Raw genomic sequence first — 72089 nt, 5'->3', positions numbered from 1 at the left:
TGAAGATGGAGCCCATACTGTGGGCACCTCCATGGGCTCTCCTCCCACTGGTCCTCAGGCACTGTCTTCCTGAACAACTGGTCTACCCATGACCCTCCAACAACAGTGTGTCATTACTATCAATCACGGAAATGGTTTCCGTCAACCACATGGGGGGTGCTTTTCGTTATTTCAAGATATCTAAAAGGCTGGCTTCTTCCTTTCTCCTACCAACACATCCCTGATCAGTCAGCACTATATTCATTTTTCCCACCAGCCATCATTTCCCTTTAGTCACCAAGCTGCTCTGTCAGCAGTTCCTCACAGCTCAATAGAGCCCCCAATACTGCCTCTTTCCTTTTATTCTCAGGCATTTATTATTTATATTTGCTCTAAGTTATATGATTATTATAAAGCAGGTCCTTGTCTGATGTTTCTGTAAAATAATATATCTTTAGCAAGGAAGTGGGGAGAGAAAGCCTCATCACCACAAGAGGTAATCTCTGCCTGTGCTGATGTAAAGTCAAAGGGGTGAGCCTTTTATTGCTTACACATTCAAATCTGACCTCAGTTATTGGGCAAATGGAAGAGAAAGTAATTAATTTCTTTAATGGCTCAGAAATATACCAAAAAAGGGGATGGGGGTGGGCAGTGGTGATTGTTCAAATCAGCAGGTTTGGAAGTTTAATTTCTTTGTATTCATTAAGCTTTAAGATCTCTTTGACATGCTTCATTATAATATTGTGGCCCAGCTGAAAGAGTCCTATTATCGAGTTATGAAAATGATAAATTAATGGGACAAAGGTTATTTGTTTCTTGAGCTGCTTTTTGAAAATTCTGGGCATAGATTTCTCTATGAAAGAGAGGAATGGTGAAGATATTTGTTTCCCTCTGTTAGACAGTATTAAGAAGAGAATGTAGAATGTTTTCCCTGACAATGTCACTCAACAGGTGAGCTTCACTCTCTCAGCCTGAGCCCCTCTCTAAGATTAATGACACTGGTAAAAGAGTTGGTCTAAGCTCCCTGGGGTTTGGCTTCCCCCAAGTCACCTAGCATTAGGATTTCTGGAAATTATTGATGAAATGAGAAAATAGCAAGTCCCTTTGCCCATATTTCCTTTCATCTTTAAAGCAGAAAGTGTGGTGCAATGGGTGGCATGTGGTCTGGGGTCCAATCCCAGCCCTCTGTTTTGTATTAACACATGGCTTAACATATCTGAATTTTCTCTCCTGCTAACTAGGAATAATAATATCCTGCAGGATTATTGCGATGATTTAAACTTTTTCATGTAGTATGAATACATTTACATATGTATCTACCCCAGCACACTGCCAGATCCATAGTGGGTCCCAAGAATTGCCCTGGATTTCTCGCTTCATCATGCTGGGCTTTGGCTCTTTTGTCACACCCAGCTTGAGTCTGTGTAAGGTACTTATTTGACCATATCCTCCAAAACATTGCATTAGAAAGTCATGCAGATTTCACTTAGATTTCACGCAGAGAGAGGAGGAGGTTTTACATGGTACACAAAATAGCAGAACTATAATGAAATTTTCCATCAGACATTTCTGGGAAGGCTGCATAGCACAATCTATGTGAATGACACACCGTGGAGATGTGTAGTGCATGGCCTCCCAGCTTTGCCTCTTGAGGCAAAGAATCCCCTAAAATTCCTTTCCTACTGACAATCGTTTCATGTCTTCTCCCCTTTATGGTAACTTCTAAAATCACTTTTATTATATGATCCCAACTGCTTTGGACTTTACCTACAAACTCTACTAATAAAAAGCTCACTCATTTGCTCAGGGAGAGCTCTCTGTGGTTCTCACATGTCCTTAGGGTGTCCTCCCACCCAAGGGGCTTATCACACTTTCCTTGAAGGAGGGTGTGGAGCTGCTGCTGGTGGTAGTACACAGCAACTAATAAAAAGTTTCCATGTGGCTCACTCATACCCACCAGACAGTCAAGGTGCATCTGCTTCAAGAGTGTTTGCTGAAGCTCTGGGATGTGAAGAGGATGCCCCCAAAATGAGGATGAGACCTTCCAGAAGGCACAGCAGCAACTTCCCAGGGACCAAGAGCCTCTGGGCAGAAACAGCACAAGGCTTGGGGCCCTAGGCAGTGTGTAGGCACATATAAAGTGGGGACAGTAATCTATTCAGCCTCAGAACCACAGAGTGTTGTTGGGGACACACTTGGTTTACAAAGACGCTTGTTTGCTTGTGTTTTGAATAAGCTCCAATAGAGAGAATATGCTTGGAAAAGAAAAAATCAGGAATCCCTACATTGTTAAAAGGATGTTTTATATGGTAAAAGCTGTTTTGTATATCTCATTTCACTTAATTCCCACCACAATTCTGTGAAGTATGTATTATTTATTTTTACTGTTGGTGAAAGAAAGGAAAGTTCATAACTTGTCAGAGGATAGGCATCTAGTAAGATATTCCAAGTCCAGTGCCCTTCCCACTCTGTCTGTGGTTGTACTAGTTACAATCTAATGCTGCAATACAAATCGACCCAAACTCAGCTGCTTAAAGCAGCACCCATTTATTATCTCACAGTTCAATAGGTCAGAAGTCCTGGCAGGCTCAACTGGGTCCTTTGCTCAGGATCTCACAAGGCCAGCATCAAGATGTCAGCAGGGATATACTCTTTTCTGGAATCTCTGAGTGAAGAAACTGCTTCCAAACTCATTCAGTTGATTGGCAGAACTCAGTTCCTTGAGGTTGTAAGACTGAGGTCCCTGAGAGAAGCCAAGGCTGCCTTCATTCCTTCTCACATGCCCCCCTCTATTGTAAACCAGCAATGGCTAGGATAACCCCTTCTGTTAAATCTTTTTGAAGCCCTCTGCTTTTTAAAGGGCTCCTGTGATAGATCAGGTCCACCCAGATAATCTACATATTCTAAGTTCAACTGACTAGGTATTTTAATTCTATCTGCAAAATCCATTCACAGCAGCACCTAGATTAGTGTTTGAATAACCACGGCTCAGCAGTTGTGTGTGTGTTTGGGGCAGGGCATCAGGAGAATCCTGCCTACCACAGGGGTTCTTTATCTTTAATTAAGAATCCCCAGGAGTGCTTGTTGACAGAGGCAATGCTTGGCCCTATCCCTACAGATTCTGGTTCCCCTGGTCAAGCATATTCTCACTTAACAGACTCCCATCCCACCTCCCGGACCTACTGTGACTCTCATGTGCGTGGTCCTGGGACCATCCTTTGAGGAGCACTGTTCTATGTTTAGCTACACCAATGATAATTTCTCAAAACTATCTATGTACTAAGTCTCTTCTATTTCTACAAATATCCACTCAATCATCACAACAAATGCTATCAGTTTAGTATTCTCATTAGACCAATTTTACAGGCCCAGAGAACTTAAGTAACTTGCTCAATATCACACAGTTACTAAGTAGCAGAGCTGAGACTTGAAGTCAAGCAGGTTGGTTCCCAAATCCCTTTTTTTCCCTAATTATTATGCTATACTATGAATTAAAGCAAACATTTATTACATGCCCTGAACACAGCACAGACTAGACTGAGGACCACCTCAAAGGACATTACAAGTGTTACTGACATCTGGTGTGGGAAGCTATGAAGGCAGAGGGCCAGGTGAAAGGATGCAAGGGGTTAGTCAAAACAATTCCAAACCATGTCAGATCTACCTCCTGCCTGTATTTGAAAAATGCTGTAGTTGTCACTTATATTACTTCTGATATTTACTTCAATTAGCTTCTGGTTAAGATCTCCATCAAAACCTGGGATTGGAGGATGACTGTAGGAAAACAGTATGATAGCGAGGGTACTCACCCTAAAGAAGCCAGCTTTCCCCACGGTAGAAGACACCCAAATACTGCCTGCAAGGTTCAGAGATGGCCACCCCACCCATGGTACATAGACCAGAGCATCAGCTCAAGAACCGGCCTCCTGTTCTGACAACTGATAAAGATCCAATATCATCAGACTACATTGGCATGTCATCATCATTCACTTACCAGTTTCCCCTTCACTGATATTCCTGGACATCATCTGTGCCCCTCTCACCACAGCACAACAGTAGAATAAGAATTAGGACTTTGGGTCATCACCCCACAAAGCTACTACCTCCCAAATCACTTGTTTGCTGAGCCTCTCTGAGTCTCATGGTTACAACATCCAGGTACCATTTAGTTTGCAAGGCCTCAGCCTTGCTGTTCAATGTGTGGCCTTGGAAATACTAATGATTATCAGCAGACCCTCAGCTGAACCCCACAAACTGGCCCAGACCTGGAGCATAAGTGGCTGGTTCTTGGGTACAGCATGGAGCCAGCACAGGGACCCAAGCAAGCAGGACCCATGGACCTGCCCTCCTCACTACTCATCCCCAAATACCACACATTTTCCCTTTGCAGGTGGTCCACAAAAAAACTAAACAACTTTCAATCCATCATGATGTGGTAAATGACCTGCTACATTACACAGTCTCTGGAGCGACTCATTTTCAAAGAGACAAATCCAGCCACCAAATAGTAATTAAAAAGGAATCACAAGCATTAATTATGCCTCTTAAAGAATGTGAAAGAAGATCTAATTCATAAGCTGACATAACTCTTTTTAAAGCGCTTTGTCTACTTCCAATTCTCTCACATCCCACAGCCACTCCAAGGCCTTTACATGCAATCTCCAGCACTCTCTCCAGATCCTCCAGCCGAGCTGCTTCTCCAACCCTCTCAGGCAGCTTATCATATCGGTCAGTTTAGCCTCTCTGTTACTCCCGACCCTTTTTTTCTCTCCTTTCAGACTAAGTATCCCTCTACGTTTCTTTTGATTCAGTATCACAGTATCATAATAGATTGAGGAATCTGCTAGCAAAACCTCTTCTGTAGTAGGCAGAAAAGGAGGTGTGAGTAGGTGCAACTGAAGAAGTTACACAGATATGGGCCCAGAGAGAGAAACACTGATGTAAGAGAAAAGCCAATTCTCACCCCATTAATAAAAGTAAAAATGAAGAAATTAAGATGAAATAAAAACTCAGGGGCTTCCCTGGTGGTGCAGTGGTTGAGAATCTGCCTGCAAATGCAGCAGACATGGGTTCCAGCCCTGGTCTGGGAAGATCCCACATGCCGTGGAGCAACTAAGCCTGTGAGCCACAACTACTGAGCCTGCGTGTCTGGAGCTTGTGCTCTGCAACAAGAGATGTCGCGACAGTGAGAGGCCCACACACTGTGATGAAGAGTGGCCCCCGCTCGCCACAACTACAGAAAGCTTATGCACAGAAACAAAGACCCAACACAGTGGAAAATAACTAACCAAATAAATAAATAAAATTTAAAAAAAACAAACAAACTGAAAAGAATACAAACCATGATGTACATCCATCTATAGCTATGTTGTACATAGCAGTTTTACTACTGCTATTCTACTTGGTTCTTACAGCTTATTTGTGAAATTTCCCTGGAAAAGTTTCTTCATCTACATTTAAAAAGAAGATACTAAGGCTAGGAGTTAACAACTTATGCAAACTTATTTAATAATGGGCTAAAGGAGATCTCTAACCTGGTTTTCAGACTTCAGGTCATAAAACCATAGAAGTTCATATTGGAAAGAGATATTACAGATTATGTCTAATTTCTTTATTTTACTTGCAAAGGTTGCTCAACTGTTTGAGGAAAAACAAGAATTATATTCATAACTTAAGATTTCTGGTCTTGAGCTTCTGCCACTCAACCAAGTTGCTGCACCTCTCAGGAAGGAGTCTCAAATAACACTTTGTCTTTTTGAGATCCCCGAACATTAGAGCAAACATAGTCACCAAGAAAATATGTTTTGGGGCCTGAACCAAGATGGCGGAGTAGAAGGACGTGCTCACACTCCCTCTTGTGAGAACACCAGAATCACAACTAGCTGCTGGACACTCATTGATGGGAAGACACTGGAACTCACCAAAAAGGATACCCCAAAGACAAAGGAGATGCCACAATGAGACTGTAGGAGGGGCACAATCACAGTAAAATCAAATCCCATAACTGCTAGGTGGGTGACTCAGAGACTGAAGGACACTTGTACTATAGAAGTCCACACACTGGAGTGAAGGTTCTGAGCCCCACTCAGGCTTCCCAACCTGGGGTCTGGCAACGGGAGGAGGAATTCCTAGAGAATCAGACTTTGAAGTCTAGTGAGATTTGATTGCAAGGCTTCAACAGGACTGGGGAAAACAGAGACTCCACTCTTGGAGGGCACACACAAAGTAGTGTGTGCATTGGGACCCAGGGGAAGGAACAGTGACCCCAAGGGAGACTGAACCAGACCTACCTGCTAGTGTTGGAGGGTCTCCTGCAGAGGCATGGGGGTGAGTGTGGCTCACCGTGGGGACAAGGACACTGGCAGCAGAATTTCTGGGAAGTACTCCTTGGCGAGAGCCCTCCCAGAGTCTGCCATTAGCCCCACCAAAGAGCCCAGGTATGCTCCAGTGTTGTGTTGCCTCAGGCCAAACAACTAACAGGGAGGGAACCCAGCCCCACCCATCAGAAGTAGAGTAGATTAAAGTTTTACTGAGCTCTGCCCACCAGAGAAACAGTGATGAGCTCTACCCACCACCAGCCCCTCCCATCAGGAAACTTGCACAAGCCTCTTAGATAACCTCATCCACCAGACGGCAGAGAGCAGAAGGAAGAAGAACTACAATCCTGCAGTCTGTGTAGCAAAAACCACATTCACAGAGAGATAGATAAGATGAAAAGGCAAAAGGCTATGTACCAGATGAAGGAACAAGATAAAACCACAGAAAAACAACTAAATGAAGTGGAGATAGGCAACCCTACAGAAAAAGAAGTCAGAATAATGACAGTGAAGATGATCCAGGACCTCGGCAAAAGAATGGAGGCAAAGATTGACTAGATGCAAGAAATGTTTAACAAAGACCTAGAAGAATTAAAGAACAAACAAACAGAGATGAACAATACAATAACTGAAATGAAAACTACACTACAAGGAATCAATAGCAGAATAACTGATGCAGAAGAACGGAAAGGTAACCTGGAAGACAGAATGGTGGAATTCACTGCTACAGAACAGAAAAAAAGAATGAAAAGAAATGAAGACAGTAAAACAGACATCTGGGACAACATTAAACACAACAACATTTGCATTATAGGGGTCCCAGAAGGAGAAAGAACCGACAAAATATTTGAAGAGATTATAGTCGAAAACTTCCCTAACATGGGAAAGGAAATAGCCACCCAAGTCCAGGAAGGGCAGAGAGTCCCATACAGGATAAACCCAAGGAGAAACACACCAAGACACATAGTAATGAAATTGACAAAAATTAAAGACAAAGAAAAATTATTGAAAGCAGCAAGGGAAAAATGACAAATAACATACAGGAGAACTCCCATAAGGTTAACAGCTGATTTCTCAGCAGAACCTCTACAAGCCAGAAGGGAGTGGCATGATATATTTAACGTGATGAAAGGGAAGAACCTACAACCAAGATTACTCTACCTGGCAAGGATCTCATTCAAATTCGCTGGAGAAATCAAAAGCTTTACAGACAAGCAAAAGATAAGAGAATTCAGCACCACTAAATCAGCTCTACAACAAATGCTAAAGGAACTCCTCTAAGTGGGAAACATAAGAGAAGAAAAGGACCTACAAAAACAAACCCAAAACAATTAAGAAAACGGTCATAGGAACATACATATCAATAATTACCTTAAATGTGAATGGATTAAATGCTCCAACCAAAGCACACAGGCTTGCTGAATGGATACAAAAACAAAACCCATATATATGCTGTCTACAAGAGACCCACTTCAGATCTAGGGACACATACAGACTGAAAGTGAGGGGATGGAAAAAGATATTCCATGCAAATGGAAATCAAAAGAAAGCTGGAGTAGCAATACTCATATCAGTTAAAATAGACTTTGAAACAAAGAATGTTACAAGAGACAAGGAACGACACTACATAATGATCAAGGGATCAAACCAAGAAGAAGATATAACAATTATAAATATATATGCACCCAACATAGGAGCACCTCAAAACATAAGGCAACTGCTAACTGTTATAAAAGAAGAAATCGACAATAACACAAAAATAGGGGGGGTTTTAACACCTCACTTACACCAATGGACAGATCATACAAAATGAAAATAAATACGGAAAGAGAAGCTTTAAAAGACACAATAGACCTGATAGATTTCATTGATAATTATAGGATATTCCATCCAAAAACTGCACATTACACTTTCTTCTCAAGTGAGCATGGAACATTCTACAGGATAGATCACATCTTGGGTCACAAATCAAGCCTTAGTAAATTTAAGAAAATTGAAATCACATCAAGCATCTTTTCTCACCACAATGCTATGAGATTAGAAATGAATTACGAGGAGAAAATGGAAAAAACACAAACACATGGAGGCTAAATGATACGTTACTAAATAACCAAGAGATCACTAAAGAAATCAAGGTGGAAATTAAAAAATACCTAGAGACAAATGACAATGAAAACATGACTCTCTAAAACCTATGGCATGTAGCAAAAGCAGTTCTAAGAGGGAAGTTTATAGCTATAGAGGCCTACCTCAAGAAACAAGAAAAATCTCAAATAAACAATCTAAGCTTACACCTAAAAAAACTAGAGAAAGAAGAAAAACAAACCCAAAGTTAGCAGAAGGAAAGAAATCATAAAGATCAGAGCAGAAATAAATGAAATAGAAACAAAGAAAACAATAGGAAAGATCAATAAAATTAAAAGCTGGTTTTCTGAGAAGATAAACAAAGTTGATAAAACATTAGATAGACACATCAAGAAAAAGAGGGAGAGAACTCAAATCTATAAGATTAGAAATGAGAAAGGAGAAGTTACAATGGATTGTACTGCACTGTACTGCAGAAATACAAAGCATCCTAAGAGACTGCTACAAGCAAATCTATGCCAATAAAACGGACAACCTGGAAAAAATGGACAAATTCTTAGAAAGGTATTACCTTCCAAGACTAAACCAGGAAGAAATAGAAAATATGAACAGACCAATCACAAGTAATGAAATTTAAACTGTGATTAAAAATCTAACAAACAAAAGTCCAGGACCTATGGCTTCACAGGTGAATTCTATCAAACATTTAGAGGAGAGCTAACACCCATCCTTCTCAAACTCTTCCTAAAATTTGCAGAGGAAGGAACACTCCCAAACTCATTCTATGAGGCCACCATCACCTTGATACCAAAACGAGACAAAGATGCTACAAAAAAAGAAAATTATAGACCAATATCACTAATGAATATACATGCAAACATCCTCAACAAAATACTAGCATACAGAATCCAACAACACATTGAAAGGATCATATACCATGATCAAGTGGGATTTATCCCAGGATGCAAGGATTCTTCAATATATGCAAATCAATCAATGTGATACACCATATTACAAATTAAAGTATAAAAACCATATGACCATCTCAATAGATGCAGAAAAAGCTTTGGACAAAATTCAACACCCATTTATGATAAAAACTCTCCAGAAAGTTGGCATAGAGGGAACCCAGCTCAACATAATAAAGGCCATATACAACAAACCCAAAGCAAACATCATTCTCAATGGTGAAAAATGGAACACATTTCTGCTAAGATCAGGAACAAGACAAGGTTTTCTACTCTCACCACTATTATTCCACATTGGTTGGAAGTCCTAGCTATGGTAATCAGTGAAGAAAAAGAAATAAAAGGAATACAAATTGGAAAAGAAGAAATGAAACTGTCACTGTTTGCAGATGACATGATACTATATAGAGAGAATCCTAAAGATGCCACCAGAAAACCACTAGAGCTAATCAATGAATTTGGTAAAGTTGCCGGATACAAAATTAATGCACAGGGCTTCCCTGGTGGTGCAGTGGTTGAGAGTCTGCCTGCCGATGCAGGGGACACAGGTTCGTGCCCCAGTCCAGGAGGATCCCACATGCCATGGAGCAGCTGGGCTTGTGAGCCATGGCTGCTGGGCCTGCATGTCCGGAGCCTGTGCTCTGCAATGGGAGAGGCCACAGCAGTGAGAGGCCCACGTACTGCAAAAAAAAATTAATGCACAGAAATCTCTTGCATTTCTATACACTAATGATGAAAAATCTGGAAGAGAATTTAAGGAAACACTCCCATTTACCATTGCAACAAAAAGAATAAAATACCTAGGAATAAACCTACCTAAGGAGACAAAAGACCTGTATGCAGAAAACTATAAGACACTGATGAAAGAAATTAAAGATAATACCAACTGATGGAGATATATACCATGTTCTTGGATTGAAAGAATCAATATTTGAAAATGATTATACTACCCAAAGCAATCTACCGATTCAATGCAATCCTTATCAAATTATCAATGGCATTTTTTACGAAACTAGAACAAAAAATCTTAAAATTTGTATGGAGACACAAAAGACCCTGAATAGGCAAAGCAGTCTTGAGGGAAAAAAATGGAGCTGGAGGAATAAGACTCCCTGACTTCAGACTATACTACAAAGCTACAGTAATCAAGACAATATTGTACGGGAACAAAAACAGAAACAGAGATCAATGGAACAAGATAGAAAGCCCAGAGATAAACGCACACACGTATGGTCAACTAATCTATGACAAAGGAGGCAAGGATATACAATGGAGAAAAGACAGTCTTTTCAATAAATGGTGCTGGGGAAACTAGACAGTTACATGTAAAAAATGAAATTGGAACACTCCCTAACACCACACACAAAAATAAGCTCAAAATGGATTAGAGACCTAAATGTAAGACCGGACACTATACAACTCTTAGAGGAAAACTTAGGAAGTGCACTCTGACATAAATCACAGCAAGATCTTTTTTGATCCACCTCCTAGAGTAATGGAAATAAAAACAAAAATAAACACATGGGACCTAATGAAACTTAAAAGCTTTTGCACAGCAAAGGAAACCATAAACAAGACAAAAAGACAGCCCCCAGAATGGGAGAAAATATTTGCAAATGAATCAACAGACAATGGATTAATCTCCAAAATATACAAACAGCTCATGGAGCTCAGTATCAAAAAAACAAACAATCCAGTTAAAAATGGGTGGAAGACCTAAACAGACATTTCACTAAGGAAGACATACAGATGGCCAAGAGACACAAGAAAAGATGCTCAACATCACTAATTATTAGAGAAATGCAAATCAAAACTACAATGAGGTATCACCTCACACCAGTCAGAAGGGCCATTATCAAAAAACTAGAAACAATAAATGCTGGAAAGGGTGTGGTGAAAAGGGAGCCCTCCTGCACTGTTGGTGGGAATGTAAATTGATACAGCCACTATGGAGAACAGTATGGAGGTTCCTTAAAAACTAAAAATAGAACTACCATATGACCCAGCAATCCCACTACTGGGCATATACCCTGAGAAAACCATAATTCACAAAGAGACATGTGCCACAATATTCATTGCAGCACTATATACAGTAGCCAGGACATGGAACCACCCTAGAAGTCCATCGACAGATGAATGGATAAAGAAGATGTGGTACATATATACAATGGAATATTACTGAGTCATAAAAAGAAACGAAATTGAGTTATTTGTAGTGAGGTGGATGGACCTAGAGTCTGTCATACAGAGTGATGTAAGTCAGAAAGAGAAAAACTAATACCATATGCTGACGCATATATATGGAATCTAAAAAAAAAAATGGTACTGATGAACCTAGTTGCAGGGCAGGAATAAAGAGGTAGACATAGAGAATGGACTTGAGGACATGGGGTGGGAGGGCGAAGCTAGGGCAAAGTGAGAGTAGCATCAACATATATACACTACCGAATGTAAAATAGTTGGCTGGTGGGAAGCAGCAGCATAGCAAAGGGAGATCGGCTCGGTGCTCTGTGCCGACATAGATGGAGGGGATAGGGAGAATGGGAGGGAGGCTCAAGAGGGAGGGCATATGGGGACATATGTATGCATATGGTTGATTCGCTTTGTTGTGCAACAGAAACTAACACAGTATTGTGAAGCAATTATACTCCAATAAAGATCTATTTTAAAAAATAGATAACTAATAAGGACCTACTGTATAGCACTGGGAACTCTACTCAACACTCTGTAATGGCCTATATGGGAAAAGAACCTGAAAAAGTGTGGATATAGGTAAATGTATGACTGATTCACTTTGCTGTACAGAAGAAACTAACACGTTGTAAAGCAACTATACTCCAATAAAAAAAATTTTTTAAGTAAAAAAAAAAAGAGAGGTGAGAGGCAGAGACCTTTGTAAGGACCCAGACAAGAGATGATGAGGAGTTAAACAAGTGAGATGATGGTAGGAAGGAAAACAATGGAGAATGGCCAATAAAGTTTGGTGCAAATCCCTAGGGGCCAAGGAGGCTGTGTTTATTGAGTCATTGTATTGTGTGCAGTTGCCAGAGTTGAAGGTGACCTATAGTGTCTATCTCCAGGGCTGAGGATGAGCAAAATGTGTGGATACATACCTTCCCAGCACACAGTAGTTAACATCGAGTGAGTTTGATGCTCACAGAGCAAATGTGGTTATATCTAAAAGCCTAAAAGTAAGGGAAAAAATTTAAAAAACAAAGTGAGGTCTATAACAAAATACCATTACATAAACCACAAACATGTACACAATATTAAAAGGATATATATCCAGTACAACAGAGTTAGACATCTAGGCAGGTGAGGGGGATGGAAGTGAGGATCAGGGGCTGAATAAGGGGAAATCAATGCAAGAGGGGTCTTGTGCTGAATGATGTAGACAGTGCTGAGAGCTGAAATGTAGGACTAACTTAACTCTGCATGAGCCCAAAAGAGACATAAATAATTACACACATACATGTACATGCAAACAATAAAAGAGGCACGCAGTGGTTCGTTGGGCATTCTGAAGGATTACATGCAAGTGAAGGTGCCACTCACACCTGAATGGCACATCCCTCTCGCCTCCAAGCTTGGAACAGCATCTCCTCACCTCCTCTTCGCTTCAATACTCCACACACTTGTCTTGTCCAGTGACCACATTCTAAGAAAATAACCTTTCCAGGGTATGAGTCTCAGAACATTTTTGAACCTCAGTTTTCTCCTTCATAAAAATATGAATAATAATATCTACTTCATATGGTGATCATAGGGCTTCCATGAGCTAACAAAAGTGAAAAGAGCTTAATTCAGGATTTGGCTCAGTAAATAAATTGTTCCTATCTGATTGCTCTGGACCTGGGACTCCAAGTTTTGGCCAGTGGCCTCAGGTTGGCCAGTAATAGAAGTGAGACTAGAACTTTGTAAATGACAGCTACAGCTTCAGCTCAGTGCTGGAAGGCTCTGTCTTTCTGGAGAAGGATGAACAGGAACAGCACTCTGGGCTCAGAGCACACCCTACTCCCCTTTATGGCCCGTGGGAAAGCCACATCCTGGCCTGGTTGTGTGCCCACAGTCTAATAGAAAGCCAGTCAGAGAGTCTGGGCTCCCTTACACCCAACTTAGCTGCACATTTTCATCTTTTTTATGTGTTTGGGATGTTATAGTGGGATGTTATAGTTTGGGATGTTAATAGTGATGGATGTTCTATTGGTGCTCACACTGAGGGGTGGATGATGAAGCCATAATGTAAGGTAATATGTCTATTAAAGATTTAAAATAACCTGCTTGCTAGATGATTCCTCATTCCACTGGCAGATTTGAGCTCCTTGAGGAGAAGTTGGTGCTAAATTAGAGAGGGCAATATGGAGGGAGGGAGGGAAAGGACACAAAGGATATTCTCTAACTTCTGGAGTGCTGTGAAACTGATATACCTTTTCTTCATTTAATTAAGGAGCATCTATTGTGTGAGGCTTCAGCACTGGCTCTGTATGCACATGGATCAGCAATGACTTTGGAAGCTCTCAATTCAGGAGCAAAGTTAACTCGACTTAGTGAACAAAGTCATGGTACTAATGGAGTCATGAATTAATTGTCTTTCTCTCTGATGCCCAAACCAATGTTAGAGCCCCAGGTTATGAGTATATCCTTAGAAATGGCTCCTGGAGCTGTTTGGTCCCCAAATTTCAGAGGTAGATAAAACTTAAGACTAATAGGACCAGGTGAACTCTCAGCCATGTCTATCCCTAGCAGACAGAACTTTGGTATCTTCTGCATCTGCCTTCCTGACTGGTGGTCTCTGTTTTACTAAAGAGCAAGAGGTGCATGTCCACCCCAGTCAGAACCTTTGGGTCGTGTGGCTATGGCAGCCTATAGGTTCACTTGGGAAAGACATCACGTCAACAGGTGACCTGGCAGGAGAACCAGGGCTTATAGAAGATCAGTAGCTTAGATCCACCACTAATTTCAGTTCTTCCTCCTGGGCTCCAAAATCCCCAACGAGCCTTAAGTCTCCTACCTACCATGGTTCATCACCCACTATTCCTTTCATTGCTAACCAGCCTCTGCCCTTCACCACCTCCTCTTACCCATTTCTACCTCTGCTCCTTCCCTCACTCAGACACCTGCTCGAGGGCCTGCCTCTTTCCCCTATGTCTCTGATCCTGCTTGAACTTCTAAATAGACATGATGAATGGAGGAAGATAAACAATATCCCACCCTATAACCTATTGACACTAACATCAGGAACAAAATTATCACCATCAGCAACCTGAAATAAATAGGATATGACCTCATGTCATACACTTTTAAAAGTAGTTTCCAAGAAAATCAATAAAGGAAATAATTCGTTGTGCTCATCCTATATACCTCATCCTCCTCCATACATACCCTCAATAAGTGATATGAGGCAAATACAGTAAGTGTGTAAAATCCCAAGAATGCAACCCCATTTGGGAAGAAGTGGAATTAAAGAGTGAGTAGGTGAGTATGCAGCCCAGGGCAAAAGTAAAGAGAGGCCCTCAGAAGAGAATCTTCACTGCAATAAAATAATCACACCTAACATATGTTGGGTATCTGTAGCATGATGATAAACCATTATATGCAACATTCTATTTAAGACTCATAAAAACCCCATGATGTTATTAGCTACATGGTTTACATAAGGAAATCAGGGAAAGTTGATCCTAACCATTATACCATCTCAACAGCGGCAGAAAAAGTACTTGGATGGGACTGCCCTGGTGGTCCAATGATTAAGAATCCACCTTCTAATGCAGAGGACGCGGGTTTGATCCCTGGTCAGGGAACTAAGATCCCACATGCCATGGAGCAACTTAGCCTACGTGTGGCAATTACTGAGCCTGTATGCCACAACTACTGAGCCCACGTGCTCTGGAGCCCACATACCACAACTAGAGAGAAGCCCACACACGACAATGAAAAGCCCGCATGCTGCAGTGAAAGATCCCACATGCCTCAACCAAGACCCAAAACAGCCATAAATAAATAAATAAATAAATAAATAAATAATGTTTAAAAGAAAAGTACTTGGATTCACCATTTTTCAGAATTCCAGTCTAAATCAGGAGAATAATTGAAAACACAGGGTATTTCCCCACAAGAGTAGGATATACCCTTGATCATATGTGGTGTTCTCTAACATAGGGTATTTTTTTAAATCTCAGAAGAAGGACTTGACCTCTAGTTTTCCAGCAAAACTTCATGCACTCTGGCTGAACTTTTTGACAGACTGAGCCACCAGGGTACTGAAAAGCAGTAAGAACATGATACCTCTCAAATTTGGCTCAGAGTGGAAGCCAAAAATGTCTCAATAAGATGGGAAAAATGTTAAGAGGAATTTACCTAGACCTCCCCATGGCAGTCAAAGTTGCTCACACTTAGCGTGAGCAAGGGGACAAAGTGGGCATGTCATGGTGACGGTGGAAACCTATCACGCAAAAACCAATAAAGGAAGTGTGGTTACTGAAAAATAATTCAGGTGACAGAAAACATAACCCAAGAACAGAAGAAGATACCCTGCAAGGGCTTCAGGCTATGGAATGACTTGATAATAACATGAATTCTGTTTTTTACAAAGGTGTTAAAGACAAAATGTCAAAAGAACAGAATGAGATTAAAAGAGGGATTGCAGAACTATGGCAACAGAGCACACAAACAGTATCATTACAGAACTAATAATTAGAACAGCCCAAGCCAAATAGACATGGCTGAAAAGTTAAAGTCTTGAAATGAAAGCCCTTCCAGAGATAATGCAAAGGGAAGGAAAGGGAAAGATAAAATGAGTACAGATAAAGTAATAGATATCAAGGGCAGGCAGAAATGATACAACATATGGATGAAAAGTATTCCTGAAATAAAGAACCCAAAAATTGCAGACAAAAATTATTCCAAGATATTTTTAAAGCTAAATTTCCTTAAATGGAGGAAGAAAATCCAGGCTGCCTTCTGACAGCTGCCTCCAGAGCAATATGCAGTGCCAGAAAATAAAGGGATAATTCCATTTTCAACAGTGAAACCACCAACCACACCAAAAAAAGGAAAAAACGTGGCCCAAAATAGACCACAAAAAGGACACTTATTTACAGTATGAGAGGTGACAAGAAGAAAACGAGTTGCCTTGCTCAACATCAGCTGGGAATGTGCACAGCAGGTGACTCAATTTTTTCATGGCTCAGTGCTTGCTTCAGCAACAAATATACTAAAATTGGAATGATACAGAGAAGATTAGCATGGCCCCTGTGCAATGATGTCATGCAAATTCTTGAACCATTCCACATTTTTGATTGGAAGAATCAACATTGTGAAAATGACTATACTACCCAAAACAAGCTACAGATTCAATGCAATCCCTATCAAACTACCATTGGCATTTTTCACAGAACTAGAACAAAAATTTTACAATTTTTATGGAAACACAAAAGACCCCAAATAGCCAAAATAATCTTGAGAAAGAAAAACGGAGCTGGAGGAATCAGGCTCCCAGACTTCAGATTATACTACAAAGCTACAGTAATCAAGACAGTATGGTACTGGCACAAAAACAGAAAGATAGATCAATGGAACAGGATAGAAAGCCCAGAGATAAATGCAAACACATATGGTCACCCTATTTTTGATAAAGGGGTCAAGAATATTCAATGGAGTAAAGACAGCCTCTTCAATAAGTGGTGCTGGGAAAACTGGACAACTACATGGAAAAGAATGAAATTAGAACACTCCCTGACACCATACACAAAAATAAACTCAAAATGGATTTAAGACCTAAATGTAAGGCCGGACACTATAAAACCCTTAGAGGAAAATATAGGCAGAACAATCTATGAGATAAATCACAGCAAGATCCTTTTTGATCCACCTCCTAGAGAAATGGAAATAAAAACAAAAATAAACAAATGGGACCTAATGAAACTTCAAAGCTTTTGCACAGCAAAGGAAACCATAAAAAAGATGAAAAGACACCCCTCAGAATGGGAGAAAATATTTGCAAATGAAGCAACTGACAAAGGATTAATCTCCAAAATTTACAAGCAGCTCATGCAGCTCAATATCAAAAAAACAAACAACCCAATCCAAAAATGGGTAAAAGGTAGTAAAGATGATGCAAAATCTTGGAAATACAGTAGAGAAAATGCAAGAAACATTTAACAAGGGTCTAGAAGAACCAAAGAGGAAACAAGCAACGATGAACAACACAATAAATGAAATAAAAAATATTCTAGAAGGGATCAATAACAGAATAACTGAGGCAGAAGAACAGATAAGTAACCTGGAAGATAAAACAGTGGAAATAACTACTGCAGAGCAGAATAAAGCAAAAATAATGAAAAGAATTGAGGACAGTCTCAGAGATCTCTGGGACAACATTAAATGCACCAACATTCGAATTATAGGGGTCCCAGAAGAAGAAGAGGAAAAGAAAGGGACTGAGAAAATATTTGAAGAGATTATAGTTGAAAACTTCCCTAATATGGGAAAGGAAATAGTTAATCAAGTCCAGAAGCACAGAGAGTCCCATACAGGATAAATCCAAGGAGAAACACGCCAAGACACATATTAATCAAACTATCAAAAATTAAATACAAAGAAAATATATTAAAAGCAGCAAGGGAAAAACAACAAATAACACACAAGGGAATCCCCATAAGGTTAACAGGTGATCTTTCTGCAGAAACTCTGAAAGCCAGAAGGGAGTGGCAGGACATATTTAAAGTGATGAAGGAGAAAAACCAAAAATGGGTAAAAGAACTAAATAGACATTTCTCCAAAGAAGATATACAGATTGCCAACAAACACATGAAAGGATGCTCAAAATCACTAATCATTAGAGAAATGCAAATCAAAACTACAATGAGGTATTGGTCATCATTAAAAATCTACAAACAGTAAATGCTGGAAAGGGTGTAGAGAAAAGAGAATCCTCTTACACTGTTGGTGGGAATGTAAATTGATACAGCCACTATGGAGAACAGTATGGAGGTTCCTTAAAAAACTAAAAATATAACTACCATATGACCCAGCAACCACACCACTGGGCGTATACCCTGAGAAAACCATAATTCAAAAAGAGTCATGTACCATAATGTTCATTGCAGCTCTATTTACAATAGCCAGGGCATGGAAGCAACCTACGTGTCCATCAGCAGATGAATGGATAAGGAAGATGTGGCACATATATACAATGGAATATTACTCAGCCATAAAAAGAAACGAAATTGAGTTATTTGTAGTGAGGTGGATGGACCTAGAGTCTCTCATACAGAGTGAAGTAATTCAGAAAGAGAAAAAATATACCGTATGCTAACACATATATATGGAATCTAAAAAAAACAAAAATCGGTTCTGTAGAACCTAGGGTGCAAGACATGAATAACGATGCAGAGCAGAGGACACAGGGAGGGGGAAGGTTAAGCTGGGATGACGTGAGAGAGTGGCATGGACTTATATATACTACCAAATGTAAAATAGATAGCTAGTAGGAAGCAGCCGCATAGCACAGGGAGATCAGCTCAGCACTTTGTGACCACCTAGATGGGAGGGATAGGGAGAGCGGGAGGGAGATGCAAGAGAGAGGAGATATGAGGATATATGTATATGTATAGCTGATTCACTTTGTTATAAAGCAGAAACTAAAACATCATTGTAAAGCAATTATACTCCAATAAAGATGTTAAAAGAAATTTTTTTTTCACTGCTCAGTGCATTGTCTGTGGATGACTGCAAGTGTGCCATGAACATGGATTTGGGGGTTATAAATACATTTTATCAAGTAGATAAATTTGCAAATTCAGAACTCATGAGTTATGTGGGTCAACTATATTCACTGAGTACTTCTTACTTCCAGGCAATCTTGTAGACCCTGAGTGATAGCAATGAACAAAAACAGACCATAAAAACCCTTATCTCATTGAGCTTACATTCTAGGGAGGGAGAGAGACAATGACTAGAATAAACACAGTAATTGCTATAGAGAAAATAAGCAGGGTAAGGGGTGTGCAATTTTAAATTGGTAGTCAGAGTAGATCTTAATGAGAGATTGATACTTGAACAAACATTTGAAAGCAAAGAGGGAATGGGCCTTGCAGATACCTGGAGGAGGAATACTCTAGGTATAGCAAACAGCCACTACAAATGCCCAGATGCCTGGACTATTTGAGGCACAACTATGAAGAGGCCGGCAGAGCTAGAGAAGAATGAGAGGAGAGTCATAGGAGATACATTTGGAGAGGTAATTAGATCAGAGTTTTAGCCTCTGTGGGCTATTGTAAGCACACTGGCTCTCACCTGGAGTGAGCTGGGAAACCACTGGAGGGTTTTGAGCCTTTGATCATAAGAATGACTCACTCTGGCTGCTGTATTGAGAATAAACTATAGGTGGGTAGGCAAGACTGTGAACAAAGGGCCATTAGGAGTCTATCACAAAAATCCAGGCAAGATCAGGATGGTGGCAGAAGAGTTGGTGAGAAGGGTTTACATGCTGGATGTATTGTAAAGGAAGAGCAACATGATTTTATGACATGTGGGATGTGACGTGTGAGAGAAAGGAGTCAAGCATGACACCCAGGTTCTTACTCTGTCCAAATGGAAGGATGATATTGTTATGAGCTTTGATGGAGAAACATGTGAAGAAGGTTTTGGGAAGTTAAGATTATTTGGACATGATAAGCCTGCTATTTCTATTAGGCATCACTAGTGAATAGGCATTTGGAGTCAGGAGTTAAGGGGCACAGTCCGTGCTGGAGATATAAGTCATCAGTGCAGAGGTGGAATGTGAAACCAAGGACAGGATGAGATCAGCTAGGAAGGCAGCATAACAGAGAAGAAACAAGGTCTAAGAATTAAACCCTGAGTCACTCCAATAATGAGAGATAAGGGAGAAGAGGATGAAATAGAAAAGTAGATTGAAATATGACCAGTAAATTCAGAGTAAAACTAAGAGTGTGCAGTGTTTAGGAAAGCAAGAGACAAAAATGTTTTCAGGAATAGGAATGAATAGCAGTGAAATGCTTACTAAAAGGTCAAATACTATTAGATTTAAGAACTGGTTATGGATTTAGCAACATCGAAGTCACTGTGACCTTAAACAAACAAGAGTCATTTTGTTGGAGTATTTGAGGGCAAAATCTTGCTGGGCATGGGATTGAGGAAAACAGAAGTACAGGAATTGAAGATAGTGGGTAGAAACAAATATTTCTAGGAGTTTTGATATAAGGGGGGAGCAGAGAGGCAGGGAGATCAAGAGATTTTTTTAAGATTGGAGAAATAGGTACCTCATGGTATGATGATGGTAATAACCCATTAGAGAGGGGAGTATGGATGACACAAGAGACAAAGGAGAGAATTACCGACACAATATCTTTCAGTAGATGATAGGGATGACATTTGTTGCACAAGTGGCCTTAGAGAGAAACACAAACAGTTCTTTTTCATTAAACACTTGGGAAGGCAAGGTTTGTGGGTGTAGATGCTGATAGGTGTGTCGATGTGGTGATGGGAGCACATAGACATTCCCTTCTGATTGCTTCAGTCTTATCAGTGAAATGGAAGCAGTGTTGTAAAAAATTATGTAAAATATAATATGAATGTCAGGGAGCCTTGTGGTTCAACTTAAGGTTTGTGGCCATAAGTTGACAGTAAGGCTATCAGCATGTTGTATGTTTTTTCTCACTTTAGGGTTGGCTGCATGGGTTTAGGTGCAGAAGTAACGATGAGTTTGTTTAGGGTCTTGATTCTCCTAAAAGGGCATTAATATGTGGGGGAAGACAGTTACAAATATATGTGAGGATGGTTATAAGAATTATAATAATGTATTTTTTCCATAATAATTTTTATTATGTGTTCTATAGAAATAGTAAGGTACATTGTTTACTTACACAATTACATGCAGTCAGCACTGGGTAACTCAGAGACACAACTGTCAACAAGTTGAGTTCAGAACTCATCTGCATGATACATAAAGTTTGCACTGCTGCTGTGACTCTGCAGACAAGCGTTTCAAAGCTGGCCTCCCCACCAGCGGCATCAGAACCATAAAAGAAGCTTAAACAAAACAACAGATTTCTGTACCTGTACCCCTAAAAATTATGATTCAGAAATTTTGAGGTAGAGCCTATGAATCTCTTATTTTTGTACTGGACACTAGACCACTCAGGGCTGTGGGCCAGGACATCCTGCCATCCCTCCAGCCCTGCACTTCCTAGTATATAATAATGTGTTTTAAGCTAAGTATATCGGGTAGCATCAAGAGTTTGTTGAAGTCAGAGGTAATGAGCTGGAAAAATAAAAGGTGAGGTCAGAAAGTGGGCTATATTAGAAAGAATAGGGCAGGGTATGGCCACGGGCTGAAGAAGATGAAGTGTAAAGTAGAATAGAGGATACAATTATTGGAGGAAAGGAATTCAAAGAACTAGAAGGTCAAGAATTAAAGGATTATATATGTTTCCATATATATGTCCCACATATACATGGAAATCACCAGGCATCAGACAGAACTAGAACTGGAGAGAAGGACCATGAGCCAGGAACTAAACTCACTGAAGAATAAAGGGCAGAACCCTGGGATCAGAAGGTAATGAGAATCGTAGGTGGCATAGTCTGAAGATGTAAAAGTCAATGCCACGTGTTTAAAAGGAAGGTGGGGGACAACAGACTGTAAGAAACAATAAGGAGGAGGAGGAGACTCCAACTCACCTCCAAGCTCAACAGTGCAAGCGATGAGGGTGAACCAAGAGCCACCACTCCAGAGAGTTCCAGAAAAGCACTGTCCTCTGGAGGGGGACGTGTTTTAGTCCAGACGAGAAAGCAAAAGGAGGATACAGATAAGAGGTTTAGTATACAGAGCGTTTTGCTGCTGAAGGACCATGCGTTCATGCAGACCCAGTGCTCAGGAGTAGGGGGCGGGGTGGGAGATGGGGACCAAGAAGGTTGAAGCACAGGCCATGAGAAGTGAACTGAGGCTTCTCACAGTGACACCAGATGCAGAATGACCTTCACAGGTTGTCAGAGCTGAGACAGTCCTTTCACACGCATCAGGGCTCACATACTAAAAGATTTCTTTCCATGTTTTACATTTTCTATTTGTGCCTTACATTTTCATAAATGTTAGAGCTAGATTTATTCACTTGAAAGAGGTGAGATTGTTAGGAGAACGTCAAACTGTTTTTTTGAATTCCTGTAGGCTAAAAATCACTTGACGATCTATTATTAAAAAATTATTTTTGTAGTGATCAGTTGACTGACACTGTTTACTGGCAGTTTGATTAGGCTCTTCTGTACTTTTGCTGAAAGCAAAGAATTGGAAATTACCTGGACTGAAAAGGAATAGGTGTATGTGTATGTGTGTGTGTGTGTGTGTGTGTGTGTGTGTGTGTGAATTTTTATTCATTTACTTTTTATTTCTTAACTTATTAGAATCATTCACTTTCTCAGTTTCTGGGAAGAATACCAAAAAGACTGCCAAAATTTATTAAATGGCCAGTAATTGTGCCCATTATTTTTTTCCCACTAACAGACATATTATTTAGCATGATATACTCAGATAGAATTGGAAAAATTTAAAATGTTGCTAATTTCAATACATCTCTGACAATACAATATTTTTCTATAAACTGCTTTTATCTCATCACACCCTTTAAGTTTAGATTTCCCTTACTCAGCTTAGGGGGAAATGTCTGCCTCATAACCTAATTGGAAATGTCAGTCATCAATGTCAAACCATCAGCACAATCAGACTCACTTTCTGTCATAAAATGTCTGACTTCATTTTTCAATTCAAACAAATAGATTAATTTACATTTCAGGAATATTCTTAAAAATCACTGAGTAATATATAGTGGAATTTGAGGTTTTTTAAAAGATAGATTATTAAAAACAGTCAAATCAAGATTAAACTGATATAAAGCTAATATTGTCTATTTTTATAATTTATGAAAGCAATAATAAATCTACATTCTACTTCTCACTACTTAGTTTAAAATAATGCCGTGTAATTTGTAGCCAAAAAAAAAATGTGTTATTTATGAAGCAAGAAGAATAAAACTCCTCGTAGTCCTTTGGTAAATGTGTGTGTTTGCATGCATTGAATCTGTCTTTCAGCTTTTGAAAATCATTAAATAAGAATTATGTATATAACGTTAGAAATAATACCATTAATATCGCGAGATGTGATCAAGACTTTTCCCATATATTTCATGAGAGAGAAACATATACACTGGTAACAACAAAATGGTGCGGCAGCTAGAATATCATTTTATTTTATTAATCAGAGATAGAAAATAGTAAGCATTTCCATAAGAAAAAAATAAACTGAGAAATGACTAAATGGAATAAATATTTCATGATACAATTTGATAAAATAGATTTTAACTAACTTACGGACTGACATACACTGAATTTAAAAGAAAGCAGGTAAAGCTTTTTCCATAGGTTCTATCATTTGGTAGCCCTGGAAAACATTCCCATTACATTTAATAGAATCCGTGTCACTAACCTCTACTGTTTCAGCTGTTCCAAGGTGCTTTTCTTTCCAGATAATGACACTTCCCAAGGATGACTACTGAGAATAGCTGAACGTAATTGCTTGTGATTAAATTTGTGAAAAAAGAGACATTTTTAGCATTCAATATTTCTTACCAATTTTCTCTCTGCTTTGCTCTCACCATTTTCTCCCACAACAGCAAAGCATTATTTGACAAAAGTCAGACTTGGGAGAGGTGAGGTCATTAAACAGAACTGCCATAACTCCCATTGTCTCCACCCTCCCCAAAGGGGCTAACATACTCCATTTCTATCACACGCTTCATCCTTATCAGAAAAATGGATAAAATCAGTAAGACGAGGAAGCTGTCCCATGAGTTTCTAGGGCTTTCATTAGTAAAGGAGGTCTGGCTTCCAGGAGGTGTTTATACCATAGAACAAGGAACCAGAGTAAAATTGGGGAAGGATGCATGCCTTGGTTTTGTAAAATGGGAAAAGGGCTTTTCTGAAAGGGGCAGTGGGTAGGGAGAACAAAGAGAACCTACCTGATACCAGGAAACTATGGAAGTTGAGGATCTAGAAATTAGTTCTCTTAAAACCATCAGTACAGTCACCCCTGGGACTAAAAGCTTAGAGTCTCTGATGTCACAAGCTCACCCTGACTCTTCAGAAGATGGGCTGAAAGGTGGTTTATGCTGAAGAGAGGGATCAAGGAAATGGGAGGCCATAGTCTTAGGAACTCTAAGTCTTTAGGGTGTGGCTGCAGAGGCAAAAGCTCTCTAGTTATCCCCTTGGTCATTGGGATGTAGTGAAAGAGAAAGGAGAACAAATAAGAGAAGAAAAAAACAGAGAAAGCTCTTGGAGGAGAAAAGGCAAAAGGATGGAATTAAAAGTTCAAAATTAACATCCCAATTCCTTCTCTCTCCTGTTCAAACACTAAGTAGTATAAGCTGGAATCAGTAACAAGTGCAAAGGAAATGAAGACTGAAGACAAAGTTCATTAAATCAAGAACTCCCCAGGGAGAGGGAACTGTTTCTAGGCTCCTGAATCTGGGACTCCAGGCCTCTTACTTCTTAAGTGGTGATACTAACTCTTAAAGCATGAGGGGCTGGAGCTCCCTTCCTCCAGTGACCCAGAGAACATATGTGCTGTTTTATTTTGCTTCAACTTGACCAAGCAAACAAGTACAGCTGGACCAAGAATATACCCTCTTTCTAACGGTGGTATTTAATGATGATGACGATGATGATATAACCTTTGTTAATAAACCATAGGTATGTCAGAAATCATTGCCTGGCACCTATCATGACACCTCAGGCTTCCTTCCTGCTGTGAGGGAGACAAGGACCCCCTTCAGCAAGGTCTGTCTGAGATCCAGGTGTGTCACAGAGAGCCCCAGGCATCACCCCCAAACCCCAGGAGCTCACAGATGGCATGTTTGGCCTCCCCTGTGCCAGGGCCATGCTCTATTTTCCAAAGAAGCCCAGATCACATGGACTGGTGTGGATTTGTCTTTTTCTTTTGAAAAGAAATGGAAATAAGGTTTTCACTTGATTGTGAAGTGGGGTTCTGGGAGTGGAGAGTCAGTTGATAAAGCAGGGACTTCATAAGCACAATCTCAGCCAAGGAGAAAGCTCCAAGACACTCCAAGCACTCACACAAAAGGACAGAAGGGGAGAAAGTTTTTCCATGGTTGTCATAATCAAGTCAAGGCAGAAGTCAGCAAGGTAAGCCATGGCGTCCATCAATTCATAAAACCATAGTTTGTACCCACTCTGTACCCAGCACTTGAGTGCTCTGAGGACCAGAAGGCTTGACCACTGCCCTCCTGTTACTTACAGCCACATCCTTGGCTCATTGTGGCCACCAACAAGTCACATGGCCACCATATCATAGGCACATTTTCTGTTTTATTCTTATTTGTATATGTACCTATGCACAGCTGTGTACAGGACTGATCTAGATGACCAAGTTTTAGCATGACTGCATGGAGGCACATGCACATATGTGGACAGTTGTACATGTGTGTATTTAAATCTATGTATGCGTATCTTTATGTTTGTGTGAAAATGTAAGTGTGTGTGTTCTTGTGCCAATGTGTGGGGGGTATATGTGTGTACTTACATAGGTGTGCACACAGGCATGCATAACTGTTTCCATGCAGGGCTTCCCTGGTGGCGCAGTGGTGAAGAATCTACCTACCAATGCAGGGGACACGGGTTTGAGCCCTGGTCTGGGAAGATCCCACATGCCGCGGAGCAACTAAGCCTGTGCACCATAACTACTGAGCCCACGTGCCACAATTAGAAGCCACCACAGTGAGAAGCCCGCACACCATGCAGTAACAAAGACCCAATGCAACCAAAAATAAATTAATTAAAAAAAATGTTTCCATGCATATATCTACCTGTGTAGGCTGAATCCTTCAACCCGCCTGATAAAGAGGCCTTGCCCAATACGTACTTATCTATTGGGTTGGCCAAAAACTTTGTTCAGGTTTTTCATAACATCTTACGGAAAAACCCAAACAACTTTTACATGGGCTTATCAAGGTCGCTATTAGAGAGATCATTACATCTGTGCCTGAGAACAAAATAGCTCCGGTACCATCACTGGGTAATCTCTCCCCTGCAGCCAGCACTGAGCTGATCTCCTTCCTTAGTGATAACAAAACAAACCTCTCCATCCTTCACCAGGCAATGTCTAAGGGAAACAGAGGCCCTTGGCTCTCAAACTCACTGTGCACCTGTCTCCCCCCTCACAAGAGTTCTTTCTCTCTCACATCATCTAATTAGCCTCACAAGGGAAACTGAGGTTTCTCCTCTCTTCTACACATCACTTCTCTCTCCACTGTGCTCATCTCTTCCTTGCTATGTCCCACAGAAGCTGCCACTTACAGACCACACCTACATGGGCAAGTGCGGGGCTGCCGTATCATTGAGCTAGACATTCACGTACCATCCACAGGCCAGACCTTGTCATGGACACCCTCTCGGTGAGAAGGACAATTGATTTGAAGAAAGGAGGAAAAAAATCTGACAACATCATCTGAAGTAAGTTGGGCAAGTGACAATAAGTGTGCCCTGGTTGACACTGCAAGGCTTCATTGGAGCCGGTGTTGGGGCATCACCACCCTATTGTCACTGTTGTGGCTGTTTTTGTATTACCTGTGGAAGGAAATGTGAAGGCCCCTGGCCTTTTGAGTGGTCATTAAGAGGAAGGTAAACAAGGGCTCAAAGTCGTATAAAGTTAGAAATGTGTAAAAGGGAGTCTTGAGGTTGGGGGAGGAGGAGGGGAGGGCAGAGATGAGGGAAAGAAGAATAACAGTTTTGTTAGCTCACAGACAAACTGAGCTTGGTTAAAACCAACCCTAAAGAGATGAAACTGGTGTCTCCCAACACATAGGGTTGTATAAAAAGTTTTGTTTGCAAAATCCTTCTGGTGCTAGGGCGAGTCCCTGTCTTGACAGTCCTTCCCCATCTGCTGCTGAAAGGGCCACTGGGCTTCTGGCAGAAGGGAGAGGAAGGGCACGTAGCTGGCTGCCACTGGCACTTCCCCTTGGCCTACAGTTCTGAGATTTAATGTGCCCAGCCATCCCTAGTGCTCCTGTTAAAATGCAAATTCCCTGACCCACCTCCAGCAACTGACTCAGTAGGTCTCAGAAGGCATTAAGAGTTGCCCAAGGTTTCTTGGTAGATTTTTTGATGGCCATTCTGACTGGTGTGAGGTGATACCTTATTGTAGTTTTGATTTGCATTTTTCTAATAATTAGTGGTGTTAAGCATTTTTTCACGTGATTTTTGGCCATCTGTATGTCTTCTTTGGAGAGATGTCTGTTTAGATCTTCTTCCCATTTTCTGATTGGGTTCTTTTTTTTTTTTGATATTGAGCTGCATGAGCTGCTTGTATATTTTGGAGAGTAATCCCTTGTCAGTTGCTTCATTTGCAAATATTTTCTCCCATTCTCAGGGTTGTCTTTTCGTTTTGTTATGGTTTCCTTTGTTGTGCAAAAGCTTTAAGTTTAATTAGCTCCCATTTTTTTATTTTTGTTTTTATTTCCATTACTCTAGGAGGTGGGTCAGGAAAGATCTTTCTGTGGTTTATGTCAAAGAGTGTTATGCCTATGCTTTCCTCTAAGAGTTTTATAGTATCCATCCTCAAATTTAGGTCTTTAATCCATTTTGAGTTTATTTCTGTGTATGGTGTTAGGGAGTGTTCTAATTTCATTCTTTTACATATAGCTGTCCAGTTTTCCCAGCACCACTTATTGAAGAGACTGTCTTTTCTCCATTGTATATCCTTGCCTCCTTTGTCATAGATTAGGTGACCATAGGTGTGTGGGTTTACCTCTGGAGTTTCTATCCTATTCCATTGACCTATAAGTCTGTTTTTGTGCCAGTACCATACTGTCTTCATTACAGTAGCTTTGTAGTATAGTCTGAAATCAGGAAGTGTGATACCTCCAGCTCTTTTTCTTTCTCAAGATTGTTTTAGCTATTCAGGGTCTTTTGTGTTTCCATACAAACTGTAAAATTTTTGTTCTAATTCTTTGAAAAATGCCATTGGTAATTTGATAGGGGTTGCATTGAATCTATAGATTGCTTTGGATAGTATAGTCATTTTCACAATATTGCTTCTTCCAATCCAAGAACACGGTATATCTCTCCTCTGTTTGTGTTGTTTTTGATTTCTTTCATCAGTATCTTATAGTTTTCTGAGTACAGGTCTTTTGCCTCCTTAAGTAGGTTTATTCCTAGTTTTTTTTGGGTTTTTTCTTATGTGAAGGTAAATGGTATTGTTTCCATAATTTCTCTTTCTGATCTTTCGTTTTCAGTGTATAGAAATCCAACAGATTTCTGTGTATTAATTTTGTATCTTGCAACTTCACCAAATTCATTGATGATCTCTAGTAGTTTTCTGGTAGCATCTTTAGGATTTTCTATGTATAGTATCATGTCATCTGCAAACAGTGACAGTTTTACTTCTTCTTTTCCGATTTGGATTCACTTTATTTCTTTTTCTTCTCTAATTGTCATGGCTAGGACTTCCAAAATTATGTTGAATAAAAGGGGCAAGAGTGGACATCTTTGTTTTGTTCTGACTTAGAGGAAATGCTTTCCGTTTTTCACCATTGAGAATGATGTTTGCTGTTGGTTTGTCATATATGGCCTTTATTATGTTGAGGTAGGTTCCCTCTATGTCTGCTTTCTGGAGAGTTTTTATCATAAATGAGTGTTAATATCTACAAACAATAAATGCTGGAGAGGGTGTGGAGAAAAGGGAATGTTCCTACACTGTTGGTGGGAATGTAAATTGGTACAGCCGCTATGGAGAACAGTATGGAGGTTCCTTAAAAAAATTAAAAATAGAACTACCATATGACTCAGCAATTCCACTCCTGGGCATATATCCAGAGGAAACCATAATTTGAAAAGATACATGCACCCCAATGTTCATTGCAGCACTATTTACAATAGCCAGGACATGGAAGCAACTTATGTCCATCATCAGAGGAATGGATAAAGAAGATGTGGGACATATATACAATGGAATATTACTCAGCCACAACAAAGAGCAAAATAATGGCATATGCAGCAAGATGGATGGACCTAGCGATTGTCCTACTAAGTGAAATAACTCAGAGAAAGACAAATATCATATGATATTGCTTATATGTGGAATCTAGAAAAAAAAGGTACAAATGAACTTACTTACAAAACAGAACTAGAATCACAGATTAGAAAACAAACTTACGGTTACCAGGGGTTAATGGGGGGCGGGATAAACTGGGAGACTGGGATTGACATAAACACACTACTATATATAAAATAGATAACTAATAAAAACCTACTGTATGGCACAGGGAACTCGACTGAATACTCTGTAATGACCAATATGGGAAGAATCTAAAAAGAGTGGACATTTGTATCAACTATACTCCAATAAAAATTTAAATTAAAAAAAAGAGTCACCCAAGGGATTTGGATGCTGGTGGTGCAGGGATCACTCTTGGAGGAATTCTGCCTTCCAGCACAGAAGAAGGCATTCAGTCATAGCGTCCTTGATAAGGTAGCAGAGAGTTGGGTCTGGGCTTTAAGTGGACAGAGAGGTTGAAGACCGGGGGCTGTACATACAAGAACAGGATGAAGAGTCTGTTCTGAACTGGAATTCTAAGGCAGGAGAAGCTATAGAGCTAGAAAAGTCTCCTCAGTCTTCAGAAGAGGTGATTACCAGCCTGTTCTGTGATATCAGGTCAGTTATTTCCCCACTCTAAGCCTCAGTTTTACTCATCTATAAAATGAGAGTGTCAGTTATGATTCTTTGGGATTCTATTGTCATGAAATCGTTTCCCCTTTTGCATTTTATTTTTTCCTTGTTCTATTACCTCTTTGCTTCCCCTGTTTGGGCTCCTTAGACTGGAAGAAAATGGAGAAAAACAAACCTTGTGACTCATTTCTTCCACTAAAGAGTTCCTCTTCCCCCACTGTGTGGTCTCAGGGAAAACAGGTGTGAACAGCTTTGTGGGTGGTCTTAAACCCTCAACCTGGGCACTGCTCTCAAGGGGCTAAAAGACTGCTATAAGCAAATAAAGGATATAAGCCAATAAATAGGATATAAGCAAATTGTAAGGATATGAGCAAATAAAGAAAGACCAAGTTTCATTTGTAACTTCTTTTCTACTCTAAGCATCAGCAACCCCAGTACCATGTACAAAACTTGTGGGGAACCAGAAGGATGCCAAGGGACTGATTCAACTACCATGTTACCTGAGTTTCCACTGTTGGAGATATAATCTTTTCAACTATGCCTTGTGTTTCTTATTTCAGTGCCAAATGGCCAACCTAAGGTGGGTAGGTCATTTTTAACCACTGACACCTTCAAATGGAGAAGTTTACATTTCATATTTCTTCATTTACAACCTCCTTGTATAAGCTTATGTACAAGAGAGAAAGAGAGAGAAGAATATGTGAAAAGAAAATAAGTGTAGCAGATTTAAAAAGAAGCAAGGCTGCTGTTATATAAATAAAAACTATGCAGTCATGGGCAACTGCTAGCCATAGACTATACACTGGGCTCTAAGTGTCCTTAAAGCAAAAGCATACATGGAAATAAGGTCACTTACAACATGCTTAGTTTAAGATGTTAGCAGCCATACCCTCCAAGAACTAGAGGACTCCTGAATCAAGCTTATGGAGCACATATTACAAACCACATGTACCTGTGTGAGGACCCACAAAAGATCCAGAAGATAGAGGACAACAGTCCCTGCTCTCAAGGTACTAATATGGCTTGTGTGGAGAAAACACACACACAGGGATGAGTGTAAGCATACTACAAGAGATGCCACATAGTTATATGCTAAGTGTGCAAATTGCTCAGGAAAGGGAAACAAGTAAGAGCTTGGGTGGTCAGAGGAGGTTTGTGAAGAAGGCTGGACTTCATCTGGATTCTGTAAAGTCATGCTGGCTGATGAAGCTGGGAGGAGGTCTTTGAAGTTGGGAAAAGTTAAAGGAGATTCCAGCATCCTAATGAAACTAGTCACGCTGGAGAGAGTGATTTTTTCAGTATGGCCATCCCTGGTAAGAGCTTTTCATGTCTTACCTGAACAAATGATGGAGAAACATTCCCTGTGCTGGTCTTTCTTGTTGCAGCAGGGAAGTAAACTAGGGATGCAAGGGAACCCAATCTATGTGTAACTTGTTGAAACAACATTTTTTAAGCACCTACAATGTGCCAGGCATCATGTTATGGGAGACATACTGGCACACAGAAGAGGTGCTTGCCCCATCTGTCTGCTAACTTACCCTTAGTGGGAGAGTCCTAGTCACCTACGGGACAATGGGAGTCAGGTCCTCTCCATGGTGGGCACAGATGGTGTGTGTCTGGGGAGCCCAGTCAGTTACATTCCATACAACCTGTCTTGAGAATCCACTGGGAAAATACTTTATTTTTTAAAAAAATTAAACAAAGTCACATAGGAAGTGAGGCAAAATGACTTCTACAGTTACAGGCTTTATAAACCCCAAGAAAATTGAAACAGAAAAATAAGCAACTTCACTTACCTATAAGCAGGAGCCAAATACAGTGTTGTGCTTCTCTTCAATTGTCTAGCTAATGGCACAGACTTTCTCCCACTCTATGAATTTGAGCAAATACACCATACATGCAAGCATTTATTTCTCCATTTCTTACTTAAGTACCCTTGTGGATTTTTTTCATATATCTGTCTTACATTAAATTACAGAGTCCTCAAGAGTAGCAAGAGTGTGTTTTAGTTATATCTCCTACAGCTGCAGATCTTAGGAAGCAAAGTGATTTAGAAAAAAATCACTAGGTTCCAGTCCTGGCTCTTATCAACTGGCTGCATGACACTGATGAGTTATTTCACTTCTCTGAACTCCAATATTCTCAGCTACACAAGTTTGTTGAGTAGATCAACTCTATTAATACTAATAACTACCATTGTTTGTGCTCAGACAATGTGCCAACCACTTTACATATGTTCTTCCTAATTATCCCAAGGACCCTGAGAAGCACTACCTCCATCGTGCAAGTGAGGGTTGTGAGCATCAGGAAGTTAAGTAACTTGGCCAAGGTCACACAAGTATGAAGTGACTAAGGCAGTACTCCAAAGTCCAGGCTCTTTCCTCTACATCACACAGCCCAAGGTCTTTGCTCATACTCCCATGTCTATGGTTGCATACAGTCCAACCCCAGAGCTCCCTCCATGGAGAAGCTGGAGTAGGAGGTTCAGGTATCAAGAGGCGTAACCAGACTTGCCATGGCTGAAGCTAGCTCTCTGGACTGTCACAGGGAGTTTGGCTTTTCCCAGATGGAGGCTGAACCATGCCCCTCTCCCTTCCTGTCTCCCATTCTACATGCAGGCAGGGAGTCTCAAAGAAAGTTCTGTCTCTAGGACATGGTCTCATTCTTGATCCTTTAAGAACTGCCAAACAATTCTACCCAAAATATGTGTGGGTTTAGGGGAAACTGGTGGAGGTTGAAAATTATTGTTTTCTATGAGCTTAAATTGCAATCAGCATCTAGAGATGTAGTTGTAAGACACACACACGTACACACGTACATACATGCTTTCCCACAGAGTATTGAAACAAGAGTTGTACTCTTTTTTTTTTTTTTTTTTTTTTTTTGCTGTATGCGGGCCTCTCACTGTTGTGGCCTCTCCCGTTGTGGAGCACAGGCTCCGGACGCGCAGGCTCAGTGGCCATGGCTCACAGGCCTAGCCGCTCTGCGACATGTGGGATCTTCCCGGACCAGAGCATGAACCCGTGTCCCCTGCATTGGCAGACGGGCTCTCAACCACTGCGCCACCAGGAAAGCCCAAGAGTTGTACTCTTAAAGTACTTTTGACTTTTTTGTTTACTTTTCCTATTATGGTGATCATTTTTCCTGAAACAAAAATCAAAACAAAATGGTTCATCATATGGTAGTCATTCTGTCTTATGGCACATGAACAGGATTGTTTGTGATCAAGAGGTCCCAGAAAACGTGGGTTTGTGGAGTTATCCTAATGGAGGGAGTTGTTTTTTTTTTTTTTTTTTTTTTACCTGTGGCTTTGCTCTGCTCCTCTGCATAGTTCAGAACCCAAGAAGGATATTCAAGAGCAGGGTTGTCTCTTTCCTAGAACACCTATGGGCCAAGGCTGTAAACACTTTAAAGATGTCTGTTCTGGGAAATGGGATCTAGTCTGAGAATTTACTTTTAGCCCTTCCTTTTGACGTTGTAATCAATTTGCCTGCCATGCTTTGTTTCCCTCCACTCTGGCCAAAGAAGGAAGGTAGTCTTAGGAGAGGAATGGCTTTTCAAGAGGTTCCCTTGTTTCTCTAGAGCAATATGCCACTGGTGGTGAGGCTGGGATGATCCCAGGCACAAACAAAGAGAAAAAAGCAGCAGAGACACTGCTGCTGCTCTGAATCAGGCAGTAGGTTCCCAAGTGTCAATGGCTGCAAATACTGGAGACAGAGAGTTGTGGATGTAGGTTGGAGGATGAATGGCTTTGGAAGCCAGGCTTAGTGGCCCAGCGAGAGAGACTGTACCCCAAAATAGGCATTGTGCTTGCCAAGAGGAAAGTGTATTTGACTGCCTGAGAGATCCAGCTTCACTTTTCTATTGGGACAAGAAAGCTCTCAGGGCATTTAGAAATGGGTTTTTATGTCGGCAATGGATCCATCCACAAGATATTGAGCATTTGAATGGGTCCAGCTCTGCTTGATACTATGGAAGAGAAAATGAAATGTAAGTCTAGAGAGACCTGGTTCCTTTTTCAAGAAGCTATTTGGTAAAGTGGAAAGAATCTGGACTTTTAAGTGAGATAAAACAGAATTCAAAGCCCATATATGTCACTTACTAATTATGTAAACTTTGTCAAGTTACTTGATTTCTATGAATCTTGATTTCCATATTTGTTAAGTGGAGAAAACTCCCTCACAGAGTTTTTGTGAAGTTTAAATGAGAAAAGGGCGATCTACATCAGGGCATTTAGAAAATGCTCAATAAATGTGAATCATACAAATGCGAGCCTTCAAAGATCTCCCTAATGTAAAACAACTATCCCCACAGCTAACAGCATATTCAGTGATGAGAGACTGAAAGTTTTTCCTCTAGAATCAGAAACAAAACAAGGATGCCCACTTCCATTATTTGTACAGGCATATCTTGGAGGTATTACAAGTTTAGTCCCAGACCACAACAATAAAGCAGATATCACAATAAAGTGAGTCACACAGATTGTTTTGGTTTCCCAGTGCATATAAAAGTTGTGTTTATACCATGCTGTAGTCTGTTAAGTGTGCAATGGCATTATGTCTAAAAAAAAAATAATGTACATACCTTAATTTTAAAAATACTTTATTACTAAAAAATGCTAACCATCATCTGAGCCTTCAACAAGTTGTAGTAGTAACATCAAAGATCACAAATCACAGAGCACTATAGCAAATATAATAATAATAATAATGAGGGACACAAAGTAAGCAAATGCTGTTGGAAAAATGGCACCAATAGACTTGCTTGACTCAGGGTTGCCACAAAGCTTCAATTTGCAAAAAATACAGTGTGTGAGAAGTATAATGTAGCAAAGCACAATAAAACGAGGTTTTCCTGTATTCAAAATGGTCCTGGAAGTTCTAGCCAGGGCAATTAGCATGAAAATTAAATTTAAAAAGCATCCAGATTGGAAAGAAAGAAGGAACATTTTCTCTATTCACAGGCAACATGACCACCTTACATGTAGAAAACCTTACACGCACACACATGCACATAGAACTGATAAAAAAGTCAGCATATTTGCAGAATTGAAAACAAATTAATGCACAAAATCAGTTACATTTCTGTACATTAACAAAGAACAGTCCAGAAAGGAAATTAAGAAAACAATTCCATTTACTATAGCATTAAAGAGAATAAAATACTTAGAAATAATTTTACAAAGGAGGCAAAAGTCTTGTACACTGGAAACTATAAAATTGCTGAAAGAAATCAAAAAGACACCAATAAGTGGAAAAGTATTCCATGTTCATGGACTGGAACACTTAATATTATTAAGTTGTTAATACTACCCAAAGCAAGTCTACAGATTCAATGTAATCCCTATAAAACTTCTAATGACTTCTTTTGCAGAAATAGAAAAATTCATGCTAAATTTATATAGACTCTCAAGGAACCACAAATAGCCAAAATAATCTTGAAAGAAGCAAAGTTAAAGCTCTCACATTTCCCAATTTTAAAACTTACTGCAAAGCTACTGTAATCAAAACAGTGTGGTACTGGCATAAAGGCAGATATATAGAGCAATGGAAGAGAATTGAAAGCTCAGAAATAAACCCTCACATATATGGTCAAATGACAATCAACAGGGCTGCCAAGACTATTCAATGGGTAAAAGACTGTCTTTTCAACAAATGATGCTGGAAAAACTGGATATCTACCTCAAAAGAATGAAGTTAAGTCCTTGCCTCATACCATGTACAAAAATTAACTCAAAATGTATCAAAGGTTAAAAGCTAAAACTATAAAACACTTAGAAAAAAAAACATATAGAGAAAGCTTTATGACATTGGATTTGGCAAGAATTTTTATTTACTGTTTAAAGACAAAACTATGTACTGGGAACAAGTCTGAATGATTCATAACTTATATATTCACTCTGGAATCAACAGTTGTATTTAGGCCACATGTGTCAGGAGTCTGTACAAATAGGTGCTCTACAAATTAATTCCCAGATGGAAAGCAATGTTTGCTAAAAGAAAAGTAATAAAAATGTACCAATTTGAAGCTCACATGTATATTATTAAAACTCAATAGTAACTACAGCAATTATTTAGAATGTAGATGGACAAAAGAATTATTGGAGGGAAGATTATTTTGTCACTGATATTGATTAGAATTGCCAGTGCATGGTGATAACAGAATGGTGAACAACTTTTAGTCAGTGTTGCTATTTTTTTTATTCTCTACAGACAAACTACACCATTATTGCCTATACCCAGGGAAGACCACTGCCACTGCCCCCACAATCCCCTGGTCTAATACTCAAGGGAAAATCAATTAGATGATGCAGAAGAGGAATAATTTAGAACCAGTAGGCACTCCTGCCATGCAACACATTTCAGTTACACCTTGTAACCTTTCAACAACAGAGCACTCCACTAGCCTCAGGAGTTCCTTCCACTTGAAATTCTGTCAATTCATTCAGCAGAGTGCATCATTTCCTGGCTAATTCCTGGGCTAATAGCCACAGCAGGAAAGCACACATAGCAAGTTCATCTGTTTATGCTTTGATTTCCAAAGCTAATGGTTTATTTAACTAGCAGGTTATTTCTTAATTACAAGCCCCTAATAGGCTGAAATTGTGTTTGGATGTTATAAATTGAATTTCACAAAGCTTGCATTTCAAAACAATATGTAAAGTTCAGCACGTTCTTACACAAACCTTTCTAATCAAGGCAGAGGGAATAAGCTTTTATTTACAAATAAAGCAGTAAACAATAAGATTTTAGATGAGAATAATAACTTTACACACATTTATTCTACAGATTTTTATTAAGGGTACAATTTACTGAGGGCTTGAGATTTGAATTGATTAAAATAAAGCTCCTGATTTCACAATGTTCAAAGTCTAGAAGACAAGGTTGGCAAGTAAAGATATATCAACAACCCCTATTACAACCACTTTAACAAAACCATAATGTGGGGCTTCCCTGGTGGTGCAGTGGTTAAGAATCTGCCTGTCAATTCAGGGGACATGGGTTCGAGCCCTGGTCTGGGAATATCCCACGTGTCACAGAGCAACTAAGTCCGTGTGCCACAACTACTCAGCCAGTGCTCTACAGCCCACGAGCCACAACTACTGAGCCCGTGTGCCTACAGCCCATGCTCTGCAACAAGAGAAGCTACAACAATGAGAAGCCCATGTACCTCAATAAAGAGTAGCCCTCACTCGCCACAACTAGAGAAAGCCCGCGTGCAGCAACAAAGAACAAATGCAGACAAAAATAGATAAATAAATAAATAAATAAAAGTATTGTGTCTCAGACTGTTCAGCACCTTTTGGAATCTTACATGTGACCTATAAGAGTTCCTGTATCTGCCCTGGGTCTCAAGGGATCACACCAACCTACCTGGCCAAGTTTCTTGGCCAATTCTCATGTCTCTGGTTTCCATTCCTCTGACTGCTGCCCCCACTTCAGACTGATAATTAAGATGGATTATTTTTCATTTCCAATATGAATTGAACTGGGAGCTGTGCCATGAGCCCCAGCTGTTGAGGGGAATTCAGACATGGCATGTGAGATTAGTACACTGATGGATGAAAGTACAATTGTGAGGCAGGGGTAGGGGTGGGGTTGAAAAAGTTTGTGGTCAACTGTATGCAGACATCATTAATAAGCTTAATTCCATCAGAATCCAGCACATATTTATTGAGCATCTAATATGTGCCAGGCAATGTTTTAAGCTCTGATGATATAAAAATAATAAAAATATAGACTAGGCTCCTGTCCTCTGGATATAATAGTCTTTGTGGAAGTCAAACACTAAAAGAGCCTCTAAAAGTGTTTTATTACCAAAGAGGAGATATAGGCTACAATGGAAACATAAAACAAGGGGATTTACCTTATACTGGGGATCTGGACCAGAAAGTCCTCTCAAAGGAAATGATATCTAAGCTTGAGTAGGAGATTAACCAGGAGAAAAAGGAGAGTAAAAGTGAAGGAAACAGTAAAATCCTGAGAGCATGATATGTTTGGGGGAAATATAGGAAATCCATCATGAATGGAGATGGGGATCAAGAGGTGGAAAGTATTGCTAGATGATGCTAAAGAGGTAAGCTGAAGCTAGAGGTAATACTTGAACGAGATATTGAATGAAAAATAGAGTGTTGGTATGACAAAGTAGAAGAATAATTCAGGGTGAAATAGAGCTGCATTTACAAAGATGTGTTTTGGTAGCCATGTTTTGGTAATAACAGGCGTTTAGGATTCACTGGAATCTTTAATGCAGTGGGAAAGGATGGAGCTAAATAAGTAGGTAGATATCAGATCATAAGGCATCTTGATAGATAGGATCTAAAATTTGACTTTGTAGTGATATGGGAAGAGGTATTGAAGGGCTTCAATTAAGGAAAATTTATAAATGAAATCATGCTCTAAAAAATTGACTCTGGTGAAAGTAGATAGATTTAAAAACTGTTAAAATTCTGCTACGATATCTAGGAAAAGATGGTAAAGGCTGAAGTGTGAGTGCTATCAGTGCAGATGAAGATAAAGAAAAAAACTGAGAACTCCTTAAGAACTTAAGTTGGCATAAATTAATGATTCATTCTTTGGTTAGAAGGGATGAAATGAGGAAACAAGAATGAAGCTCAGGATCCAGGCTTGAACGATTGAGTTGGTGCTGTGACTGCTTATCAGAAAAGCACACACTGGAGACAGCAGAAGCAAGAAGAACTACAATCCTGCAGCCTGTGGAACAAAAACCACATTCACAGAAAGATAGACAAGATGAAAAGGCAGAGGGCTATGTACCAGATGAAGAAACAAGATAAAACCCAGAAAAACAATTAAATGAACTGGAGATAGGCAACATTCCAGAAAAATAATTCAGAATAATGACAGTTAAGATGATCCAGGACCTCGGAAAAGGAAAGGAGGCAAAGATTGAGAAGATGCAAGAAATGTTTAACAGAGACCTAGAAGAATTAAAGAACAAACACCTAGAAGAATTAAAGAACAAACAAACAGAGATGAACAATACAATAACTGAAAGGAAAAATAAACTAGAAGAAATCAATAGCAGAATAACTGAGGCAGAAGAATGGATAAGTGACCTGGAAGACAGAATGGTGGAATTCACTATCATGGAACAGAATACAGAAAGAGGAATGAAAAGAAATGAAGACGGCCTAAGAGACTTCTGGGAAAACATTAAATGCAACAACATTCGCATTATAGGGGTCCCAGAAGGAAAAGAGAGAGAGAAAGGAACCAAGAAAATATTTGAAGAAATTATAGTTGAAAATCTCCCTAACATGAAAAAGGAAATAACCACCCAAATCCAGGAGGCTCAGAGAGTCGCAGGCAGGATAAACCCAAGGAGAAACACACCAAGACACATAGTAATCAAATTGACAAAAATTAAACACAAAGAAAAATGATTGAAAGCAACAAGGACAAAATGACAAATAACATACAAGGGAACTCTCATAAGGTTAACAGCTTATTTCTCAGTAGACACTCTACAAGCCAGAAGGGAGTGCAATGATATATTTAAAGTGATGAAAGGGAAGAAACTACAACCAAGATTATTCTACCCAGCAAGGATCTCATTCAGATTCGATGGAGAAATCAAAAGCTTTACAGACATACAAAAGTTAAGAGAATTCAGCACCACCAAACCAGCTCTACAACAAATGCTAAAGGACTTTCTCTAAGTGGGAAACACAAGAGAAGCAAAGGACCTACAAAAACAAACCGATAACAATTAGGAAAATGGTAATAGGAACATACATATAGATAATTACCTTAAACGGGAATGGATTAAATGCTCCAACCAAAAGATTCAGGCTCGCTGAATGTATACAAAAACATGACCTATATATATGCTGTCTACAAAAGACCAATTCAGACCTAGGAACATATACAGACTGAAAGTGAGGGGATGGAAAAAGATACTCCATGCAAACGGAAATCAAAAGAAAGCTGGAGTAGAAATACTCATATCAGATAAAATAGACTTTAAAATAAAGAATGTTACAAGAGACAAGGAACGACACTACATAATGATCAAGGGATCAATCCAAGAAGAACATATAACAATTATAAATATATATGCACCCAACATAGGAGTACCTCAATACATAAGGCAACTGCTAACAGCTATAAAAGAGGAAATCGACAATAATACAATAATACTGGGGGACTTTAACACCTAACTTACACCAATGGACAGATCTTCCAAACAGAAAATTAATAAGGAAACACAAGCTTTACAGTAGACCAGATAGATTTAATTGATATGTATAGGACATTCAATCCCCAAAGAGCAGATTACACTCTCTTAGCAAGCACACATGGAAAATTCTCCAGGATAGACCACATCTTCGGTCACAAATCCAGCCTCAGTAAATTTAAGAAAATTGGAATCATATTAAGCATCTTTTCTGACCACAACACTATGAGATTAGAAATCAATTACAGGGAAAAAAACGTAAAAAACACAAACACATGGGGGCTAAACAATACGTTACTAAATAACCAAGAGATCACTGAAGATATCAAAGAGGAAATCAAAAAATACCTAGAGACAAATGGCAATGAAAATATGATGATCCAAAACCTACAGGATGCAGCAAAAGCAGTTCTAAGAGGGATGTTTATAGCAATACAAGCCTACCACAAGAAAAAAAGAAAAATCTCAAATAAACAAACTAATCTTACACCTAAAGGAACTAGAGAAAGAAGAGTAAACAAAACCCAAAGTTAGTAGAAGGAAAGAAATCACAAACATCAGAGCAGAAATAAATGAAATAGAAGCAAAGAAAACAATAGTAAAGATCAATAAAACTAAAAGCAGGTTCTTTGAGAGGATAAACAAAATTGATAAGCCATTAGCCAGACTCATCAAGAAAAAGAGGGAGGGCTACCCTGGTGGCACACTGGTTGGGAGTCCACCTGCTGATGCAGGGATGAGGGTTCGTGCCCCGGTTTGGGAGGATCCCACATGCCGCGGAGCGGCTGGGCCCGTGAGCCATGGCCGTTGAGCCTGCGCGTCCGGAGCCTGTGTTCCACAACGGGAGAGGCCACAATAGTGAGAGGTCCACGTACCGAAAAAAAGAGAAAGAGGGAGATGACTCAAATCAATAAAATTAGAAATGAAAAAGGAGAAGTTATAACAGACACTGCAGAAATACAAAGCATCCTAAGAGACTACTACAAGCAACTCTAGGCCAATAAAATGGACAATGTGGAAGAAATGGGCAAATTCTTAGAAAGGTATAACCTTCCAAGACTGAAACAGGAAGAAACAGAAAATATGAACAAACCAATCACAAGTAATGAAACTGAAACTGTGATTAAAAATCTTCCAACAAACAAAAGTCCAGGACCACATGGCTTCACAGGTGAATTCTATCAAACATTTAGAGGAGAGCTAACACCATCCTTCTCACAGACTTCCAAAAACTTGCAGAGGAAGGAACTCTCCCAAACTCACTCTATGAGGCCACCATCACCATGATACCAAAACCAGATAAAGATACTGCAAAAAAAGAAAATTACAGACCAATATCATTGATGAATATAGATGCAAAAATCCTCAACACAGTACTAGCAAACAAAATCGAACAACACATTAAAAGGATCATACAAGGGCTTCCCTGGTGGCGCAGTGGTTGGGAGTCCGCCTGCCGATGCAGGGGACACGGGTTCGTGCCCCGATCCCGGAGGATCCCACATGCCGCGGAGCGGCTGGGCCCGCGAGCCATGGCCGCGGAGCCTGTGTGTCCGGAGCCTGTGCTCCGCAACGGGAGAGGCCACAGCAGTGAGAGGCCCGCGTACAGCAAAAAAAAAAAAAAATAAAAAAAAAAAAAAAATAAAAGGATCATACACCATGATCAAGTGGGATTTATCCCAGGGATGCAAGAATCCTTATATATATGCAAATCAATCAATGTAATACACCATATTAACAAATTGAAGAATAAAAACCATATGATCATCTCAATGGATGCAGAAAAAGGTTTTGACAAAATTCAACACCCATTTATGATAAAAACTTCTAGAAAGTTGGCATAGAGGGAACTTACCTCAACATAAAAAAGGCTATATAAGACAAACCCACAGCAAACATCATTCTCAATGGTGAAAAACTGAAAGCATTTTCTCTAAGATCAGGAACAAGACAAGGATGTCCACTCTCGCCACTATTATTCAACATAGTTTTGGAAATCCTAGCCACAGCAATCAGAGAAGAAAAAGAAATAAACGGAATAAAATTTGGAAAAGAAGAAGTAAAACTGTCACTGTTTTCAGATGACATGATACAATACATAAAGAATCCTAAAGATGCCAGCAGAAAACTACTAGACCTAATCAATGAATTTGGAAAAGTTGCAGGATACAAAATTAATGCAAAGAAATCTCTTGCATTCCTATACACTAATGATGAAAAATCTGAAAGAGAAATTAAGGAAACACCCCCATTTACCATTTCAACAAAAATAATAAAATACCTAGGAATAAACCTACCTAGGGAGACAGGACACCCTTATGCAGAAAACTGTAAGACACTGATGAAAGAAATTAAAGATGATACCAACAGATGGAGAGATATACCATGTTCTTGGAATGGAAGAAGCAAGATTGTGAAAATGACTATATTACCCAAAGCAGTATACAGATTCAATGCAATCCCTATCAAATTACCAATGGCATTTTTTACAGAACTAAAAAAAAAATTTTTTTTAATTTGTATGGAGACACAAAAGACCCCGAATAGCAAAACCAGTCTTGAGGGAAAAAAATGGAGCTCGAGGAATCAGACTCCCTGACTTCAGACTATGCTACAAAGCTATAGTAATGAAGAAAATATGGTACTGGCAAAAAAATGGAAATATAGATGAATGGAACAGGATAGAAAGCCCAGAGATAAACCCACACACCTATGGTCAACTAATCTATGAGAAAGGAGGCAAGGATACACAATGGAGAAAAGACAGTCTCTTCAATAAGTGGTGCTGGGAAAACTGGACAGCTACATGTAAAAGAATGAAATTAGAAAACTCCCTAGCACCATACACAAAAATAAACTCTAAATGGATTAGAGACCTAAATGTAAGACCCGGCACTATAAAACTCTTAGAGGAAAACATAGGAAGAGCACTCTTTGACATAAATCACAGCAAGATCTTTTTTGACCCACCTCTTGAGTAATGGAAATAAAAACAAAAATAAACAAATGGGACCTAATGAAACTTAAAAGCTTTTGCACAGCAAAGGAAGCCATAAACAAGATGAAAAGACAACCCTCAAAATGGGAGAAAATATTTGAAAATGAATCATCGGACAAAGGATTAATCTCCAAATATATAACCAGCTCAGGCAGCTCAATATTAAAAAAAACAAACAACCCTATCCAAATACGGGCAGAAGACCTAAATAGACATTTCCCCAAAGGAGACATACAGATGGCCAGGAAGCACATGAAAAGCTGCTCAACATCACTAATTATTAGAGAAATGCAAATCAAACCCACAGTGAGGTATGACCTCACACCAGTTAGAATGGGTATCATCAGAAAATCTACAAACAACAAATGCTGGAGAGGGTGTGGAGCAAAGGGAACCCTCTTGCACTGTTGGTGGAATGTAAATTGATACAGCCACTATGGAGAACAGTATGGAGATTCCTTAAAAAACTAAAAATGGAATTACCACATGACCCAGCAATCCCACTACTGTGTATATACTGAGAGAAAACCATAATTCAAAAAGACATACGCACCCCATTGTTCATTGCAGCACTATTTACAATAGCCCGATCATGGAAGCAATCCAAACGTCCATCAACAGACGAATGGATAAAGAAGATGTAGTACCTATATACAATGGACTATTACTCAGCCACAAAAAGAAATGAAATTGGGTCATTTGTTGAGACATGGATGGACCTAGAGACTGTCATACAGAGTGAAGTAAGTCAGAAAGAGAAAAACAAATATGGTATGTTAACGCATATATGTGGAACCTAGAAAAACGGTACAGTTAAACCAGTTTGCAGGGCAGAAATAGAGACAGAGATATAGAGAACAAACTTATGGACACCAAGGGGGGAAAGTGGCGGGGGGGTGGTGTGATGAACTGAGTGATTGGGATTGACATGTATACACTAATATGTGTAAAATGGATAACTAATAAGAACCTGCTGTATAAAAAAAGAAAAAAAAGAAAATAAGAAAAACCTACACTGGAAGAGAAATAGTTTTGGTGTTCAATACTGAACATTTTTATTTGGGATGTTTTGGGCCATGTAACAGGCTACTGGATGTGTTGAACCAGAGCTCAAGAGAAAGGTCTTTCAAGAGAAAGTTACAGTCAAAAAAATAAGTAGGGCTTCCCTGGTGGCGCAAGTGGTTGAGAGTCCGCCTGCCGATGCAGGGGACACGGGTTCGTGCCCCAGTCTGGGAGGATCCCACATGCCACGGAGCGGCTGCGCCCGTGAGCCATGGCCGCTGAGCCTGCGCGTCCGGAGCCTGTGCGCCGCAACGGGAGAGGCCACAACAGTGCGAAGCCCGCGTACCACAAAAAAATAAATAAATAAATAAATAAATAAGTAAAATTTCTCAGTGAATATATAGATTAAGAAACAAGGAAAGCCAGAAAATGACTCAGAAAGCATTCCTTTGTACAGAATGAGGAGACATTCAAGCCCTCTGACAGGAAGAGGGAGACCAAGAAGAATATGTGAAGTACAACACAAAAGCCAAAGGAGAAGGCATTTTCATTATAGGAAGTGCGAACTACATGTTCAAATAAGACATAAGAAAGGATGGAGAAAGAGGAGGATTTGGCAATTAGGAAGGAGGTCGAGGGGCTCTTTGTCAGAATGCTTTCGGGAGTCTTACATTTAGAGAAAGTTAAGGGCTCACAGGATAATGTGATAAAACCAATCAGATTGAAGCTTGAGTGAAGTGGAGGAGGAAGCTGTGGTGGAAATTGGGGTATTACAGTTTCATATTGCTGAGGTAGAAAGTATCAGCATGTGATCATGGGAGGGGGTTGTGAAGGGGAAATTGGGGTGTCAATCACTGAATTAGGGAGGTGAGGAAATTACCAACATGGGCACTGCAGTCATTCAAAATGAAAGCAGAAGGGGATGGAGAGAAATACTCTTGGACAGCTGTCTTCGACCTTGAAGAATGTAAAGGATTAAACATGAAGATTGATGGAGTAGTGAAAAAAATCTGGGGCAGATTGTAGCTGAAAGCATGCATCTCTGAAAATGGGTTCAAGAAGTAGGTCCAGGAGTAAACCTTTGTAGCAGTAAGGGTAAATGATTGGAAGGCTAACAATGCCTCCTACTTTGTGATTGTGGTCTCAAAAAGCTGAACAAGTTCTACCTGAGAGTGTGCAAGCACAGCGGTATCACCAAGGACAAGGCCAAACTTTATTTTAGGAGAGATAAAAATATTTTAAAATTTATTTATAATGGAGCAAGTTTCCAGAAGGAACAGCAGAAAGAGTTTAGATAAAGGTCAGAAGTTCAAGAAAAAGTAAGCCAAAGAGGAGAAGAGCAAATGAGTGAACTAAGGAAATTTCATCTTGGCCAAAGCCCCAAAAAAGGCCAGGATGAGGGAATAAATAGAAACAGCTTCAATTCACACTTTCAAATGGAAATCCGTCATAAACTGTTTTATAGCTGGAAGCTCATGAACTTTCCAAGTGTGGAACTTGTTGCCTAATTTCTGAAATGACTCTTTCCCAGTCTGTGTTGAGTTGAGACAGAGAGATAATTCACACATTTGCTAAGTGTTTGTTCTTGCTGTGAGAAGCAACCTGTATTTGACCATTGGTGTGCCATATTCTTATGGCTGCATTACACATATCTCATGGACATAGCTCTGTACATGCCAAGCTTGTGCTCTACGTCATAAGCTTATTTCTACATTCAGTCATAACTCATGTTAATATCTTACACAGATGTGAGTTTTCATAATCAAGTTGAATGGCAAAATTGCCATAAAAAATTATAGATAGGAGGAGCGTAGCTTAGAGATTTTTGGCCAACAAACGCTACTGAAACCACATTATATCTTCCCTTTGCTTAACCTGTATGAAAAGATATTTTGACATTCCAGTGAGCTGCTCTAATTTTTTTAAAGTTAATCTGATTCTTTTTTTCCCATTTTCTCAACATTGGGTGAGTTCCATTTCTTTTTCTGATTTCATTAGCTGCCAGAGCACACACACACACAAAAACAACCTTTCATTTTCCTCTCAATCCACTCACTGGCATTTTTTATGCTTCAGCAATCCACACACAGATCACTCCCTTAGCATGGCTGCCTCATTAAGAAATACAGACAGAGGGATTCAGAGCCTCACCTCCCAAAGGAAGAATTAGAGCCGTCACACAGCCTGTCCCCTGGGTTTGCAAGGGAAATGGCTTTACCCCAGCCCTCTCATATTGGCTGAAGCATGTCCAACATGTCAGACTCTGCTTGGATTTACTGACACGGCCCTCACCTGGGAGAGACAGCAAAGCAAGTGGGGAGTACGGGAGAGAAGGGCCAGGTAGATAACCGGAACCTCGTTATTGTCATCATTTGCAACCTCAGCCTGCTTCTTCCTTCCTTAACGGAGTATGAAATGGGAGACACACTATCCCCTGTTAATCAGCATAGCACTTGGCCTGGGTGGCATCACATTTGGTACCCAAGGTCTGCATCTCAGGACAATGTGAGCAGCACAATGGTCTGAATTGGGACTTGGGGAGACAGTGGAGCAGGGGAAAGACCCTCCCTAGCTCAGTGCCTATATGTAAGTAGATCTTCAATCTCTTTGCAGTTATTTCGGGGATTGGACTTCATCACCATGAGAAGGGCCTTCAGCCCTATTGAGGCTGTCATGATGCCTAAAATTATCACAGGGTAAAGGCATAGGAGTCTCCCAGCTTAAGAGCATATATGTTATCCTCTAAATTGTAGAAATGTGACATGAGACAGATTAATAGGAGAAAATCAAACAGAAGTTTAATAACATGTATACATGGGAGAGACCCAGAAAAACTAAGTAACTCACCAAAATGGCTAAAATCCTAGCATTGAATACCATCTTCAACCAAAGACGAAAGAATATGTTAAGAGTAATTGTTTGGGACTTCAGAAGGGAGGAAAGCTGTTCACATGGAGATGGGAAAGCAAAGGTTTGGTAAACAAATATTTGCTAAGCCATGCAGAGCCAATGGACCACTGAGTAGACCCTGACCTCTAGACCCTAACCCACATTCTTTGCAGATATCTCTGGTGATAGCTCTACTCTGGGAACAGTCCCTCCATCTAATTTTGTTTTAGTCAGTTAGGGGAAAGGTCAATGTTTCTTCCTGAGTCTTTTGGGCTTTGATCTTTTTTTAGCTCAAAATAATCCTCATGCCAAAGAGATATTTGGGGATGACAAGTTTTGCTCTGCTACAGCTGCTCAAAAATCACTAAGTGAGGAAAATAGGAGGGGGACTCCTAAAGGTCCAGTTTTACCCAAATGTGAAGGCTTTTCCAGAAATTATCTTGGAGGGAAATGAGATGAGGATTTAGCAGCCAAACTCAGACAGAACCTCAGTTAGATGATAGCTTTCTATTATAGTATGGAGAGTATAGTATATGATAAAAATATTCATGGGCAAAACAGCATTGGCAATGCTTTTGTAATAATTAATTGAGAAAATTTCCAGAGGATAATATATTATGTTTATCTCTCGCTTACACAGAGACACGTGTGCATGCACATGCATACACAGACATGTACCCTCACTTTCCTTGAAGTCATACACTCACGTCAGGGTCCTTTTTTTTAGTGTCTCTCTCAGGGGTCCTCTTTATTCTTCTTTTCCTTCTCTCTCTCCCCACCAACTTTGGTCCCAGTTTAGTTTCCTAACTCAAAGGATCTCTCAATTGCACAGGCAAAATTATGAAATAAGCTGATGGCACATGGACTTTGATAAAAACTCCAAGGCAAGAATACTGATATGAGATGACCAAGAGGTCATATTTGGAGCTTAATGTGGAAGAAATGTATTGAACTAATGTTGGAAAGACCTATTAAAACAAATGAGTGCTGACTCAGTGTCAGCACATGTCCTAGGCTCTGAGAATGTATCTGTGACTAAGACAGAGAAGAATCTTACCATCATGGAGCTTTCCTCCTCATGGGAGAATCAAATAACAAACAAGTCAGCATAAAATATAATACATTCTAGAAACTAATAGATTCCATTTAAAAAGTACCTGCAATGAGATAAAATTACCTGGAGGTAGGAGGTATAGAATACTTTGAACAGAGAGGCCAGGGAGGCCTCTCTAAGGAGGTGACATTTGAGCTGAGACAGAAAGCTTACACCAATGACAACCATTAGTAATTGAAAGCAGATGTATGTTATCTATATTCCTGAAAAATATTGTCTGATCACCTTCTTTTATCCTACAAATGAACACAAAATTCCCTGTGCCTAATGGGGGGAATATGTTTGTTAAATTGAAATCTGGTTAGGTAACAGATAAATCCCGAGATTTCAGTGATTTGAGGCATAAAAGGGTTTTTTATTAATTAATTAATTAATTTTGGCTGCATTGGGTCTTCTTTGTTGGGGAAGGGCTTTCTCTAGTTGCTGCGAGCCGGGGCTACTTTTCGTTGTGGTGTGCAGGCTTCTCATTGCACTGGCCTCTCTTGTTGTGGAGCATGGGTTCTAGGCACATGGGCTTCCGTAGTTGTGTCGCACGAGCTCTAGAGAGCAGTCTCAGTAGTTGTGGAGCGTGGGCTTAGTTGCTCTGTGGCACGTGAGATCTTCCTGGACCAGGGATCAAACCCGTGTCCCCTTCATTGGCAGGCAGATTCTTAACCACTGCACCACCAGGGAAGTCCCTTGAGGAAAAAAAGTTTTATTTCTTGTTCGCCTAAGGTCCAAACCAAGGCTAGAGGCAACTAGGGTCAAGGTGACCCAAAGTAATTTTGGACACTGTCACTTATCTGGCAGAGGGGGAAGAGAAAGCATGGAAGATATTTTAAGGGCCAAGCATTTCATCACATTTCATTAGCTGGAATTCAGTCACATGGCCATACCCAATGGCAATGAAGGCTGGGAGAGATCTTCTAGCTGTTTGCCTAGTGATCATTTGATAAAAACTTGCCTAGTCTCTACCCTCAGGAGGCGGTAGGGAAAAATATTCTATTCTGACTAGGCCAAGAGTCCAATAAATATGTTTATTCACTCTAGGGGATGAAGAGCTAATGAATTTTTCAAACAGTAGCAATGATAGCAATAGTAATAATATAATAATGCTTTAATGATCATTAACTCATTTGACCTTCATAACCTCATATATTGGTTACATAGGCAGAGCAGAGGTATTATTTACATTTTAGAAAAATGAACTGAGAGCCAAAAAATTTTTTAGGACTGAAAAAATCTAACATATTATTCAACCTAAATTCATCATTACATAGTTGAGAAAATTCTCATCAAAAGTGGCGATGCAGCTTGCTCCATCTGTAATTAGCCATTGGTCAAACTGAGCCTTCAGTGGGGGTCTTATCACTTATAAATCAATGATTTCTCTTTGTTCCTTTTCCCTTTAGTAGGGTATGTTGCAACGTCTAAAATAAGTATTAGTCACAGGGGTGTTGGCAAAGGGGAAGGGCTGGTAAAAGATGCAGATTTCTGGGCATAACACCCAAAAACTGAATCCACAGACCTGGAGTCAGGCCCATGAATTTGCAGGTACCTGAGAGGTCACCCTATGGAAAACACTGCCATAGTCATTGTCGTAGGCTCTCCTAGGAAGCCCCTGACTCTGCTGTTGGAGATTGGATGCGCATAACACAGACAAAAATAAAGTTCATAATAATTAAAAAAATAAAATATGAAAACTTAAAATTTAACTAAAACCCATAAAAATGGGGATATTATCCAATTCCTAGAAATAAAAGAACTTTCTAAATTTAAAGATATGAAACATATAAGATAAAATGTAGTCATGACTATAATATTTTAATTGTATAAATCAACAATATTATCAGCAAATTTTCTTAATTTTAAGGTTTTTTGTTATGACTTTATTACTGGTTAGAATTATCACTGATTCTTCATTCAACAAATAAAAATTATAGAAAAGCACAAAGAAAAGAATTAAAACCTGAATCTCTGAATCACAGTTCCCTCATCTGTAAAGTGGGTACATTTGTACCAACCTCACATGATTTTATGAAGGTCAGAAGAGATATGAATTGCCTAGGAGAGCAGACATTCACAGAGGTTGAAACTGAGCAGGGCCCTGTGGGGCTCATAGGCACAGAGACCTTTTGGTCCCCCATTTTTTGTAAGCAAGACTCCAGCCACCATGACCTTCCCTGAGTTCCAAAGGGCAGATTGAACAGTTGCTAATCAAGAGAAGAGCAGTCACGAAACCCCCTGAGGCAAGATTAAAGCTCATCAAGATTAGGAGACCCTGCAAACACCCTAATCTTGTCAGCAAACCCACCCTTGGAGACGACCAGACCCAGTGTTGTGGCCGGTTTTTGAAACTTTGCAGAAGAAAGAAAAATGCAAGACTGTTACTGCCTTGATCCTTATCACATACCCCTGACCACGAGACCCAACTATAAGACTTCTTAGCTCTTGGAGCCTTAGTCATCTCACTTGTGATGGCCTATGTGGTGTGTCAGCCTGGTTCATTCATTAGCTCCAAGAGCTAAGCGACCCTAAAGTCACAGAGCTGGGACAGGGAAGAAATCAGACTCCTAGAGCCCAGGCAGCCACTATAAGAACTCTCCCTATTCTCCAGGGAGGGGGGGCACAGTTCTTGAGGCACTAGCCTGCTGTGTTCCCTCTTTGCCTGGCAAAGAATAAAGCCACCCTTTCTTTCTCCTCCAAAACTCTGTCTCCGTATCTCATTTTGGCATCAGTGTACAGACAGCCAATATTTTTGCATCAGGTGAATGCCCCTCTTTTTCCCCCGAAGGAGTGGCAATTTTGGCAGCGTGCAGGTGGATGGGCTAGGAGATATTTGGAGGCACAAAGACCCCTAAAGGAGAGCTTGAGACACAGTACATGGGCAACCACCTCGAGTCTGCCAACTGGCCCACCTTTCCAAGGACCCAAACCTTCTCCTCCAGAGAAAGAGCTCTTCTGGCCCTTCCCCACTGGGACTCAGTGAAGAGAGTAGCATTGTTCTCATTTACAGGGGCCAGACGAGTCTGTCCAGGTAACTCTATGGACACAGACCTGCAAACCAGAGAACAGTCAGCCCTTGAAGGGAAGAATCTCCCCAGAAACCAGAGTCACTTCCAGTGTACCCTCTCATCAGTCAATTAGCTGAGAGAGACTAGGGACTGCAAAAGTAAGCTCCCCCTGACATCATTAGCCCCTCCACACCCCCTCCACACTCCCACCCCGCCACCCAGAGCCTCAGTTGGATCTTTGGTTGTGTTGGTCTCCCCAGCAAAACAGTGAACTCCTCCATGGCCAGAATTTGCCTCTCTGCCTCCCCAGAGCCTCCTGCAGTACCCAGCACAGCAGAGACACTCCATAAATGTTTGCTGAAATGAACTGACACGTAGCAGCGGGGCTGCCTCCACTGAGTCTCTGGGACCGAGCAGCGAGCTTCGAGCATAGAGCATCCAAGCTGCCAGACCTCACTTCCTCCCCAGAAAGAGGCTGGCAGTGGCTCCGCTGCATCTTCCGAGGTCCCCTCATGTACAGGAAAAGTAAGAGCTTCCCTTCTGATGCTTATTGACTTCAGTGCATCTAATTATCATCTGTACAGTTGGGTAAGTTTGACTCGCCTGACCTCCCTGCATCAGTTTCAGGGTTTTAAACGATTGACAGCTCCAGTTAGCTGTAATTAGAAAGGATTAAAACCATTCATCAGGCAAGTTTTACAGATAGACCCTATGGTTTCTACATCTTCATTTAAGATGGGTGGGGCCGGTGTGGGCTGGGGGGACAATGGCAACCTCACGTTGTTCTCTCCCTCTGGGTCTCTCTCCCTCTCTCTTTAAAACAGACCTGGGGCTTCCCTGGTGGTGCAGTGGTTGAGAGTATGCCTGCCGATGCAGGGGACACAGGTTCGTGCCCCAGTCCGGGAGGATCCCACATGCCGTGGAGCGGCTGGGCCCGTGAGCCATGGCCGCTGAGCCTGCGCGTCCGGAGCCTGTGCTCCACAACGGGAGAGGCCACAGCAGTGAGAGGCCCACACACTGCCAAAAAAAAAAAAAAAAAAAACCAACAGACCTGAGAGGAGAGCCAGACCTTGTAAGAGAGGACCCTTCTTGCTGATGTGAGGACCAGCCCTGCCTTGGTTTGCGTCGTGTTGGGTTTGGCAGTTGATAATGGAAAGGAGCAAAATTCTAACTAGAGAGTGGGGAGTGGGGGAGGGTGTAGGGAAAACATTTTTTTAAGTCTTTAAAAAGCTAAAATTGCAGAGGCTATAATCCCTATTGCAAAGGCTCACCAGGAGCTTAGGTATAATGAATCTGGCTCCCCAGCACTTTATCCTGCTTTTGTTTACCTAACAGTTTGACAATGCATATTTATGCACATCGGCAGTGGGGCTGTGTTGCCTGTTCATTAATTAGCATCTGATTCCTCCTGTGTTAGCCAGGCTTCCAGAATTCGGGCTAATTTGATAAACAGTTGATTTTCCCCTCAAAGTTCTTTAATGTGCTGTCTTATTCGGGATTGAACCTGAGCAGCAGAGCCTGGCCTATGAGGCAGGAACCCCACAGGAAGATGAGAAGGGGTCAAGCAGAGAGACAGGACAGGAAACAGAGGCCTGAGAAACCTTAGAATCTGGAAGATGCCCTAGAGGTCATCAAGGCCCACCTGGGATTAGGATGCAGCAAACGTTTGTGGAGTTCCAACCTCACCTCCCTTTGGGTGGTGTAGAAGGCTCCATATGCAATAGGCCCATTTAATCTTCACAAAGGCCTAATAAAACACATGTATTGAGCATTCTCTGATTTCATCCTCATATTAACTATCGTATTAGCATCAGCCCATTTTACAGATGTGGGAGACGTGGCTCAAGGAAGCCTGGTTAAAAATGCCTAAGCTAGTCGGATTCAAAGCCGACTAGACTCCATGGCCCTCACCCTTTTGCCAGCTTTGCTGACTAAGAGGCTGCAAACACCAGCAGCAGAGCTCAAAGAAGCAAACTGATGGGGGATGGAAATGCCTAGGGAGGGTCAAGGTGGCCCACAGGACAGCGACCCTGGAGGAGGCTGACGTCACACTTTACTAACCTGCTCTTAGCCCACACCCTCTGCTGGGAAATAGCAGCAGGAAAAGACTGCAGGGTCTGGACTGGAGGAAAGGCAGGGCAGCGTTGTCAGTGCAGCATGAAGTGATTGGCTTGGTGGGTTTTTCTTCTGTGATGCTTGGGAGCAGAAGCCGCAGGTCTAGAAACAGATATGGTCCCTGGACAGCAGTGTCTGGGCCCAGCTGCTCTCACCTTGAAACACCCGTTTGCTCCAGGCCCTGGGAAGACTGCGGCTCGGCTGGTGCTGCTGTGCCTGACCCCCCTTCATCTCACCTCCTGCTATTTGTGAGGCCCTTCGCCCTTCTGCATCAGACCACCACACAGGCACAGGCACATGCACATGGCCATGCACACTCACGTACATACAGAGACACGCACACGCGTGCACACACGTGCAGGCGACACCCTCGTGCCGACCTTCCTGCCGTCTGCTATGCTGAGCGCTGGAACCTCAGCTGACCGCCCCCTCTGGCTGCACTCCAACCCGAGCTTTATTAATACATCCATCCAGTGCCCATCTCCCTCACCGAAGGAACCCTCTGATGCTGCTGTGTTTAGCCGCATGAGTGTGAGGGGCAAGGAAAGCACAGGAAACTTTTGTCCCCGAAGAAACTGCAGGAGTCACGCCCACAGCCGCCTGGTGCTCCCGGGGATGGGAAGCCCCTCCCCCCAACCCCCAGCTGGGAGCTGTCCCCTCCCCTAAGCCTGTGTCCTAGCCTGGGCTCAAACTTGGGAGTTTGCAGCCTCAGTTCTCACAGGTAAACAGTTGGCAGTGATGGGATGAAAATCGACGGTGACGTTAAATGAAATCGCATTCCCCCACTCAAGGCTCTGGAAGGCACCACTGAGTCCGTTCAGGTGCTTTCTCTTCTCCTGATTCATATTTTCCTCATTTTGTTTGCAGAATGTGAGTGCTGGCAGCCCGGCCACCACAGGTTAAGTCCACTTACTTCCTCAATCGTGGGCATCCCAGCCCAGCATCCCTTCCCTGGGCGTGAGAGGCCTTAGAACAGAGCAGCTCATTAACAAACCAGCGGTAGCTGCCTGCATCCCTGCATCCCTTTAATCCTCCCCAGAACCCAAATGGAGGCTTTGTTTCAAAGGGAAGAAAAGCAAATAGTTTGTCATCAAGCAGTCAGGGATGAGGGTCTCCACCAGGAAAAACAAAGGGGGGCCAGGGTCAGGGTCTGGCTGGGATTCACCCTTTGAGCTTCAAGGGAGAAATGGCTACATACACACACACACATACACACACACACACACACACACCCTAACTGGCCCCTCTGAGCCCTGATGCTGAGTGAAGCCAAAAGGTCTCATTAAGCCCCGACTGCACCACACAGAGCAAGGTGGTTGGTGGGCTCTGAAAGATTTGAAAATTAAAACAACAAAAACCAAAAAACCTGTGATCAGAGCCCTGCTGTGAAGAAGATCGTGAGCACATTAAGAGGATAAGCTTAAGCCACGTGGAGAAAACCTGGTTTTGGAATCCCAGTTCTGCCTCCACACCCTTCTGGCACTAGCCTTCTAGGGAGGGAGTCATCCCATCCTATTAATAGCATCCCCACCTGCTCAGCCCTCTTAGCTCTGTTTTGGCATTTTTGTCAGGTAGGGAGTGAAGGGATTATAATTCCCAGTTTGCAGAGGAGAATCAGAGGATCAGAGAGGCTGAGTGATTCTTCTAAGTTTGCCTAGCAAGAAAGTGCTAGAGCTGGGCTAGACACTGCCCGTGCCTGCCACCCCCCAGTCGACCTAGGAAATACCTTCAAGACGGAGGTGCCTCACAGGTGTCCCCGGCTCTTCCTCACAGAGGTTCCCTTGAACTGGTCCCAGAATGTAGCTTATAACAGATTTGGGTGACTTCTGTTCCGTCACCTTGACATTTTTTCCACCTCCCTTCTGCTTCTATCAGAATGCTGCTTTTGGAGGCAGCTGGGCTGCAGCGGACCTTTCAGGTGAGAGGTGACCTCCCTGGCCACTCGCCTCTCCCACCTGTCACAGGACAGCATCCTGTTCTTTTCCACGCTTGGCTACTTGTGGCTTCTGGGTGCCTTAGGCTGCTGTTTTGCACAGAGCACCAGGTCCACTGCACACCGGGACGGATGTACTGGGGGGGCGGGGGGGGCGCCTCCTGGGCTATGAAAGGCCACCTGAGAAGACCTTCCCTTGCCTCCCTTGGTACCACCCCTCCCACTAGGAGATGAAATGTTGTACTTGAAAGAGGTCCTGGCTACTGCTTTGCCTGAGCTAGGATACGGCCTCACGCTATTTCCAAGGCTTTGTTACTCCCGTACAAGAGAGGTTTGCTTAACTGAAATACACCCAGAGCCTCATTTTGATGTAACACCACAACTGAATGACTGTTCTGTTCTCCCGAGTTACCTGCACACTGCCTCCCACCCAGCCCACCATAGGTGTCCGAAGGCCACGGAGGGGTCAGGGCTCACCGCTTCTTTCCAGACTTAACTCATTCATGCCTTGTTACTTGCTTTTTATTCATTTTGCCTTAATAATAAAAAAAAGAAAATCTGCCCACCATTATAAAACAAACACCTTCCAATTTCACTCTACACCTGCCCCCCACACAGCCCTTCCCCCCCCCACCCCGCCCCACCCACTCACACAGCCCCCATCAGGAGCAGCATCTTCTGAAAAGGGCCCTGGAATGGAGGATCACCAGGGGTATCTGCTCCTTCCCTCAGGAAACATCCCTGGGTGTGTCTTAGGCAGTAAGATATAATTCTCTCTGCTGAGGTTCTTGAACTCAGCCAGAAAACCCTTTCTGTTTCAAGAGGCTTTTATAGATCAGTGGACTGTGCCTGTGGCTGTTTTATTGTACCAAAGCGCTCTCGGATGTGTAGGGTCCGAAAAGAAGAGAGCCATCAATAAGGCAAGGGTACCAAGAGCACATTAATTATCAGGGAACACTGCCCAGTCCGTCACTGGGGGCACTGTAGGGCCAGGAATGAACTCTGGGGAGTGAGAATGACCTGCTTCCCTCACCCCACCCCCATTCAACACTTTGTGGCAAATTCAAACGTTTTCAGTTCTCAGTCCTTTAAGGGTAGGTCATACCTGTGTGCATTGGTAAGGCAGGTAGTCACTGTTAGGATGAGGATGGGGAAACAGTAGAGATATACTACCTGCCCATCTGGTCTGACCAAGGGCTCAACCTTTGGGAGTAGAGGGTAAAGAAGGCCAAGGCTTTGGGGATATCCTCTAAGTGGGATTCACTGAGACCCAATGAACGTGGTGCTCAGGGAACAGAAATGATATCTGCTATCCTCGGACAACAGCCCTAAAAGGCTGAGTGACCATATTATTTACAACACTAACCGGGATACTTTCAGGAGTGAAAGAGGGCACCATTAGTAGCTAATATTTGCACTGGGATCTGTCCCAGGCTAGCCAGCAACATGTTGTTCTACTGCCTTTTTTTTTTTTCCTTCTAAAGCAAGCCACCACCTTCAGGAGAAGATTTGGCTCAAAGAAAACACACACACACACACACACACACACACACACATACATACACACATAAAGTCATTGCTCTTTTGGCTTAAAATTTTTCAAAAACCAGTATCCTTACTATGATGTACAAACTCCTACATGATCTAAGACCCCTTTCCTGCAGCTCCAATCTCATCCCATCCCCTATCCCCAAGTCATTGTCTTCCAGGAACACTGCTTTCTTATTTCCTCAAACATTCCAACTTCTAGCCTCAGGGAGCCATCTCTGTGGTTCTAATTCTCTCTATTCCATTCTCACAGCAGCTGCTTCATTTCTACCTATCCTTCCAGTCTCAGCTTAAATGTCTCACTTCCCCGCCCTCAATTAAGTGCCTTTGTATTTTGCTTTTATGGCAGCCTATAATTCCATTTTATTGCACATATAATAACCATGCTAAAGAAGTATCTGTTTATGTGGGTCTTTCTTAGGAGACTAAAAACTCCATGACAGCAGTACTTATTTTACCTGTATATCCCCATGTTTATTATATAGTAGATGCTCAATAAAAAGTTGATAAATTAATGAATGTCACTTTTTTTAAATAATGGAAATAAATTGGAGTCTGTTCAGAAGAGAGAGACCACAGAGAAAAGGGTTCTTAAACAATGCCATGATACTAAAGAACACTTTAACAATACTTACTGTCAGTCAGGTACTTCTAAGCACTTTACTTATATTGCCCTGATTAACCCTCAGCACAATCCTTTCAGTTTTATTGTTACAATCCCTTTCTCTTGTGTGGGAGAGTTGAGGCAAAGAGGGACTAAGTTCCCTCAGGGTCATACACACACACACAGTTAATAAGTGGGGTTCAGAGGTTAACACAGACAGGCTGGCCCCTGAGTCTGAACTCTTACCAACTCCACTATACCATTTCTAGAAGAACAAAGGGATATCCTTCTGGAGGAAAGAAGGAAACCTTCTTCAAATGCATTAGCACTGACATGCGGAAGTGGAGAAAGAAAGCTTATTCTATGTTGACTCAAGGGATAGAATTAGAACCAATGATGAATTGAATATAGGGGAACAAATTTTGCCTCATTGTAATGGGAAAAAACTTATAATAACTAGATCTGTCCAAAAATAGAATGGACTACCTCAGGTAGAGGTATTTAAGTAAAGGCTAGAAATCAGTTGGACATATAGAAGACAGATATTAAATGAGCAAGTTGATTGGACCATTTGATGCCTATTGCAATCCTGACAGTCTGTACAATTTATCTCCCAGACTTCATGCATTTCCATTTACTGTACTGAACAATGTTAAATATTTTCAGCACCTTGGCCATGAATCTCGATTATCAATAAAAAGATAGCATTAATTTACTATTTAATAAGGTGGCTTCCTCAAATTCTTTTTGAATGAGACAGAGGCTGAAACTTTTTGAATAATTAATTGAATACAAAAACAGGTGAGTGGACTCACTTTAGAACAATTTGAAAAAGAGAGAAAGGTTTCCAGGTTAACCCACATCCAATCAGAAATTCAATTAACCAGGACAAACATTCCCCCCAACATTTCAGTGAATCCAAGTTTTCACATAGAGCCTTTCTCCCACCTCTAGTTTTTTAGCCACTTTGTCTGAGGGTGGTTAAATTCTGTATCAATTTACATGTTTGTTTACAAAATACACCATAGACTGGGAAAAAAATCTCGCTGGTCTAGCCTGTTGTGCCTCTGCTTCTAAGGTAATTTTGTGATGGGTGGGGGGGAAGAAATAAAAAAGAAAACAGGAAAAAAAATAAAGGAACTGATAGGAGAGGCCTAAACACTGCAATTTTCCAACCATTTTCATCCAAATTGTCTGCAATTTCCCGGTGGCCCAGGCTCCAAATTATGAGTGAACGTGATGGTAGTAATCCCACTAGAGCTCCAGTGCTGTTGCCATCATAACAGCCAGCCCCACAACAAAACATGCAGCTGTGCACCCTGCCAAAGCAGCCAAGTCTCTGCCAAGGCAAAGTCCGTGTTTAAAGCAGGGCAAGCCTGAGGAAATGTTGCCCAAATCCCTTGTCTCACTTTTCTCGCTTCTGGAAAGAGTCCTCATTTAGGTCTGCAGGAAGATGAGTCTGAGACATCCATTTCAGGTATTACAAACTCCCTCTCTTCATTCCCTCTCTTCCCATTTCTTTACAGATGAGACAACTGAGGCCCAGAGAGGTGAAGTGACTTCCCTGAGGTCACACAGCAAGTTACTCTAGCAATAAGGTGGACACTTGGGGCTGCTACTATCACTTCTTTCTCTGCCTCCTTCTCTCTGACTGACCTGGAAGAACTCATCTCTTTGCCAAAACACCTTACCTGTCCATGTGAGACTAAAAGGAGAAACAGAAATAGAATTTAGAAAATTCAGTGTTTTTTTCCCTAGGAAAGTCAACTCTAGGCCCCTAGAGAATAAAATTCACCCATAAATGGGAAAGAAGTCACATACCTAATGGGATGTGAATATCGTGAACCAATGAAAGTTCATTAAAATTAATAATGAAGCTGACAATTAAACACATAAATACATGGTGTGGCAAACATTAAATCTAATTATTACATCTCTGAAAATCAATTTGTGCATGCAGTTATTAATTTATGGCAGTCATTAATCACCAGTGACAAGATCAATATGCAGCTACCACTTGGCTGCTGCTGCATGTTGGCCGAGGAATGGTGATGCTGGGTTTCCTGGAGAAACCAGTTATGAGCTCTTTCACAAATTTGGTCCAGTAGGAAGAGTTCTGAGCTATGGTTCAGAAAATCTAGCTTCTCTACCACTGAAGTGTGTGTCCTTGCACAATCCGACCTTAGTGATTCCCTGTTTCTGTGTGCAATGCCAGGGCATCACTTTAATGTCATCTACTCTGTTCCACCACTTCTGATGCTGGAGTCAGTTAGGTACAGATTTTAATATCCATTCTTCCACCTCCTACCTGTGGGATACTGGGCGTGTTATTTAATCCTGCTATTTCCTTATGTAAGACAAGAGGATTGATGAGAGCATCACAAACAGAACCTACAGAACAAGGCCAGGAACATAGCAACCATCATTATTATTTACCAAGTTTTATCAGCCTGTTTCTCTGTAAAGGTGAAGTTTCATTCATAATGATAATAATTAATAATAATAAGTATATATATGTATGGTGTAGCTTATTATTATCCTGGTTCTTCTAACCTCTCAAGGTTGTAGGGTGGGCAGGAGATCAACAAAATATAACATATAAAAAAGCATTTTGCAAACTGAAAAGCACTCTAGCAACTGAAGATGAATGCTTCTTCCTGACATGGGGGCGGGGCAGGGGGTAACTCTTGAAGGCCTGGGCTTAGAGCAGCATCTCTTTCTCCACCTAGTACTTCAGATGGAAAGCATGGCCCATCCAGCATCCCTGTGCAATCCCTTCTGGATGGGCAACATTGAATCTGCAACGATCAATCGTTAGGACCAGCCTGATACCTGAATAAGGCTGTTGCCTATGTCACTTCAGATGACAGGAAAAGGCACTTCCAACTTTCACAGTATGTGCCTAACTATTTTCTGATAGGAAATTTATTTCCATGAGTAAGAGAGAAACACAGACTTCTTGGTGTTGAAAGACATTGACACTGAAGTATAAATGTTCTCAATGTCTTGGAAGATTAAGGAGACAATACAAAGAGATGACAAGACTTCAAAGGGACGGCTGGAGGACTCAAAAAATAACTTTGTCAGCCTTCCAGTTTTGCGCAGGCGACTCTGTTATCAGGTGTCCACCTGATCCACCCAAGGTTCTGTGCGTGTACCTTTGAATAGATCAAGAACGCATCCCTTCCACTCCTGGCCCCTCCTCTCCCATGCAGCCCTGGCATGTGGATCAGTCTCCCCAGCGTGGAGTTTCTGGAGGGCATACAACCAAGCTAACAAGTAACTATACTCTCAGAGTGCTTGATGTTTCACAATAATCAAATTGGCTTTTCTGGAGAACCTGGAGATTAATGAAACTATGTACTACCTCCCCATCACCCCCTATCTGAAAAAAAGGCTTGTTTGATTGTTCACTTCAGGGGAGGAAAATGAGAGAGATGTAACTTCATACAGAGCTAAAACACTCATCTTTAATCATCTCCTCTGGACGCAGCTCACTGGGGCTGCACAGGGCTTCTCCATCTGAGAACACAAGAAGGTGGAGCTGAAAGATTTCAGCACATGCCGACTGGACAGCTCCCCAGTCTCTGGCTTGAGGATTCCAGGGTGCAGCCTCTTCCATATTACCTAGGAGGCTGGCCCTGTTTTCTTTTTGCCTCCAAAAGAGTGAGAGACAAATCTTGCAAAGCTCTCTGCTCTGTTAACAGTGCCAGAACCTCCAGATTTTTCTTTGTACCTGTTCACAGCTTGTCACAGTTTATGCACTGGAAAGTGTTTCTCTTTTAATTGATACCAAGGGGCTGCGTGCTCCTTTAAAGTGATTCAGGACTGGCACTGCTCATTAAAGGAGAGAATAGAAGTTGGGGCTGAGATGCAGCTAATTATGTCAAGCTTGAGAAAAAGGGCAGATGAAGGCTTTTCATCTGAGACCTTTGCAGATTGCTAAACTAAAAGAATGTCTTGTGCTGATAAACAGGTTGGAGCCAAGCAGTGGAGCACAGCTCCTGGGAGGTCAAGGCCAGGGATGCTGGGGAGGTTTTTACCGTCACAGTGAGCTTTAGGAAGTGGTGAAGAGAGGGATGGAGGAGAGGGGGCTTGGGAGGAGTAAACTATCCCTTCATCTCCCTGCATAGCTGGAGAAAGAGGGCCAAGCCAAATATAGCCCATAGGCCAAATTCAGCCTGCAGCCTGTTTTTACTTCTTTTAATAGTTGGGGGGTGGGAATAGAACAAAAAGAATAAATAATATGACATAACATGTGAAATTTATGTGAAATTCAGATTTCAGTACCACAAAGTTTTATCAGAACACACATCATTGACACATTATCTATGGCTTCTTCTGTGCTGTAATAGCAGAGTGGAAGAGTTTTGACACAGAGAATATGGCGCATAAAGCCGAAAATATTTACTCTCTGTCCCTTTACAGAAAACATATGATGTCCCTTGCCCTAAAATGAATGAGAACAGCTGGGGTGAGTGTTGGACAGTAGCTGTGAATTATAAAAATTTCTCTGGACCCAGGGTTAGGAGATCTGTTTTTGAAGCCTATCTATCTCCAACTCTGGAAAAAAAAAATCATATCCATCTCTGAGCATTTGTAAAATGGAAATAAACAATATATATTCCATGAAAGTTGTTTTGAAATTTAAATAAGGTGAGATATATGGGAGGGAAAAAACTTGGCACAATGCTTGGTGTAGAGTAGATACTCAATAAATAGTGACAGGTAGCATTATTCACAATAGTCAAAATATGGAAACAACCTAAGTGCCTATTATGGCTGAATGCATAAAGAATGTGTGGTATTTATGTAGGATGGAATATTATACAGCCATGAGAAAGAAGGAAATCCTGTCATTTATGACAACATGAATGGTTCTTAAGGACATTATGCTAAGTGAAATCAGTCAGACAAGAAAGACATATACTGTATGATATCACTTACATGTGGAATCTGCAAAAGCTGAACTCATAGAAACAGAGAGTAGAATGATAGTTACCAGGGACTGGGGGCTGGGGGAAATGGGGAGATGGTGGTCAAAGGTACAAACTTCCAGTTATAAGGTGAAAAAGTTCTGGGGATCTACTGTACAGCATGGTGATTATAGATAATTCTGTACTATATACTTGAGAGTTACTAAGAGAGTAGATCTTAAATGTTCTCAACACAAAAAAAGAAATGGTAATTGTGTTACATCATGGAGGTATTAGCTAATACTGTGTCAGTAATTATATTGGAATACACAAGTGTATCAAATCAACATAGTATACACCTTAAAGTTAAGCAATGTTATATGTCAATTATATCCCACTAAAGTTGGAAAAAATAACAGAATGAATTTTTAAAAATAAATTCACATATAGCCTTTATCAAAAAACTGCACATCTGGGCTTCCCTGGTGGCGCAGTGGTTGAGAGTCTGCCTGCCGATGCAGGGGACACAGGTTCGTGCCCCGGTCTGGGAAGATCCCACATGCCGCGGAGCGGCTAGGCCCGTGAGCCATGGCTGCTGGGCCCGCGCATCCAGAGCCTGTGCTCCACAACGGGAGAGGCCACAGCAGTGAGAAGCCCACGTAATGCAAAAAAAACAAAACAAAACTGCACATCTTTAAAGATCCCAGTTTTGGTTCCATTTCTTCAAGGAAGTTCCATATCTTCCTAGCCAGCCTTGCCCCAAATGATCTCCCTCTCCTCTGAATGTCTGCAATATTTGACAAACCTCTCTCTACACACCCTCTTGGTGTTAGTTTCCACAGGCATCTAGCTCACTCTCCCTTTCAGATTGTCAGGTTAGTGCCATGCTGATACATTCTCCGTTGTCCAGAAACTAGTGGAAAAGATGTGTGTGCATGCACCTCTAAGTGAGAAACACCAAGTATGGTGCTCAGACAACATGCTAGATAATTTCATACAGGGCTGGGGTGTCAGTGAACGCTTTGCAAAGGAGGTAGTGTTGGCCGTGAGCATGGACATTCATGATTTTTCTTGTGCAGAATTTTCCCCAGATAGAGAAAAGTGGCATAGGACATTCTAAGCTGTGACAATATCGTGTGAGCCAAGGTGTACAGATTGTTTCAGGAATGGAGCAGTTAGACTGCAATGGAAGATGGGAACTGGTGGTAAATGAGTTAGGATGTTTGGGGCTTTGAAAGACAGAATACCAAACTCTAACTGGATTAAACCTAGGAAAAATGTATTCTCTCACATAACAAGAAGTCCAGAAGCAGAACTTGAGTCCAGGAACAGTAGGACTCAAGTTAAGTTTCTCGACAGTTTCTCTTGCCTCTGCCCATTTCTGTGTAGACTTTGTTCTCAGGCTAGTTTCCCACATGGTATCTGGGTGGCTGCCAGCAGCATCTGATATTCTTCACATCCAGCAAGATAAAGGGAAAAAATTCTCTCCCCTACACCTGGAATGAAAGCCTTTTCCTTCACTCTGATTGGGCCAGCTAAGATCACATGATCACTCCTGGACCAATAGTAACTCTTGAACTAGTTTCTAGCAAGAGCGGGATTACAGTGGGGTTACTATGACTGGCTTAGATTAATCAATATCCATCCCAGGACCCAGCTTCCCCCATTCACATAGGCTGCACAGAGAAGGGGCAGTTACCTGAATAAAATCACAGATTCTAGAAAGGAGAAAGCAGGGCTAGATGCTGAGTTAGCAATTAACACTGTCCCCTACAGGTCATAAATCACTAGGAAAGCTGTAATGGAGCCAGGTTGCAGGGAACAGTGAATATCAAGCTCAGATATTCAGACGGTATCTTGAAGACAGAAGTGGGTCCCTCTGACTGTTCTCGGTCATAAGCAGCTCATGCATGAGTTTGTAATAGCCTGAAAAAACCTGGAAAACACTGAGCCAAAATATTGAGGAGGAAGAGGAGACAAAAATAAGTTGTTCTAATCCAGATTTCACTTTGACATTCCATGCAGCATAGATAAAAATCATGTCTAAAGGGCTTCACTCAGCAAACTTACTATTGGCCCAAAAGCTACCCCCAGTCTTTTAATTACTGCCACCCAGGAAAATAACTCCTCTCTTTGGCTTTCTCTCTATTGGAGCTTACTAAGAATAGCACACTCACTATATTTTTTTAGAAATGACAGAAATATTCCTGGTGCTTGGGTTAAGTAATTAAGATTTGCTGTGAGAACACCGAGGAACCCCATAAAATGGCTGCGTGGCTTGGTAAATGAATTACTTAAGAGTTTAATTACTAAAAATTACTGTCAATTACTAAATGTTACTGCAAATTACTTGGAGCACAGACACATTTGTTTGTGGCTATTAATGATTTCAATTACTCCTCATAGGTAATTAGTTTCTGCACACAGATGGGCACCAACTGTCGAATAGGAGCTCAGCAATAAAAAATACAGCTCTTCTTTCAGCTCCTTTCAGTTCAAAGCTGAAATCTTAAAAGCTGGAGCCACCTTTCCTCTGGGTTTCTCTGCTCCTTACATCTGCTTCCCTTGGGACTCCTAGGACTGGAGAGGACCTTGGAGACCTTCTCTTCTGATGTGCAGAGGAGGAAGCAGGACCAAAGAGGTTAGTGGTTACTCAGAATCACACAACTAATACCACAATATTGATGAACATCAAAAACATTCTGCTAAGTGAAAGAAGTCAGTCATGAAAGACAACAGATTGCATGATCCTGTTTATATAAAATGTCCATAATAGGAAAATCTATAGAGACAGAAAGGAGATTAGTGGCTGCCTGAGCCTGGGAAAGAAAGGTAAGAGTGGAGAAGGGGAGAGAGAATGAGGAGTGACTGTTAATGGGTACAAGGTTTATTGGGGATGCTGACAAAGATGTTGTGAAGTTAGATTATGGTGATGGTTGTACAACTCTATAAATATACTAAAACAACATTGAATTATATACTTTAAATGGATGGACTTTATGGCATAGAAATTATATCTCAATAAAGCTTTTGTAAAAAGCGTGTTTAGGGCTTCCCTGGTGGCGCAGTGGTTGAGAGTCCGCCTGCTGATGCAGGGGACGCGGGTTCGTGCCCCAGTCCGGGAAGATCCCACATGATGCAGAGCGGCTGGGCCCGTGAGCCATGGCCGCTGAGCCTGCCCTTCCGGAGCCTGTGCTCTGCAACGGGCGAGGCCACAACAGTGAGAGGCCCACGTACACCCCCCCCCAAAAAAAAGTGTGTTTAGTCATAAATTATATGGTGAGAGGGTGGGATCAAGAGAGCCACCGCTCCTGACTTCCACTTTATTGCTCTTTCGACTGAACCATCCTGCTTCAGCATATGCCCAACTTGCTGGAAGGCGTAACTCACTGAAGAAGATGGCTATTTAGACGCATCATTAAAACTGTGGTTTTATTTATGAAGGGCTCACTTCCAGCTATTTGTGTACTATTAAGAGACATAAGCTATGTTCATTAAAGTAGCATAAAATGCAACAGGAAAATGTGCTTAATAACAGAAAACCAAATAAAATAATGTCTTAGCTTGGGGTTCCCCCCTGAAAAATGGAACTTTTGATAAAAGCTTGCCAGAAGGTAGTTTATTCTGAGAAGTGATCCTAAAGAATAGGATGAAGGGAATGGAGAGTAAAAAGGGAAAAGGGGAAAAGTCAATCCGAGGGTGCATTGCTGAGTAGACTCAATAAGTGCGAGCAACTGGGACTCAACCCACTAGGGATCTCTGAAGAGTTGTGTACAGTGTGCTTCACAATTGTCTACACAAGATCTGGAGAGAAGATATTCATGTACTGGCTCCTGACCCCACTGGCAAACAATTGCCCCAAGGGATGTTTAACTCCCTTTCCCTTAGAAATTGGCATATAAGCCAGCACAGTTGAACAGGGTTCTATAGTGTCTTCCAAGGTGGAGAAAAAGAAGCCCAAGAGAAGAGAGTAAGAGATAAGCTGTGCAGCCTAGGTAGACTCTGGTCAGGCTACCTGTGCATGCAACCTATTGCCACAACAACTGCCAACACCAAAAGGAGAGTCAATGGACTTGATTAAAATTAACAACTTCTGGAGCATAGACACTTTTTTTCTGTGGAATTAGCAGTACATACCAGATCAATAAATGCAGAAAAAATTTTTTAAAAATTAACAACTTCTGCTCAGTGAAAGACATTATCAGGAGAATAAGACCAGCCATAGACTGGGAGTAAGTATTTGCAAATAATAAATCTGATATTTATCCAAATAAATTTTATAGTTATCCAAAATAAAGAATTCTTAAAACTCAACAATAAGAAACATGAATAATTTGATTTAAAATGGGCAAAAGGTTTAACAGACATCTCATCAAAGAAGATATACAGATGGCAAGTAAGCATATGAAAAGGGGTTCAACATCATATGTCATTAGGGAATTGCAAATTTAAACGACAATGAGATATTGTTGTTTAATCCAGAACACTGACACCAAATACTGGCAATGATGTGGAGCAACAAGGACTCTCACTCATTGCTGGTGGAAATGTAAAATAGTATAGCCACTTTGGAAGACAGTTTGGTGGTTTCTTATAAAACTAAACATACTCTTACCATACAATCTAGCAATCATGTCCCTTGTTATTTGCCCAAATGAGTTGGAAACTAAGGCCACACAAACATCTGTACACGGATGTTTATAGCAACTTTATTCATAATTTCCAAAACTTGGAAGCAACAAAGATGTCCTTCAGTAGGTGAATGGATAAATAAATTGTGATGCAGTCAAACAATGGAATACTATTCAGTGCTGAAAAGGAATGATTTATCAAGCCATGAGAAGACATGGAATAACCTTAAAAACATATTACTAAGTGAAAGAAGCCAATCTGAAAAGGCTACACATTGTATGATTCTAACTATGTGACATTCTGGAAAAGGCAAAACTATGGAGATAGTAAAAAAAACAAAAACAAAATCAGTGGTTGCTGGGTGTGGGGGAAGAAAGGGATGAATACATAGAGCACAGAGGATTTTTAGGGCAGTGAAACTATTCTATGTGATCTATCATGATGAATACATATTATACATTTTTCCAGACCTATAGCATGTACAACAGCAAGAATGAACCCCAGTGTAAAGTATGGACTTCAAGTGATAATGATTTCTCAGTTCACTGATGGTAACAAGGGTAGCACTGTGGTGCAGGTGTCCTTAGTGAGGAAGGCTGGAGTGGGGCTGGTGAAGATGGGAGTAGATAGAAATTCTCTATTTCTACTCAGTTTTGCTTCAGACTGAAAACTGCTCTAAAAAATAAAGTTTATTAACTAAAAAAAAAAAAAACAGAAAAAGATGAGTCAAGAGGGTATGGGTGCCAATATAAGAGATATTATAATATCAGAATTCTAATTATATATTATAATAATATATAATTAATTGGTAATGGGGGACGAGAACCTTTAGTCTAGAATAGAATTCACCTCTGATTCCAGAGTTTTAATGGAATTCCAGCCTTCCAGCACTTTGGGAGAATATGACATTGGCTAAAGGTCCTGCCTACACTCTTCAAATAACCATACTCAAAGATGAGCACTCACGGGCTTGCCTGGTGGCGCAGTGGTGGAGAGTCTGCCTGCCGATGCAGGGGACACAGGTTCGTGCCCCGGTCCGGGAAGATCCCACATGCCGTGGAGCGGCTGGGCCCGTGAGCCATGGCCGCTGAGCCTGCGCGTCCGGAGCCTGTGCTCCACAACAGGAGAGGCCACAAGAGTGAGAGGCCTGCATACTGCAAAAAAAAAAAAAAAAAAAAAAAAAAAAGATGAGCACTCACTGTGTTCTTCCAACTCCCCAGCATCCTCCCCTCCCTTAGCTATTGTTTGATGATCTTATTCTCTGGAAGTTTTTCCTTAGATGAATCTCACCTCTGCACATATCTTTCTCCTGCCTGTCCCTGGGCCTCCATTTATGCTGTTGCTTCTTTCTAGACTATCCTCCTCTCTTTCTCTTTCTCATGATAAACCAATCAGAGTAGTACCCTGATTAGTCCCATATTACAGGAAACCATGACACTTAAAAGTTAAGCAACTTTCCAAGATCACACAGCTACTGAAAAGTCAAGTCAGGATATGAACCCAGATAATCTGACTGCAGACCCTATACTCTCAACCACTGTACTGTGTTGACTCATAGATGTCAGAGGGATGACTGAATGGTTTAGGAGAGTTTAATGCAAGGATCATTTACAAAGTTATGAGCAAGATTAAGAGAATCTAGCAAGGGATTATGAAATATCCTGGGACAACCACAGATGTCCCCACCTTTCAGCCCTAGGGGAAAACGAGTGAATGGTAACTGGAACCTGGGGTAAGCTGTAGAAGAGGGCACCTTGTGGGAACTGTGACCTTGGATAAAGAAATCAGTCTGCCAATCTGCATGCCAGGAAGGAGAGAATCAAAGGAATAAGTACCCTGACCTCACTCTCTGATCTCCTCTTAGTGCCTCCCATTGACTAAACCCAAGTGGAAGCCAGAGGGCAAGAGGATACACTGATGCAGCTCATAGAGATCAGCGTTCTGGACACAGAGCAGGGAGAAGGGTGGAGAAAGAGTCTGGAGGACAAATAGAAAAAATACAGTATCAAGTCTCAGCTAAGATCCAAACACTGGTCTGATTCTAGTACTACAGTGTTTTCTCTAGAGGGATTCAGAGGGGACAGCTGCCCCAACCCTGTATCCAGCTAACCAAAGCCAATCCTAAAATAGGAGCAGGTGCCGTGTCCGTCAAGGCCATCACTAACGGGCATCATCAAGTGTTCTCATCTCCCGCATGGTCAATCCAGCTTGGCAATAATGCCCCAGCTGCTTCTCCTAACGCAGACATGCCTTTGAAGATTTCACTCACTCTGATGATCACAAATGGCTCTGGTGAACCATCTCTTTAGAAAATGAGGCTGAGCAAGATACCTGAATCAGACATAGGTAGCAGTTCTCAAATTCCACGCTAATGAACACAAGAGAGGACTTCTAAATCTTGATGATATAGAACTAATTTACATAGTTCCATGCCAAAAAGGTTTGCAAGAAATTATTCTAAAATACATCTTGTCATCAAATTAATTCTTCATGGCCTAACTTAAATGAGTCAAAGTGTGGAAGAAATAAGAGAGTGGCCTGACCACCGTGGTTTTCTCTGAGCCCTGGCGACTATGAACAGCTCAACAAGCAACGACCTATCACATCACTATTGAGTACTCACTGCGTAGTAGCCACAGCACTGAGCACTTAACTAGCAGTGATGCCACAGCCCCTACTGCAATCCTAAGAAGAAAGTACTATTTTGAGTTTCATTTTGTGAACAGGAAACTGAGGCTTATGGTAATTAAGCAGAGACCTCTTCTATGTGTTACTCACTGGGCTAAGATCAGGAGAGGAGGCACAGATGAAAAATAAGAAGTCAATGAACTTGAACTCGAGAGAAGACACTGACCAAAAGTTCTGTGAAAAGTGAATGGCAAAAAGGGTAAATGTTCCAAATTTTCAGAAAGCAAGTGATCAGGGTGGACTGGGTCATCAGGGAAGTTCTGTGCAGGGTGATGGATATTGAGCTGAGGACCAGGAGGAAGGTAAGAAAGGAGCAGGATGATGAAGGTGTGGGCTTGGGAAAGTGCTGGACATGGTGGGAATGACCGAGATGGAGAGGAGCTGGGCTCCTGGAAGAGAGACCTCAGGGTCAAGAGGGATGATCAGAGAGGGGTCTTGCCCACCCTTTGCTGTTCTCTCCCAATCTCCTGCTCCACCGTGCCTGTGTCTCTCAGCCTCACTCAGCTCAGAGCCAGTCCTGAGGCTCCGGGTCCTGCTTCCTTGAGCCCTGACCTTTCCCACATTGTACACTACCCACTCCCTTCAGGCTCTATCTGATGGGTTGTAAATAGCCTGTTTGAAAAGTAATTGAATGTTTGGGGCTGGTGCTTGTCCCTTGTAATTGCTCATTCTTTCCCCAGCCACTTTCTCTCTTCCTGTTTCCTAGGGTTGTTTCCCAGGAGCAGATCCAGGAGCCTCTGGGCAAGCGACTGGAGGAGATAATGAGCCCCCCCCCACCCAGGCCACACAATTCAACCAGATTTGCTGACAAGGGAGCCTCTCCGGACCAACTACCTGCCTCAGGCCACAGGACAAGAAAGAGACTCCTTCCTTCCTAAAAGGTTTTCTGAGCAGCAGTGCTCTGGCTACAAAGATGCCTACAGTGACTTAGGGCACATGGACCATCCTTTACCCCAGCACTTGGGGCAGCGGAGGCCAGCTTTTTAATGATGTCTGTCTACTACATCCCTCCTAGCCCCCTGCTTCTCTTGTGTCCCTCAGACATCAAATAATTAGTATTCATTTACTGAACACCTACTATGTGCAAGGCCACCCTACGTGCTCTATGTGACATATATTCCCCTCAGAGTTGGGTGCAGTGCTATCAGTCCCAGGCTCTACACCTGGCACTGCCATCTCCACATCTCCTCACCCCTATTGGCCTGGTCCTGCTCAGAGATAACTGACCAATGGTGGAGCAAGTCTTACTAGTGGCCCACCATTTCCATATACTTTGGGGCAAATTCCAACCATTGGTAACTTAAATTCTCTGGCTGCTGAAGTTCACTCTAGCTGAAAGTGTCATGGAACTGCCCCACTAGGGCAGCCCTCAACCAATGACTAATGGAAATTGATAAATATCCCTCCTCCCTCACCTCTCAGGTAGGATAATTTTGAGCTGCATATTCCACGCTGGTTTCTAGAATTGCCCAGCAAACTCATGCTCTATTTGCCTACAGTGGAGACTTGCCTGAGAACACAACCTTAACTGGCGTTCTTCCTTAACTGTCTACTTCTCATTCGCCTACCAGCGTTGCTAGCATCGCCTTCAAATAACATACTTGCACCTGTACCTTTGTCTCAGGGTCTCCTTGGGTAATCCGTATGAAGTCAGCTGGCACCGGAAACGGTATCAAAAAGGATATTCTAAGAATGGGATTCCGAGGTTAGACCCCTTGCTGGCCAGATGACAAGGATCCCATTATTGGTAATACATGGGGTGAAATAAGACACATTATGGCTGTATAAAATGCAAAACCATATGAAAGCCCTGATCTTCTGCAGATGGAAGGAAGACGGCTGAAAATTAGGCCCACAATCTGATTTTCAAATGTCGCAAAATTCTAAATGTGGCTAAATTCACAGGCTTGGCAAATTTCCTACGGTAACATTAGAAAAGGCACGGTGTTCTGAGACCTGGAATCAGGATATCTTGGCAGATGCTCTTGAAAATCGTATTAAGCAGACCTGATGAGCCAAAAGTAGAAAGAACTCTGAATACTCTGGAAGGATATATGATGTGCACTGGTTATTGGAAGGTCAACCTGCAAAGAGTAAGGAGACTGTTACATCAGTGAAAATGTTAGGGGGCTAGTGGTCTGCAGCCTGTCAAATCATCCTTTCCAATGTGAAGCTCAAGGTATTGTACCTGCATTTCCTACCATTTAGAAAAAGGCCCAGCACTTGGAAGCCTTCTTTGGATTTTTGATGAGAGCATACACAACTCTTAAGAATACTGCTGTGACACATTTACCCAGTGACTCAGAAGGTTGTCCGTTTTTGAGTAGTGCCCAGAGCAAAAGAGGGCTCTGCA

Source organism: Mesoplodon mirus, assembly GCF_964341445.2.
Source record: "Mesoplodon mirus genome assembly, chromosome: 1".
Lineage (NCBI taxonomy): Eukaryota > Metazoa > Chordata > Mammalia > Artiodactyla > Ziphiidae > Mesoplodon > Mesoplodon mirus.
The sequence above is the reverse complement of the archived record's forward strand: the minus strand, read 5'-3'. Positions refer to the sequence as shown.